We start from the raw sequence: 72089 nt of genomic DNA on the forward strand, positions 1-72089 counted from the left end.
TGGTATATGGAGGCAGGGGATCTTCAGGCGGTAATTTGGTTTAGATGAAATCATGAGGGTGGGGCTCTCATGATGGGATTAGTGCCCTTATAAGGAGACCAGAACTCTTTCCCTCTGCCATGTGAGGACATAGTGAGAAGGTAGTCATTTGAAAGCCAGGAAGAGGGGCCGAGCCCGTGGTGCACTTGGGAGAGTGCGGCGCTGGGAGCGTGGCGACGCTCCTGCCGCGGGTTCGGATCCTATATAGGAATGGCCGGTGCACTCACTGGCTGAGTGCTGGTCACAGAAAAGGCAAAAAAAAAAAAAAAAAAAAAAGCCAGGAAGAGAGTCCTCACCAGACACCCAATATGCTTGCACCTTGATCCTGGCATTTCCAGCCTCCAGAACTGGCAGAAATGTCTGTTGTTTAAGTCACTCTGTTTATGGTATTTTGTTATAGCAGCCCAAACAGACTAAGATGGCACCTTGAATGTGATGATATGTGAGAACTTGCCTTGTAAACTGTAAATTGTTGCACTGTGCGTCTGCATCAAAATTATCTGGTAAGAGCAGACAATGAGATAAAATGCAGATTCCCAGGGCCCCCACTAGACTTATACACAGTACCTATGACTGTCTACAGCAGTTTTTTCCAAGATGTGATCCTGCAATACAATACCATTGGATATTTATAGGGATTACTTGAGAACAGGGATTTTGAAATCAATACATTTGAGAAATGCTGGATAAATTAGGATTTTTTTAAATGCAGAACTTCTCAGGGCCTTTAAAATGCCTCATGATCTACTAGAGAAGAGATACTGTTTCCCAAATGCATTTAACCTTGGAATATCTTTTCCCCAAAGTGTCTTGTGGGAACCAGTGTTTTGTGGAACCACTGTTATAAAGGAATGTAAACCAGTACTCACAAAGTCAAATGTCCTTAGGAACCAGGCAGATAGTGAGATGATGGAAACAAATTGATGTGAGCAACTGGGAGTGGTGAGGACTAGGGAAAGTTGTGATCTATGCCCTGATGAAATTAGACATCCAAATGCACATTTAAAAATTTGACCCGTGGCAGCTGAGATCTTTGGAAGAATCAGCTTCCTAGAATCAAAAGAAAGGAATCCTGGGAGAGCCTAGGGAATAGACACATGGACAGACACCATCTGGTGCGGGTGAGTTGTCAGTAAGGACTTGGGAAATATACCCAGGTGCAGGCAGGACGTGGTTGCTCAGGAGGTGAGCTTCCCCCAGGAGGGGTGTGCCCAAGTGGTGGTGGGGGCACAAGGTGGGGGGCTGGAGATGCTATTGTGGGCATGAACTCTAAAGTCTGTTATTTCTCCTACTTTAATGAGCATATGAATCACCTGGGGATCTTGTTAAACTGCAGATTCTGACTTAGTAGGTGTGTGTATTTGTCTGTTTCTGTTGCTTATAACAAAATACACAGAACTGGGTGATTCATGAAGAAAACGAAATTTATTGCTTACAGTTTCAGAGGCTAGGAAGTCCATAGTCAAGGGAACACATCTGGTGAAGGCTTTCTTTTGTGATGACTTCAGTGATGTCAGGGTATCACATTGTGAAAATGACAGAGAGAGAGAGAGAGAGGGAGAGAGAGAGAGAGAGAGAGAGAGAGAGAGAGACCAACCTCCTCATTCACTCTCCTTTTAAAGCCCTCCAAACCATGCCCATGACCACCATTTTTAATCCATTCACTATGGCATGGTCATACAATCCAATCACCTCTTCAAGGCTTCACCTTGAAATTACCATAATAGAATTTCCTACCTTCTTAACAGTCGCAGTGGGGATTAAGTTTGGGGGGTACATTCAACCCAAGGCAGTGTAGAGTGAAGCTGAGATGATGCAGTTTACCTGGTTCCCAGCAGCACTGAAGACTAGACTTAGGGTCTTAGGACTCAGGCCACTTGGCCTGACAGGGCTTTATCAAGGCCGTATCTTCTTGTAATTATTGAGTTTGTATTATTTCTGATTGTAAAGAATTGTTTTTTTCACAGGGGGTGAAATATGAATTTAGAATGGGAGGGAGGTTAAAAATGGGGGACACAACTCTAATTGTATTTAATTTTAAACTAAGCTTCTATTCTGAAACTGTTTGCATTATAAAACCTATAGTGGAGGGGTTAAGACCTCAGGTTCTGGAACCAGACTCCCTGGTTAGATGACTGGCTTTGCTGAGTGATCTTGACCAAGTGATTGGACCTTTCTGAGCTTCATTTCCTAATCCAGAAAATAGGGAAACAACCAAACATAGTTCATTGTTTGTTATGAGGATTAAGAGTTAATCTGTGTAAAGCATTTAGAATTATGTCTTATAAACCCTCATTATTCTTTGTATCTTATTCCCTGTGACTCAATTTGACAAGACTTATTCTATAGTTATCAGAACTGTGAAGCTTGGAGCTATGGTGCTGTGGAAATAAAAGCAGAGTGGTTAAGAGAAACAGTTTTGGTTTCAGACAGACCTGAGTGGAATCCCAGCTCTGCCGCCTATTAGCTGTGTTATCCTGGGCAAGTCAGTGAACCTCTCAGAACCTCAGTTTCCTTATCTGGAAAATGGGGTAATAATAATAGAAATTCCATTTTTTTCTTTTGGTGGCTGGCTTATATGGGGATCAGGACCCTTGACCTTGGTGTTATCAGTACTGCATTCTAAGCAAGTGACCTAACTGGCCAGCCCATATTAGTTATTTAATTATTATTATTACTATGTTTAGAAATGAGGTTTAACTAAGATAGTCCACATGAAAGCATTTTGTCAAACATGAAGTGCTGAACACATACAAAGTGTCTGTGTGCAGAGTTTTGCAAAACCAACCCAGTAAATGGCAGAGTCAAGATTCCAATCAGGTCTTCAAGTTTGAGTCAGGCATTTACTTTTTTATTTTTTTAATATCTTATTTTAAAAAGGGATCTACTTATGAATGGCCAATGAGCATATGAAAAGCTGCTTAAGGGAAATGCAAACTAAAACCACAATGAGACACCATTTCCCATCCACTAGAATGGCTAGAATCAAAGAGACAATAATACGTGTTGGCAAGGACAAAGAGGAACTGGAACCCTTACACACTGCTGGTGAGGATGTAAAGCAGTTGAAGCTGGTTGGGAAAAACAGTTTGGCAGTTCTTCAAAATGTTAAAGATGGAGTTACCACATGACCCAGCAATTCCACGTCTAGGTATCTACTGAAAAGAAATAAAACATATGTCCGCAGAAAGACTTGTATGCAAATGTTCGCAGCAGTATTATTTGTAATAGACAAGTGTAGAGGGTTAACATCTTGTGATATGTTCTGCTAAGGAGGACGGCCATGACCTCTGGCCATAGCCAGAAGAGACACATGGGGCCAGTACCCATGCGGGATGTGCTGCACACAGTATTTCTCAAGATGATAACAGCAGCTGCTAGAAATTGCTGCATCCTTGAACTCAAGGGAGTATGCTATCTATATAGTCTACTCAAAAAGATTTCAGAAGTTCTGCCCCAGGGGCTCTCCCTCCTTTATCCCTGCTCGCTTACTATTTCCATAGCTTTCATAGTAAATATCTGTGGGACTTTAGCTCTGGGCCTTCACTAGTTTAGTGAACGGTCACTCCTAGTCCCTCGGTTGCAATTGCTATTGTCTCCGAGTAGTTCATTACCGTCTCCGCTTCAACATTCGCCACATTTTGATGACCCTGACATGATACTTGCTATGGGCCATTCCACGGAATGGTAAGAAACCTCTCTAAGCCTTTTCAGGATAAGAGATGCGTCCTCCCATATTATGGGGCATTGGGAATTTTAGTTGACTTCCCTCGGTGAGGTTTAACACATTCTTTTTCAGACTAGGAGCTTCTTTTATTTGCTTAGGCTGCGCTGACTTTCTCCTTTCTTGTGGGAGTTAGCTTGGTGTAGTCCCTCTGGGCCTCTCATTGCTTTCAAGTATTTGGGCTTTGAATAATCCTTGTGTCTCTGTCCCTGAGAGGATAGTGACGGACAAGAATGTGGAAACAACCTTGTTTTAGTCCATTTTGTGTTGCTATAACAGAAATACCTGAGACTGGGTAATTTATAAAGGAAAGAGGTTTATTTGGCTTACGATTCTGGGACAGCTGCATCTGGCACAGGCCTCAGGCTGCTTCTGCTCATGGTGCAAAGTGGCAGGCTGCTGGTGGGTATGAGCAGATCACATGGCGAGAGGAAGCAAGAGAGAGAGGAGGTGCCAGGGTCCTATAAACAACAAGCTCTTGTGGGAACTAAGAGAGCGAGAACTCACTCATTAATCCCCCCTCCCCCAGGGGGAGCATTAATCCATTCGTGAGGGATCTGCCCCCATAACTCAAACAGTCTCCAACACTGCCACATTGGAGATCAAATTTCCACATGAGTTTTGGAGGGGACAACACATCCAAACTCCATCAAACCTAAATCTTCATCAAATGGTGAAGGAGTAAGCAAAATGTGATATATCCATACAATAGAAACCATACAACAATAAAAAGGAACAAAGTCCTAATATATGCTACAACATGCACGAACCTCAAACACACTGTGCTAAAGCCAGACAGGAAAAACCCACATGTGGTATGATACCGTTTGTAGGAAATGTTAATAGGCAAACCTATAGAGACAGAAAGTAGATTAGTGCTTGCCTAGGACTTGAGGGAGGTGGGGAAAAATGAGACTGACTTCTAATGGGCCCGGTGTTTTTTGGGGAGTGATGGAAATGTTCTAAAATTAGGTCGTGGTGATGGCTCTACAAGTCTGTAATAAACTAATGGTTGGTGAATTGTGCCCTTAGAAAGGTGAGTTTTATGGTAGGTAAACCATACCTCCATAAAGCTCAGAAAAGAAAAACACCTTGAAACCTCTCGATTAGATGAAATGAAGGGCCCTTTTCGTTTTCACTTTTTGGGGCTGCCTGGGACCAGCTCCTTTCTCTCCTGCCCCCCTGGCCGGCAATCTTTCCTCAAAGAGGGGCCCAGACCCTGAGCTGACCTGTTTTCTTTTTCTCACCTGATCTGAGCAAGCATTTTGCAAAGCTTCAGTCTCTGAGGGCAGAAGCCCAACTTCTTATTCCCCATCAAAGGCGCAGAATCTGGGTCAGCGGAAAACGTGCTTTTTCCTGAGGAGTTGGGTCAAGGAGCAGGTGTCAGTCCGACAAATTAGAAAGGAGGTTGGGAAAGGGCAGAGACACACCATCTGCCTCCTGGCTTGGGACTGGGAAGGCGCTCTCTTCACAAACCCGCCCCAGCAAACCGACCTGTCCAGGGCGAGCAGGGCAGCAGGTGAGAACTAATTGAGGACAGGTGAGAGGGCTGAGCGGGCAGCGGGAGCACTTGCTACCTGGGGCAGTGGCGGGTACTCGGGGGTGGGCGGCCACGAGCAGCTGAGCATGGTCGGGGCTGGGGCTGCCAGAGGATGGGTGGGTTAGAGCAGAAGCCGGGTGGGGCTGTCAGAAGGCAGAAATCAGGAGCCAGAGTAAGACTTCTTTTTCCCCTGAAAGGAATTACTCCCCTTCCACTGCCTGCTCCCCCAGTCCCTTTTAATTGCAGTATAACTGGTGGCAAGTTGCACAAATCCTTCGTGTGTAGCTCCATGGACTTTCACAGAGTTCACACAGGTTTAACCCACCCCCAGATGAAGAAATAGAACATTGCCAGCACCCCAGAAGCCCCCCCGCTTCTAGCTCCTAAATACCTTCCACCCTCTAGGGATAAACGCTGTCTTGACTTCTGACACCACAAATTCATTAGTTTTGCATGTTTGTTAACTTTCTATAAATTGAGTGCTGCTATGAGAACATTCTGGCAGCTGTTTCTGGGTGAACACATGGATGCGTTTCTAGTGGGGGTGGAATTGCTGGTCATTAGCTATGTGCACATTTGCCTTGAGTAAATACTGCTTAGCAGTGCCCTAAAGTGGTTGGACAAATTGCGCTGCCTCTGGTGGTGTGTGTGGGAGAGAGAGAGTTCCACCCACCCCTCCCCATAAGAACTAAAATGCATTGAGCACTGTCGTGGGCTGAACTGTGTCTCCCTAAAATGTTCATATGTTGAAGCCCTAGCTGCCAGCACCTCTGAATGTGACTGTGTTTGGAGATAGGACCTCATAAGAAGCAAGTAAGTTAAAATGAGACCCCTGGGATGGTCTCTAGTCCAATCTGACTGGTGGCTTTATAAAAACAGGAGATTTGAGCACATGAAGAGACACTAGGGCTGAGCCCACACAGGGGAAAGACCACGAGGGACACAATGAAGAGCAGTTGTCTGCAAGCCAAGGAGACAGGCTTCAGAGGAAATGACCCTGTGGACACCTTGATCTTGAACTTCCAGCCTCCAGAACTGTGAAGAAATAGATTTCTGTTGTTCTAGCCACCCAGTCTGTGGTATTTTGTTATGGCAGCGCTGGCAAACTAATACAATTACTTTCTTTGTGCCAGGCCCTGTGCTCAGCCCCTGCATCAGCTACTCACTCAATCCTGCTTCATCACTGCGGGGTAGGAGTGATGATGACCCCACATTACAGATGAAGCACTGAGCCTGGAGATAAATGACTCACCCCAGGTCATCACACAGGTGTGGGCCTGAGCCAGGGCTGGAGCTCTGGCTTGCCTGTCCAGAACCCCTGAACTTGACCCTCACACCTGCCTCACACATCTGTTAATCCAGAATTGACTCTGCTTTTGTTTTCGTCATGGTGTTAGGTCATTCATACCCCACCTTTAACCCCTGGTTATTTGAATATTGGCTGCATTTGGCTTTGAGTTTGGTATAAAGGAGGGAGAATGTGCTTGGGAGGCAGCTCTGGCTTGGCCTCCAGCTGAGTACCTTCTCCATGGGCTGATTGTGTGTCTCCAATGCAATGGTGGATATGGTTGTGCCTTCTCCACTGTGAAGTGCTGGGCAAGTGGTGACTGTTTCAGAGATTTTGTGAGTTGTCCTATACATTTAGTATGGGCTGGACTGTGCCCCCGCTATTTCATATGTAAAGCCCTAATCCCCAATGTGATGGTATTTGGAGATGGGGCCTGTATTAGTCTGCTTCTCTTGCTTATAACAGAAATACCTGAAACTGGGTAATTTATAAAGAAACAATATTTATTACTTACAGTTTCAGAGACTGGGAAGTCCAAAGTCCAGGGAACACATCTGGTGAGAACCTTGTTGCTGAGTATTGACTCTTCACAGCAAAGCAGTGTCACATTGCAAAATGGCAGGAGCAGAGAAAGCTGACTTCCTCATGGGTTCTCCTTTTAAATCCCTCAGAACCACACCCATGACCACCATTAAACCATGAATGGATTAATCCATTCACTAGGGCATGGTCCTCACAATCTAATCACCTCTTCAAGGCCCCACTTTCAACTACCAGAATAGGATTTCCCACCCTCTTCATACTGTCATAGTGGGGTCTAAGCATCAGTGAGTATGGGGGGACATCCAGTCCATAGCATGGCCTTTGGGAGATAATTATGGTTAGACAAGGTCATGAGTGTGTGGACCTGGTCTGATAAGATTAGTGTTCTTATAAGAAGAGACACCAGTGAGGCTGCCATGTGAGGACACAGTGAGAAGAGGGATGTCTGTTAGCCAGGAAGAGAATTCTTTCCAGGAATCAAATTGGCTGGCACCTTGATCTTGAACTTCTAGCCTCCAGAGCTGTGAGAAGTAAATTTTTGATTCTTAAGCCACTCAGTTTATGGCGTAGGGTAGTTTGCTAAGGTAGTTTGAGCTGCCTAATACAGCATGCCGCCCTTCCTTTTGTTTTCAGAGCTTCATAGACATACTTGGCACATACCTCAAAAAATTACGATTCCTGAAGGACTGACTCTGGCAGGTGTTAAGTTCCTGGGCTGCCCTGGGTGACAGGCTCCTCTGGTGGAGAACAGGCAGGAGCAGTGGGTGTGCTTTGGGACAGGTGCCTGGAGCGAGGAGGCCAGTGTTTCTCCTTCTTGTTTGTCTCATGACCCAGGACTGTGGATGGCTCCTGTCCTGGAGACTCAGGAGTGCAGACGTGATGAGGGGACAGGGATCTGGGTGCAGAGAAGGGCAGCAGACACTTTTTCTATTTTGTGAGGCTGCTGAGAGAGGCAGGTTCTGCTGTTATCCCCATTTTACAGATGGGAGACTCAAACTCAAAGACCTGCTCAGCATTGCTCAACTAACATGTTGTGGAACCCAGGACTGAAGCTGAGGGCCTCTGGCTTTTGGGTGTGTTGACTGTACTGTATCAGTCTGGATAGGCTAGGTTAAGCTGCAGTAGCATCAAGAAAATGCAGATCTTAGTGGCTTCCAGCAGCAAAGTTTTTATCTCACACACACCACATGCTCATCATGGTGGCTGGCTATGCTGCTCCCTGTCTCTTCACTCTGAATCTAGGACAACAGAGTAGTCACCATCTCCAATTTCTCTGGATTTCTGGAGGGTCTCACACTGGCAATTAAATGCTCCAGCTAGAAGTGTCATTCATCATTTCTGCTCAGACTCAATGGCCAGGATTAGTTATGTAGCCCCAACCATTGAAAGGGGGCTAGGATGTCCATCCTAGGTGGGCCCAGAAGGCAGAGTAGGGAAATATTATGTGAACAGCATTAATGTCCATCAGGGAATGAACGTATGAATGAATGAATGAATGAATGCAATCAGAATCCCCATCTGAGTCTGGCGGTTGTTGATGGGTCCAGGAAAGGACAGTGGAAATGTGAAATTAGCCCAGCAGAAAGGCCTTGGGGCTCTCTGGGTCCTAATAATAGGTTTAGAAATCTTGAAATCACACTAATGTTTTTTCCTCCCCACTATTTACAGCTCCCTGTGCCTACATGTTCTCTCTTTCACCAAATCTCTTTGCTATTTCCTGTGGAATATGGAGCCACCGACCCACACAGGCCCCATTTTGGGCATGACTGATGACTGCTGGACACACACAGATGGACACACAGAGAAATTTCTCCTTGTTCCACATGCCTCGGGCAGCTGTGGAGACCGCGATTTTTCATGCGTGTCTTACCTCCGAGTCTTTCTTGGGCTCTGGAGCATAACTAAACCCAGACAGGTTTTCATCTGCGAGATGAAAAGTAAAGTGTTGTTTTTATGATGGCACGAAAAGCCTTCTTTTTCCTCCTAAAAAGGAAACGTATTTATTTCCCTGTGTGTACGGGTTTGCAGTAAGTGTGGAAGGATTAAGCCTTTGAAACTGTCGATTTATATCCATGAGTAATGTGAAGACTTTGTCTTGGAGTGGAGAGAGGTTTCTAAATTGGAAAAGCCAGAGTCAGCCTCCTTTGCTCATTCACTTAGTGGCTCATTTGTTAAATATTTAACGAGCACTCTCACTGCCTGCCAGACCTGGTGTCTGGGGCTGGGGGCACTATGCACCTATGAAGGGTGCAGGACACAGAGCAGGAAGCAGTGGGGGAGCTTCATTGAGGGGGAGGGAGGGACCAACCTGGAAAGACAAGGAGCACCCACCCAGGTGAGAAGGAGGAAGAAGGGGGTCCTGGCATCGTCAGGTGGGGGCAGGTGGGCAAGGGTGCGGTGTAATTGGCTTCACCAGGCAGGCGGTGTAATGGAGAAGATAAGTGCCTGGGCTCTGGGTTCAGATTGCAGCCTTGCCCCTTCCTTGCTATGTGGCTGTCTATAAAATGGGGAGAAGAGCTGTAACTCCCTCACTGGGGTGTTGTGAAGAGTCAATGTGTTGATAAGTATAAGGATCCCAGAGCAGGAGCAGTGTCTGGTATGTAGAAAATGCTCAGTAGCCGGTGACCTGTTCTTATCTCATTGAGGCTTGAGTGGAGGAAGGAAGAGGAGGCAGGAAAGGCAGCAGGGGGCCTGCAATCAGGGGAGTGGCTGCGCCCACCCCCACTTGCAGGGTTCAGAGGGGCAAAGGGTGTGCACGTTTCATGGCCCTGGTCTGACTCCGGGAAGGGAGCCCAACTGGATGATCCTGAGAGAGACCCTTTCCTAAGACCAATCTGCAGATTAAACATGAGTATCATATTACTAAAGTTTTATAATGTTTGTCTAAAGTTTAGCTCACAGTTTAATTTCTTACTTTTATATGAAGTTACAGATGTTCTAATGCTTTTCTCTTATACTATTTCCTGGGTTGCTGACACCCCGTTGTTTCAATACGTGTTTTTTTCCCCAATCCAGGGCCAGATTTGCAGACAGACATGCTCTCTTGTCGCAGGGTGAAAAAATGTGTTACTTAACACCAAATCTCACCATAGGAACATCTGCCTTCTAATGAGGGTTGACACAGTCCATGTCAGTGGGAAAATACATCCTGGATCTTCCGTGTATAGAGATGGGTTGGGGAGGGAGGAAAGTTTTTAAGGCCATGCTGTGCTGATGAAGGATGCCCCACGGAGCCCACAGTTGTGCACTGTTTTGAGGCTTTGTGGAATTGGCGATCACATCGTGACTCTATGTTTAATTTTTTGAGGAACTACCATACTGTTTTCCACAGTGTCTGTGCCATTTTACATTCCCACCAACATGTCAATGACTTCTAAAGAGTGAGGATGTCACACGGTTTCAGAAATGTGGAAGATCTCCATCACCAACAAAACTTCCAGACAGTCTTCTGCTTTGAGTGCACAGTTTGGGGTCTAATCAGGCAGAGTTCCACGTCTGGGTCAGTGACGAGAAGGAAGGGAGAGGCACAGGAGCTGAAATGTGAGCACGGTAGGGAAGCACCAGAGGTTAGGAGCTCTGTTGCATCCAAGCTCTGTGTTCTTGGGCAAGTTGCTTAACCTCTCTGTGCTCCAGTTCCAACATTTGTAAAATGGGGACAATAATAATTCCTACCTCGTAAGGGTTGTAAGAAGTAAATGGTTTAATATGCACAAAGCACTTTGAATAGCTCAGTAAACATTAGCTGTTACTTTTGAGATTGACAACAGCTGAAATTTAAAGCTACAAGGTGGAGGTGACCGTGAGAGCCTGAGACCCTGAGAACTCAGAGACAACTTGGGATTCAGTGCTTGGGCCAATTTTATTCAAATCTGAAGGACAGGGTGACCCCAGCTGACCAGCTGAGTTACTGTGCTACATGGGGCTCCTGCCTCCCCAGCATGGGTTTTCTTTTCTAACATTATGGAGCCAAGACCTCCCATCTGGGGAGCGGGAAGAGAGAGGTTTTTGCTCTTCTTGTCGGGAAGAAGAGGCTTCTCCTCTGCATGTAATTCCCCAGAGGATTCTCCATGAAAGTGAATATTTGTAAAGTGCCTTACTGTTGACAATGCCCTTTTACATCCATTATCTAATTTGATTATCACAACAACACTATGACCCTTTTACTGCTGGGGAACTTAGAGGAGTTAGAGGGTAAGAGTGAGGGACAGAGAGAGAGGAAGATGGTAGGGAGAGGAGGAGGGAGGGCAGGGCTAAGTAATGCTGAAATGCTAAGACTGGCTACTATTTTGATTTTGTTATATTTATTTTCATTTAAATATGAGCCTGGGTCTTTTTGACTCAAATATCCACGTGCTTCCTATGCCAGTAGCTGGCCTTCAGGTGGGAGAAGCAATCCCCTCCCGTCCCCCACATGCTCAGTCGGGCAATTGCTGACTCAGTTCCCAGCACAAGATGGGCAGACCCGGGGCACTAGCTACCCTGACCATGGGTGATGCTGAGCACAGATGTGATGCCTGGGCCTTCACTGGGGGCTGGTGTACTGGCCTTGCCCTCCTTGCAAGAGGTTCCCGAATAATCCCCAGAGTCTTATGACACAGATGTGAATCAGGTCCTCATCTTACAGACGAGGAAACTGAGGCTTGCAGCAGTTTGCATCCAATAGTAAGTGTTGGGGCCAGGTCCATGTGACCTTGAAGTTTAATGTCTACACCCCACTCAGAGAAGAAGTGTGCTTTGGGAGGCTCTGCTTGTGGGAAAGGATCATGGAGAACTAAGCATTCACCATCACTCAGAAGGAAAGATAAATTGAAAACCCTCCAAAATTTGTCATGGGCTTGGGTTTATCCTGCTTTAAACTAAAACAGAAACATAGCCAAAAAGTCTGTTTCTAAAAAGTGGGAATGATATTCTGATTATTCAGGGATCCCCAAGAAGCCAAGGGCTGTGGTTTCAGAGGAGCAGTTTCAGACTCCCAGACGTGCGGGGAAGGGCTGAAGAGGTGGCAGGGGTTGGGGGGAGAAGAGGGCCCTGGCTGAGCCCGCACCAGCTGTAACTCTTCCCCAGGGGCCACTGACAGGCTCTTATCACCGCTGGTCCCAGGATGCCCCGCGGCACAGTTAAGTGCTTTAAGTGGCAGCTCCGAAAAAGGCCATTTCCCGCCAAGACTATAAAATGGAAAAATGGAGATGCTATATTCACGGCAAAGAATCAAATGTGCAGAACCTTCCACGGAATTTATAAATCAGTTACTAGGGACATTAAAATGCCTCTTGCTGCACTTAATCTCCGGCTTCCTTTCTTCTCTTCTTCCAAATACCTAACACATCGCTCTTTTTTACTGGCTCTGGTGGACTCTTCAATGAAGTGTATTCCTCTTTCAGAATAAATATATGTGTATTTTCTTCTCTGACTCAACTTGACTGTAAAACAAACAATGATACATGCCCATGCCGGTTCTCCAGATAAATATGAGAGGCAGTTTTGCTTCCCTTTGGGCTGGGATCTCCCTGGGAGCAGGAGCCACGACTGTGCTGGACATGGGCACTCAGAATGTAATGTCAGGTAAAGTGTCACCTAGATAGAGCCAAGCCTGGCACAGTTAAAACAGCAGGATCAGCCAGATTGCACCCTAAGAATCCCGTATAATAAGACTAGCCAGTGCTTCCATGGGCCCTTACACTTACTGTTTTGATTTAAGGCTCACAGTTACCCCAGTGTTGTTCTGATTCCCATATTACAGACGAGGAAATGGAGGCACAGAGATGCTCACTTTCCCAATTTCATTGGGTTGTGACCCCAGGCAGTTTGATCCCATTGTCAGGGCTCCTAAGTGCTGTGCTACATGGCCACGTTGGGCAGACTACTTTCACCAGTCATCTTAGTTCTGGGAGGATCCAGGGACATTGGCTACATGAGAAGGGCAGAGCTGTGAGCCACAAGTTTGGTTATTCCCAGGACATCCGTTTGCTGGGCTGGCATGTTGTGGGTTGTTTCTGTTACAGAGTAATCTCCACCCTTTAAAACACATTTGGTCAAGTCAAACATGAGGCTTCTGCTGGAGGGGTCCGAAAGAGCCACAGCTGAGGCAGGCCCCCCTCACTCAGGGAAGGTGGACCTGGGGGAAGCCTGGGTCTGGAGATCCACAGGAGAGAAACTTTCCCTTGAAGGGCTACGGGAAAGCTTGGTTCAGAAAAGAGGTGGCAAGGTGGTCTGAACACAGAGGCTGACCCGAGGTACATCTCTAAGATGCCTGTGACACATGTGGGTGACCAGGATGTACTTCGGAACCTGGGTACCTGGCCACACCCCAGCTGGTGAATGTGGCTCTGAAGCCTGAATGTCAGCGTCTTGGTCCTCCTTGAAAGGTTCTGTGGATCTCCACGTGAGCATCTGTTTCTGGCCCTCACAGACATCCAGACCCTGCTAGACTTGGTCACGCTCCCTACAGAGCAGTTGTCTCTCTTGCCTTCCTGACATTGGTCCAAGTGGGGCCCTTGATGCCTCTGGCCTATGCCCAACCCCACGTACCTGCTCAGGCTCCTGAAACATCGAAACTTAGCATGTGCAGAGTGCCCTGGAGTCCCCTTGTCTGGAGGGGGCAGCAGACTGTCCTGGTCTGGCATCCCTAGTGGGGCTGCCTGACCTCTAAGCTTAGCTGGAGTTGGCATCCTGGGCTTTCCTCATCTTCCACAGGGGTGACCACGAGGCTCTCTGTGCCCGGCAGATCCAAGGAAAACTTCAGCAGGGGACGGCAGGGCAGTCACTTCTGCCATGATGGGACAGCAGGGATTCTTGAGTGTGGCCAGTGAAGGAGGTGTATTGCAGAGGCCTGTCACAAGACCCAGATGACCTCATCTGTTGCATCTCTTCCCACCCTGAAATTCCATAGTTCTACATGGGAATCTAAAGGGAAATGTAGATTAAAGACTCCAGGTTAGTGTTAGATGACAACCTCCAGCTAAACAGCTTCATTGTGAGCAAGGAAACATGAAAACAGTGAAGCCAAGGAGCCCATGTGGGTTCACTGGAACCCAGCCATGCCCAAGAATTTCCCTGAGAGAATGATTAGTCCATTCCAGCATGAAAACACCAGAAAATGATCTCTTAGCTGGACAACACTTCCTAGTTCTCAAGGCATTTTCCCTTACTATGATCTCTTTCCCTCCCTCTTTCACAATAATCCTGGGAAATTGTCAGGGAAATATAGCATGCCCATTTTACAGATGAGGAAACAGCGAGGAGATGGGATTTACCCAGAATCACAGTCAGGCCATGCAATGTAGACTCAAACTCAGATCTTCTCTCTCTGCTTCAGGTCCCTTTCTATGACTCTGTCTGGTGTATTTTGACTTTAGCAAAACACTTGACAAGGTGCACAACCTCCTTGAGAACCAAATGGAGAAGTGTCTCCACTGTGATGGGAAAGTGTGGTGTGTTGAACATCGGTGCCTGTGGCCATTTGATGGCTGAATGCAGAGGTCTCCGGTGCACGCCTGCCACAGGCGTTTTGCACAGGGTCTGCTTCCATGAAACTCTGCAGTGTTTATCAGACCTGAAGACAATGCCAGGAAGGACACCTAAGACACTGGACAAGAGAACTTAGTAGAACACCTCTGAGATTGTTTGATGTATTTGAGAGGGCATGGGCCGTGGATTCAGACCAGCTGTGGAACTGTGGGCAAATTACTTAAAGAGAGCAGATACTTATTAAATGTCTTTTCCCTCTGGCAAAGAAGAGGCAGGATTGCTGTCTTCAAATGTTGGAAGTTTCATCTTTATGAAGAGGGTGTTGCCTGCATGAATAACCTAGGCCTGCCAACTCAGCCCCTAGAAACTGACTGCGTTCCCCTCCTGCTTCTACTCTACACTAGATGCAAGGTCTTGGACAGGTTACACTCTCTAAGTGCCTCTCCTATAAATAGAGACAACAGCAGCACCCGTCACACAGGACTGCTGCTAGAAAGCACGTACAATGGCAGCCAACTCATGGCATGCACCATGAGCACTTTCCATCACGGTTGCTATTGTCCTGTGCCCCAAAAGATAGAATGGAACCTGATATAAGCCAAGTTATAGGGAGTCAGATTTTTATTTTATTCCATTGGCATAAACTATTGGCCTCACTCTCCTGATGAACACCTTTCAACTCCACTTCACTGCCATTAGGAGAAAGGCAGGAATCCTTAAGGTGACCTCCATGGTCCTGCTCATGTGGCCCTTGACTTGTGACAGACTGATCTTGCCCTGCTCAATCCCTTGCTCACTGTGCTTCATCTGTACCAACCTTTTAAATTTCTTGTATGCAAAAATGCCCCTGCCTCTAGCCGCAGGGCCTTTGCACATGCAGTTTCTTCTGTCCAGAACACTCTTCTCTCCTCCTGGCCAATCTCTGCCAAACCTTCAATTTTCAGCTTAGGCATCATTTCTTCAGGGAAACCTTTCCAGATCCTTCAAGTGAGGTTGGTCCTCCTCGTTATGCACTCTCACAGCACGCTGTTCTCCTCTGTAACAGTTACCACAGTAGTGGTTATTCAGGTAATTAATTTAATGTCTATCTCTAATGAGAACAGAAATAATCTTTGTCTCACAGCTGTATCCTCAGCTCCCAGCACAGTGTGTGGCACATGAGAGGCGCTCAAGAAACACTTGTGGGTTGAATGAACACACTTTCTCTCTGGCATAGTGGAGCAAGACTTCCTTTGGGGGCCATGAGATCCATCACTGGAAATGTGGGACCCCAGCCAGTGACACTGTGGGCTGAAGAAGCACTCAGGCAAGCTAAGGCCTCCCTGCTTTCTCTAGGGAGAACTCATGGCCACCAACCTTCAAGCTCTGAGGCTGAAAAATCTGCAAGACACCAGCTGAGACTGATGGGGGCTGAGATTTGATTATCTCTTGGGGAGGGGTGTCAGGTTCTGGGGAAAAGGGAAGGGGGTGGACACACCCAAATGGGAAGGGGAAAGGAGGGTGGCTACAAGAAAAGGAAGGAAGAGGGGCCCTGTGGGACCACCACAAAGGCCTCACTTAGCTGCTGCCTGGGTGGGACATCCCTTGGTCTCCACCACTATGAGCCCCTCCCCTCTCCTCCTTCCACCTGCCCCTGCATACTACACTTGTAAGACCTTAGAACAATCGCAGGGCCCTTACAGTATAATATTCATAGGAGTGCAAGGCAAGGAAAGAGACTGAGGCAGAGTCAGGAGAGGCAAGGGCAGGGTCATGGGCACATCCTCGGGAGCAGCAGTTTCTCCTGGGAGCGGCATGAAGGTCACAACTTGGGCACAGTTAACCTCCCAACATCGGTGCACACAAATTTAACATTCCTCCAAAGTCCCACTTCTGGGCTTCTGGAGACTCCTGCATTATTTATTTATTTTTGTACTAACTACAGAGCAGCCTTGGATACAATGATAACTAGAACATGAAGCCCCTGCTCCCTCTCTCCTGCAGTTAGGGCAGTTCTCAGTCCTGGGTCCCCTCTGACCAGCCCTGGGCCTGAAATCACCAAGACAGGAATCCTTCAGAGGAGCGCCCAGCTATGTTTGAGTCTTCTGCATGCAATCTTATCCTCATTTCCAGGAATTGCATTGGCACCCGAGGCACTTGCAAGCAGCAATTTACTAGCACAAAATCAAATCCCTGGTCAGATTCAAAGAACAATGAAATAAATAGAATTGCATTTTTCGTTTGGCATCAAGACAGTGAAGACACACCCACGCACAGCTTGAAAGCACCTTGTTTTCCTCCTTTTAAAGAGAGACAGCTGATAATCAGGCGCTTTCATTTAATCCCAGGGACACAGGGAAAAAGAACAAAATCTCCCTTTCTCCTCCTGGGAGTCTCTGAAACCAACTGTTCCTATTTCTTAAGTCTGCAGACCCCTCCCCCCCACCCCACCCACCCTCTGAGCCTTTTCCCCACTTCTTTTTCTCAGGAAATATGGAGCAGGAATTGAACATCTGGAAACATAGGTTTCCATGGAAAAGATGCAGGCTGGGCTTTGTTCTCACCTGCAGATGGTGGAGATGTGCCTTTGTGGTGACGGCAGGGAGCCACTATTAACCACAGCAGGCTGGAGCTCAGAGCCCACAGGTTGGGCAGCGCTGGGAGCCACTTCTGCCTTCCAACTCTTTCCCTATTTGTGGGTCTGTTCTGCCTGCCAACATCCCGTTCCCCCAAGACATAGCTCATTTGCAGGACATAGGGAATGGTTTTGGAGCTTCCCTGATTGTTTCAATGTCTCCAGCCTCTGTTCAATCCCCATGCCACACTGCCCTCCACATGATCAGGAATATGATTTCAGCTCTGTTCATTTATGGCTCTAATGTGGCCAGCCAGGCTTTGGCCATTAGTAGGACCAAAGTGATCATTTTCTCATTTGGGATCTAGAGAGAGGGGGCAACAAGCACCTTGCAGATACTAGAGTTCAGCTGAAGACCCTCAGGCCCAGGGAGATTCAATAGCTGGCCCAAGGTCACACAGCACGTTAGATGCTGTGTCTCCCAGTTCTCCGTTAGGTGTTCTCTCCTTTACTCCATAAAGCCCAAGATTTGAGTCAGCCCTTCTGAGCCCTGTCCTTGGTCGGGGAAGTAGAAGAGACATCTGGCAGAGCTGAGCTCTGTGGCAGAATGACAAATGGCCCCCTTGTATTGCTAGGAAGTGGGTTCTGGGAACAAGGGCAGCCAACAGAGCCATTTATCCAGCTCCCAGTCAGCAGTTGGGGAGAGAGAGAGCAGGGGGTGTAAAGGCTATGGGTTCTCCACCTCCTTACTGGCAGGGACTACCATCGAGGCTGACCAGGGCTTCACACGTGAGTCCTGTTTGTCCTAAAGGCCAGGGCTAGCTGGAGAACATCCTTTAAATTTAAATCGCACTTAGTACAGAGCTTTTCAATTTATGTTAATTGCAAATCCAAGCCTTGCAATTTCGTGTGTGTATGTGTCTGTATATAATATTTAAAACAGTATAATATACAGGGTGTGGTAAGACAGGAATTCTCAAACATAAATGATGGAAGAATAACTTTTTAGAGGATATTAAACAAGTGTCTGTCAAAGCCTTAAAATATTTATACTCTTTGTCTTAGGAATTCCATTTCTAGAAATACACTTTAAGAAAATGATCAGAGATACTCAAAGAAACAAAGATGTTTACTGTAGCACTAAATTAGATCCAATCTTAATATCTCACCACTAAGACACAGTGGTAGACCATGGTGCATCCATTTGATAAATTATTATGAATCATTTAAAAATGATGTAAAGAATTCTGATCAAACAAGAAAATGTTTATCATAATGTAAAATGAAAAGAGCAAAGTATACAACACCATATTTCAACTATTTTATCTATATTTTCATCTCTTTTTCCATCTCTTTCTCTAACCTCTGTATAATTTTAGAAAAAGGAGCAAGAAAGAACCACATCAAATGTTTACAGTGGTTTTCCTCTGGAAGGAGGCAATCTGGAGTGATTTTAAATACCTTCTCCAATTTTTCATATTGGTCCTGTGTAATTTTGTAATGATCATAAACATGTAGCAGAGGTGTTAGCTGGTCTAGAGCTGAGATTTGGGTGTCTCTGATGGGTGGAGGTAAGTGACAACCTCTCTCTCTCTCTCTGTCTCTCTCAGTTATTAGTCTACCTCTGCTGATTTCCAGGAGGCCTGCAGATTGTCCTTGGCTGACATGCAGATATCTGTGCATGTTTTTAGTGAGCCTGGGTGGGGGCCCCAACTCCTCCTCTCTCCCCAATGGCAAGGGACTAGGGGAAATGGAGCATATCCTGAGATAGTGTGATGCCTACTGCAAGAAAGTCTGCCCCCCCACACCTGTTGACCCAGTCACCATGGTAACTGTGTGCACACTGCGAAGAGATGCTATTGTCAAAAAGAGAGCTGTAATTCCCAAGGACCCAAACAACCCAGCTGTGCAGCCCATCTAGGTGTACGCAGTTCAGTGGAGGGGGTTGTGGCTCTAGCCACCCTGTGGTGGTGGCTATGAAGCAAGAACAGAGGAGCAGCAAGGGGGATCTGTGCCTGGGGCAGTGGACAAGTGGGCAGCAGACTCAGCTCAGTGGAACCAGCAGAGAAGGTGGGAAGAGCAGGGCATTGTACTGGACACCAGGATCCAAGTGGAAATGGAGACTGAGAGAGGAGATGGAGGGAGGGAACTAGGGAAAGGGTTTTGGAACCTTATGGTGTGACCTCATATGTGCCCAGTTGAAGGAGAGGCTGTGAGGGGGATGGGGTCCAGCTGGCCTTAACTTGTCTTTGTAACAGTCATGACATTCCGTATAGTGAAAAGGTCTAAACAGAGAAGAAGTTACAAGCTCAAATTCAACTTGCAGACAAATTTCCTGGGGGTCAAAAAATGGATACCTTTAGGCAAGTCCTACCCTCCAAATGCTGCACACCCCACCCCTCCCTATTCTCTCACTCCTGGCTCACTTTGCTTATTTCTATCACCTGCCAGAGCCGTGAAGTCATCTGAGTTGGCAGTCCCTGGGTGCAAGCTCTCTAAGGACCTTTTGAGCTGTCATATGACAGAGCGCTTTCACAGCCCTTGTTTCACTCGCCACCCCCCACTCCACCCCCTCATGCTCGAGCTCCACTAAGAACCACTCACCATTCTCCAAACATGCCCACCTCATGCCGTCTTGCTTGAGCTGCTCTACCTGCCTGTGTGCCCTTTCTACCTGGAGACCTCCGACTTGCCTTCCAAGTCTCCGCTCAGGGTTCTCTAGCTCCATGACGTCTTTCCTGGTCCCTCTGATGCAGTCCGAGCACTCTGTCTTTGTGTCCCCACTTGGACTGGGCACCGTGATAACTTTTGTCCTTTTCTCCTTGAGCTGCTGGCCTGGGAGCAGACCATGGCCTACGTTCTGCTCCTCTCACTTCCTGGTGCCTAGCACAGTGCTGTAAGAGCGAAGCTGCTATATCTCCTTACACTGCTGACTAATCAGTCACAGGCTCAGAGAGGTTCAGGCTGTTGTCCAGAGTCACACACTGGTTGGTAAGAGCAGCAGAACTGGCACCAGAACGTAAATCTTCTTCCTTCCAGTACCCGCTGGGCTTTTACAATTTTATTTTATTTTATTTTGCATCAGTTATCACAACTTATGGGGATAATCCAGGATGTTTTAATTATTTGAAAGGAATTGGGCAATAGATTAGTGATGGCAAATAGTGGGTATAGCTGATACATATATACATATGTATGTTTTCTCACAGATGACAGAGTGGGCGCTATTCAGAAGGAACCTCAGAGTTAGTCCTTTTCCCAGAAAGTGGGCTTCCTCCCTTCATCCTCCTCTTCTGGACTGGCAAAGTCACTGTCGGGTGTGGACACCCAAGGAGTCAGCTCAGTACACCGGCATTGTTCTGAGTCAGGGTGGGGGAGAGGAATTCCGGTTTAGTCAGGTGGCCATAGACTCTGCAGCCACCATTCAAATCCCAGCTCTGCTACTTACTAGCTGTGTGACCTTGGGCAGATGACTTAACAACTCTGTGCCTCAGTTTCCTTATTTATAAAATGATCATGGCAATAGTTCCTAGTCTCATAGGATTGTTGAGAGGATTACATGAGCTAATCCATATGAAGCACTTAGAATAGTTCCTGGCACATAGTAAGCCCTGATATAAGTGCTTGTGCCATTACTATTGTCATTTTGCCACAGGAGGGGGTGAAAGGGCACAGCACTAGCAATTGGAGACTTGGCTCTAGTCTGGCTCTGCCCTTGGCTGCCCTTCTCCTCTCTGCACCTGACTCCGCCAGAGGGGGTTGGGATGGGTGGGATGGGTGGGATTCATTTTCTTGGGGATCCTTCCAGTTTATTCATTGGTGGCACTCTTCTCTGTTTGCTTTTGTCACTGCTATGGGGTTAAGCCTCTTGAATACATGGAAAGATGAGGGAGATTGGGAGTCACTCCCCACCTCCCATTCTTCTTAATGAGCTGCCAACTATCCCTGTGTGAGTTTGGAGAAGCGTTGGGCCCCATCTGGAGTGAGGCTGGTACCCGTCCTGCTCTCTGGGTGCCAGCTCCTCTCTAGTTAGCAAGTATTTCCCAAGTGCTCACGCTAGGCCAGGCTGCCTCATGGTTGCACTTGGGGGGTAAATTGGGCTGGCCCCCTCGAGGAACTAAGTCACTTTATACTTTGGGGCAGTGAGGGCAGTGAGGGCCAAGCACAGAAGACTGGCTGGGTTCACAGGAGTGAGCTGGAAATGTCCAGTTGTTTGGTGGGCTGGGTGTAAAGTGCCCAGACCACAACTGCCTATCCTGGGAAGATGGCTCCAGGGGAGGGAGAGAACTCAGGCCCCCGCTAGGACCCTGGTGGTCAGGTTGGGCTGAGGGAGGTGGGAATCTGAGCCCACTCCTCCTCTGGTTTTAAGCCCTTTCCAGCCTGTCTTGGAAAACCAAACACACCTGTGTTCTGTGCTCCTCTTCCTAGGGGTGGACTTAAAAGCGACATTAATCACCTCATTCCCAAAGCCCTGGGATGTCAATTGTGGGGCTCCCTGCGGGGCTGTGGGGTGTTGCTCACTTCCCTGCCAGCCTCCTGGACTTCCCAGTGCATGAAGGAAGCTCTGTAGGCCCAGCTCTGACCAGCTGCAAAGCCAGTGGGGGCCCGGAGCCGGGAGGCCAGCTGGGGAGCTGTGCAGAGGGGTGTCTTTGCACATCGAGGGCCTCTGAGCTGAGCAAGGGGAGCCAGGCCTCCCCTGCCGAGCCTTCAGACTTCCCACCATCTGCTTAGTTGGACCCCCCGTTTAAATTCTCCACTTGTCTCGCCTTCCACAGAATAATTAGCAACCATTTGTTCCTAGAGCTCGCTTGGCGACGTTAGTCATTGTAGGAGCTTTCAGCACAGCTCACAGAAATTTCCATTTGACGCGAGTTGAAAATGGCTTAAGTGGGACTCTGTGGGCCCCACACACTTCTGCTCGCTCACCAGCATCTGGCGCCTCTGTTGGTTTCCTCCTACCCGTTTCTTTGTTGCCTTCTGGGCAAGCGGGGACAGGGGGCGGGTGGGGGGTGGCTGACGTTGCCAGGGGAGTGGAGGGCATTCAGGCAAGAGGGGATGCTGTCCTTCTGGGGCACCCCAGGGAAGGAGACTCACCAGGGAAACCCATCTGGGGTGGGCCACGGAAAGAGGAGGTTCTTAGTGCTGCAGTCACCCTGACCCTTCCCACAGGGACAGAGCTCTGGTAAGGGGACGATTTATGTGCTGAACTGCAAAAGAGCTCACAGAAGCCCAGTACCAACTCAGGCATGAAATCGGCTGCAGAACAATTCTCTGACATGTTTGCTGTACAAACCTAACATGCATGGTTGCAGAGCAACCTGGTCTCTGCCTGAGTAGCGCCAAGCCCTGTGGCTTTTCTTGAGAATAGTCGCTTTTGCTATCTGAGAACTCAGCTACTCCTAGTGTTGGTCAGTTCATGTATTCCTGAGCCAGAGAAAGGGCGAAGGTGGAGCCTCCTGGCTCTCCTGGGGGGGAATGAGTGCTGGGCAAGCAAGTCCCCCAAATCATGCCTCACACTCCCCGGGCTGCAAATCTTTTTCATGTATGTGGTCTTCTTTGGTCCCCCAAATAACTCTGGCAGGTGGGTGTTAAAGTCCCATCTGACACACAGAGAGATGGACATTCGGGGGGGTGGAGGGGGCCCTGCTGTGTGATTCTGGTCTCTCCTTGTCCAGCTTTAAATGACCAGGTTGGACAAGATGATTTCCGAGGGGCTGTCCACATTTACTCTCTCCCACATGTTGTGTGTGGACTAAGGGGTTTTATCCCTATGCCGGTCCACAGCGGGGACACTGTGCTGGACAGCGCTGGTGGACACTGGTTGTCCACTGCATCGTGTGTCAGGATGCTTTTGGTCCGAGGTATAAGACAGATCTGGGTTTGAGCCCTGGCGTGGCTCTGTTTTAGCAGTGTAGCCTCAGGTGAGTCACCTTCCCTGGCTGCATCTCACTTTCCTTCTCATCCCCCAAGTGGGATCTTATCCTTTTTCTGCTTGCCTCATACCTCACTCTAGTGTGAGCGCCAAATAAAAGAACTGATGCAGGAATGCCCTGTGGATGTGAAAGTGGTGTTTGATTTTCTTTTGTAAAATGATATACACGAATTGTACAAAATTCAGACATTGCAAAGGATGGTGAAAGATAATCTTCCCTCTCATCCCGCCCCGGTCTCCCACTTCTCCTCTCTTGACACAACTCGTGATTAATTCCTTCTGTGCTCTTCCTCAGAGATTCTCTATATGTCCTATATATGTATATACACACACACACATGAAATGTGACATATCAAGTACATATACATATATTGTTTATGGATGATGTTTAGGATTTTTAGAAATATTTGTTCAGCAAATATTCACTCCCCTCATCCTCCTGGGAATACGCTTCCCAGCCCCATTGATGTTGGACTTGGCCATGACTTGCTCTGGTTAATGGGATGTTAGCAGGGGTGACATGAACAAAAATGTGAACTATACTTATTTGCTCCTCTCATGCTTCCGCCACGACCTTGAGAGGAACAAGCCCCAGGTAGATGGCTGGTCCCAGAAGAAAGAGAGACATGATCAGAGCTGCTGCAGCCTATGTGTGGAGTCTCAGTGTGAAGAAGTAGAGCTGCCTCAACCGACTGCACACCTTTGAGCCTCAGTTGCTATATGCCACTGAGTTTGGGGGTTGTTTGTTATGTAGAAATAGCTGACTGATACAATGCACATGTTTACTTAAAAAAAAAAAACAATCTGTATGGGCGCATACTATATATACTGTTGTGCACCTTGCTTTCTTAACATGATATATATTGGGACAAATAATATTTGTTGGAAATTGTCCTATATTGGTGCATGTACATGTCTCTCTTTCTTTTTAATGGCTCTATAATATTCCATTGTGTAGTATGTTCCATACTGGTGGATATTTAGGTTGTTTCTGTCTTTTCCTACTATCAACAATATTTTAATGACTCACAATTATATTTGTAGGACAAATACTTAGAAAGGGAAATTACTGGGTCAAAGAGTATGGTCAAATTACACTCCCACCACTGGTATATGACAGTTGCTGTTTCCCCACACGGGGGATAAATTACACTGTGAGGACGACTCTTTACTCCAGCATAACGTCTTCTGACTCTTGTTCTACAGCCCTGTGGTCTTCAAACCTCACCATGAGGTTTCAAAAAAGCAGTGTTTTCCCAAAGTGGTAGGTGATTTTAGGTGGTACTAGAGATGATCTTGAAAAGGTACACAGAAAGATACTAACATCAAATCACATAGGGAGAAAATGAATCACTTTCCAAATCTCTTTTGCTCCTCTGATTACTTCAGGCAGAAGGTCCCAGTTGGATGCTAATGTATTTTAATGCTTTTCTAGCAGTTGCTAATTTCTCCTTTTAACGAAGAGGGAAGAGGTTTTGAGCTCAGAGCCTTTGGTGGGCAGTGGTACCTACCTTTCATTATATTCATTTTTGAAAATTAATTCATTTTTTTAATCGACAAATAGAAATTAAATACATTTGCCATGTCCAACATAATGTTTTGAAATGTGTATACACATTGTGGAATGGCTAAATCAAGCTAATTAACATATGCATTACTATTTTTTTGTGGTGAGAACATAAAATCTACCCTCAGTGATATTCAACAATAGAGTACATTGTTATTGACTATAGTCACCATGTTGTATGATAGATCACTTGAAATTATTTCTCCTATTTAACTGAAATTGTGTCCTTTGACCAACATCTCCCAACCCTCACCCCTCAGCCCCTGGTAATCACCATATTCATTTTTACCAGTTAACTTTATTTCATGGCTAATGGCCCTGCTTATTCATTTTTGGGAGTCATAGCACGTTTCCTTTGAAAACAAATTTATTTCAGTAAAAAAAAATTTTAGATTCATTAACTTTTTTAAAAAAACCATAATGTTAGACTTATAAAAAGGTGGCAAAAATAGTACAGGGCATTCCTGTATACCCTTCACCTGGCTTCCATGAATGCTAGGATCCTACAGAACCATAGGACAGTTATTGAAACTAGAAAATTAACATTGATTCAATACTGTATTAGTCTGGTTTTGTTGCTTATAACAAAATACATGGAATTGGGTAATTTATAAGAAAATGAAATTTATTTGCTTATAGTTTCTGAGGCTGGGAAGTCCAAAGTTCATCTGGTGGTGGCGACAGTGACCCAGGGGTCTCACATTGCAAGATGGTGGGAGCAGAGAGAGCAGAGAGAGTGAGACAGACTCTCCTCTTCTTTTAAAGCCCTCAGGACCACGCCCCTGACCACCATTTTTAACCCATTCACTACTGCATGGTCCTACAATCCAATCACCTCTTCAAGGCTCCACCTTTCAATTACCATAATAGGATTTCCCAACATCTCAGCACTGTCACAGTGGGGGCCAAGTTTCCAATACATAAAACTTGGGGGACACAATTCAAGCTTCAGGGAGTTTTGGGGGGACATAATTCAATCCACTCCAGATACTATTGACTAATCTACAGACCTTATTCTAGTTTTGCCGGTTTTCCCACTAATGTCCTTTTTCCAGTCCAGGATCTAGTCCAGGATCCCACATTACACTTAGCAGTCCTGTCTATTTAATCTCCTCCAATCTGTGACAGTTCCTGTCTTTCTTTATCTTTCATGATCTTGATACCTTTGAAGAGCAATGGCCAGTTACTTTGTAGGATGTCACTTAATTTGGGTTTGTCTGATGTTTTCCCCCTGCATCAAATGAGAAGGTACACCATGCATAGATGGCTTAGGTCATCTATGCATGGCTGAGGCTTGGGAAACCCTTGCATAGGGAGAGATAGTTTGTGGTTGTACTCTGGTGGCATTTGTGATGTCGATCCATGTCTGGGCAATAGTCTCCCCATCCTGGCCTGCTGTGGGAAGGCTGACCATCCGCTGCCTGTGTCATAATCCTGGTCCAGCTATGTAGTGGCCACTGTGGAAGCCAGCACTGCCAGCCCCAACCCCGCGCTTGGTTTGAATGGTGACCGAGCTAAGACTCTATTTAGCTTTTATTCCTGTGCTTTCTGAGACATGTTCATGCTGGTTCAAATGACAGGTGCGAGACAGCTCTTTGGATTTGATCTTCCCTTGGATGAAGCTTTTTAGGGTAGAAAATAAAGGCGGGTGGGAGTCAGTGGCACCCTCGACAGAGGCATCTCTGCAGTTTTTCCTTTCAACCCCAAAAGAGATTTTCCCAACTGATCCTTCTCACCATCTGTTGCCACACTATTGCTTTGCTTGATTTTCTTTCCCTTTATGTACAGGAAATACTGTGCCGTTGCAACCTCTCTTCCCTCTGTGATCTGAAGAAATACTCCCTTTGGCGCCTTTCCCACCTGGACTCTCCTGGAGCTCAGGAAGGACGCTGGGGGCTTGCTCTGCAGCTGGCTCCAGAGCAGCCTGTGTTGGTTTAGGTCTCAGATATATTGTCCTGAGGAGAAAAGCCAATTACCCTCAGCTATGACTAATTAACTTCGACAGAGGGCGAATCTCAGAAGGAAATGCCTGGCTCTCCCTAGGTGCTGTTTAATGAGATGACGGCTCCATAGCGATGCCTTTGAAATTTCAAGGCCTGAAATGGATCCCATCATACAACTCACCACTGAGTCCAGATCCCAAGGTCACCTCTGCTTAATTTCTGGCCTGGTTTCACATGTTGTCAAAGCTGACGGATGAAGATGAAGAATAAGTTATTTATTTTATTTGTTGATATGAGTCAATTCTTTTTTTTTTTTTTTTTTCTTTTCTTTTGTGTGCAAAGTCCTGGTTCAGGCAGGAGACTCTGAGGAATTTCTGTTAAATTGAAGAATCAGGGAAGTAGACAAGCAGGTACAATAGAATATCATCAAATGCTCTCATAGAGTGAGCCATTAATTCAACAAATATTTATTGAGGACTTACTATGTGCTAGGCACTGTGGTTGCTGCTGGGGAGACAGCAGTGAATGGGCTATAAGGATGATCCCTGACCTCTTGGAACTCGGGTTTTAGTGGGAATTCCAGCTATCTTAACAATGAAGAGGGATAAGGTTTAAGATAAGGTGCTATGGTAGGGAAGAGGAGGAGACCTAATCCAGTCTGGGGGTGCAGAGTAAATTTCAAGTTGATTTAAATGATGGGTAGGATTATACAGCTAGAAGAGCCAGAGGTGGGTGGGTAGGTGTGTTTCGGGCAGAGGCAACAGCCCGTGTGGCTCAGAGACGAGAATAGTGTAGTAAAATTGAGGAACTGTTGGAAGGTCAAATTGGAACTCAGAATTCAAAGAGAAGAGTGGAGAGAGGTGAGGCTGGGGGTAGGGGGAGGTAGGGAGGGCCTTGTAAGCTCCAGGGTCTGGCCCTATTTTTAAGAGCAGTGGGCCATTATTGCATATGAGAGGGAGGGGTTCAGATTTTTATTTGAGTTGACTTGGACCAAAGTCCTTGTGCAGGATGGAAAAGAGAAGGCAGGAGTGGGGGCAGGGAGAACAACGGGCAGATGTTGCAGTAGTTCTGTTAAGAGGGGAAGGTGGCCCAGATGAGGGTGGGATTGAGAGAAGGAAATGGATCGAGACCAGGGTCTTTAGTATCACCCCAACCCCAGGAATAACAGCATGGTCAGTACGCTGCATGTGAACGCCAATAAGACTGTATGCTTTTTACAGACATAAAGCAAGATTTCTGTGAGTTTACTCTTTGTGGCAAAGGCAGTGTTATTGTATATCACACACTGAGTTTTGACCAATGGAATATAGGCAGAAATGAGGTAAGTCTTTTACAGGATTAGGTTAAAAGCATTCCACACAAACCTCCAGGCTTCCAGGTGTTGGTTTTATAAGATAGAAGGAGCCTGGATCCCTGAGTCCCTGCATGGAGGACAGCCCCCAAGAACAACTTTCTATCTTGCTTCAGATTGTGACATGAAACCAACCTGTATTTTATTAAGTCACTGAGATTCTGAGGTTGGTAATTACAGACATTGACATTACTTACCAGGCCTACCATAAATCAGTTGGATTCATATTTTTTGTAGCTCTTCAATGGCACGTCAGTGGTTTCCAGCTCTCTATTCATCCAGGGAAGAATAAAGCTTCGAATTTTAGACACAAGTGAAAAAGGAATTGTTGGGTATCCCCGAGGTGGGGAAGGAAGTAAAGGCAGTGATGTGTATATACACACAGATACATGGGGCCTCATCAGCTGGGATACCTACACAGGCCCCCAAAAGCACTCAGTAATAATGGCAATAATAAATAGAAATCCCCTTAGTGTTAAGGACTGTGCTAATGTTTCATTAAATCCCACAACAACCTTACAAGGTAGATACTATTATGATTCTTTTTTTTTTAAATTACAGATGAGAAAACTGAGGCCTAGAGAGGGTGAGTAACTTTCCTGAGGCCACACAGAACTTGAACCCAGGCCTTTTCACTCAGGAGTCTGTCTTTTTAGCTACAACATAAAGACAAGGGCACAATGGCAGAGGGCTGGGGACAGGGACGCACACACACACACAACAGAGAGAGAGCGAGCCTGGGTTGTCCTTGTCCCCAGTGTGAGTACCTTTCCATTTTCAGGAAAGAGATGGCCAGATTGCAGTGATGACAAGAACAGAGTATTGCTTTTAACGAAGATTTGCTTTAATGAAATTCTCAGCTGGCTCAGGACATTTTATTTCTCTCTAGATAACTTCCTGATGCTATCATTTTTGCATACCCTGTTTATTTCACCTGCTCTGCCTCTCCCTGGCCCATAAAGGAGGCTCTGCTGGTTTGTCTGATGTTCCTTAGATACAAATGATCCTTCTGTGAATAACAAATAGGATGTGCCCTTCAGAGGAATTTATGATTTCCTTCCTGTTCTTCTAATTTCTAAATGGGATACTTCCCCAGAAGGAACTTCTTCCCAGTTGACAGCTGAAACTTCCTAGCAAATAAGTCATCTGATGAGCACGTGGCCTTAGTTTTTCAGATCCTAGTTTTAAGGTGTCACTTAGACCCTGTCCTCTGAAGTGTTGGGGCCCCCAGAGTGTAGAGGTCATTAGCATATATTCGTGGGTATCGGGAGTAGTTCCTGTGGGAAGTTATTGATATAACAGTTTCCAGGTTGGACGTGACCCTAAAGGTCTCCTCTTCCAAACACTCATCAGTTCTAGTCACTATTGCTAGAAAAGTGAGTGGTGTAATGCACCATTTTTATTATATTTACAGATTTTGTGGGTCAGGAATTTGAACAGGATCCAGTGAGGATGGTGTATCTCTGCACCATGATGTCTGGGGTCTCAGCTGGGAAGACTTAAAGGCTGGTGTTGGAGTTGGCACTCCATGGCTTTGGGCTGGAATCCTCTGGAGACGTCTTCAGTCATATATGGAGGTTGATGCTGGCTGTCAGCTGGGTTGCTGGACAGAGCACCTCTGCTTGGTTTCCCGGTATGGTTTCTCTGCATAGGCTGGTTTGAGATGGTGACAGCATGGTGACTGGATTTTAAGAGTAAGCATCCCATGAGAGCAAGGCAGAGCATGTGTCACTTTGTGATGTAGCCTTTGAGGTCACATAATGTCATGCTCTGTTGGCCGAGACAGTCCCAACGTTCTGCTCAGGTTCAAGGGAAGAGGATATTGACCCCACCACACAACAGGGAAGTGGCAAGGTCCAGAAGAGGTTGTGGGAACAGACACTTAAAAGTACAATCTGTCACCACATTCCCCATGTGGATCCCTTCTTGTAGCCTACGACACGTTCGCACAGCCTCCACCCTCTCACACTCCTGTGATGGGGAGCTCCCTACGTGTACCCACTCGGGTTCTTTGATGATAAGCAACAGTAGCCAATTCTGGCTAACTTAAGCAACAGAGAATGTGTTGGCATAAGGTGGGGTATTGAAGGATTGAAGGGAAGCCTAAAGATCCAGGCATGGCATAAAAAAGGACCAGGGCAATGCCGGAGGTGGTTTTGCTCAGGCACAGCCTGGGGCATAAATAAATTCCAACCCACTTTTGAATCTTGTAATCATTCTGGTCAAACTCCAGATTATGAGGAGGGAAAACCCTAGTGGTCTTGTGCCATGAGCTTTACCACTTACTACAGGTGACCCTTGAGCAATGTGGGGGTTAGGGGCGTTGACCCCTGAAAATCTGCATGCTTCACTACTCAACTACTAATAACCCACTGTCAGGTAGGCTATTTAACCCCACGCATTCATGACATACCTAACCCCAGATTTTCCACTATGTTTATTGGAAAGAAGCCACATATAAGTGGGCCTGAGCAGTTCAAACCCGTGTGATTCAAGGGTTTGCAGTATCTGCTCGAGTCTGGGCAAGTTACTCAACTGCTTCGTGATTCAATTTCCTCATCTGTAAAACGGGGACACGAATAGTAGCTATTTCATAGGTTATGTGAGAATTATATAAGATGATGCTTACAAAGTGCTTAGCTCAAATTCTAGCACATGGTAAATCTTCAATAAATGTCAGCTAACAGCAGCAGCAACAACAACTACTACTGTTACTGCAGCAACCGCTGTCATTGGTTGGCTCGTGCCTGTGTCTACTACAGGGTCAGACACAGAGTAGATGCTCAGTAAATAGTGTGGAATGAACAAACGAATGCACAAATGAATGGATGGCTTCTGCACTAACACATGGCAATCAAGTTCTTTGAAGCCATCTTTAGACACTTGTTATAACTAGATCAAAACAAGAAAAATCAACCTATAAAAATCTCAGTGTATTTAAATACTGAGCTCAACCTCCTTGAGATTGTTTTCTCTCCAGTCCTCATTATGAGAAATAATCCCTGGCATTGTTCCTTGTCCGAGTCCTTCACAAATGCTGCAAACAGTAAATAAAGAACTTCACTGTGAGGTGAATAATATGCCGACAGGTTTGTATTCACATCACTTCTTGTGTCACATTTGATTAAATTTATCTAGCTTCATTACGTCTCATCCCTCATTTCGAAGGTGTCTTTCACATGGGACACTGGAAGAGGCAGAGAGGGGAGACCAAGCAAGGAACATACTCATGCAAAGAATTCATGAGCACCCCCAAAAAGTAGCAATTGAGATTTAACATGCTCAGAGTCTCACCAACACTCATGGAATGAGTCCACTGCTGGTGTAGTGGCATTTCCTGAGCTTGAGTCATGGTGCCCCGGCCACCATGAGATACCCACTTTATACACTATTAATCAGCAGAGTGGCCGGCAAGTGCTGACCCCCTTAGCTGTGATACCCAAGCAGGTGACAGCTACTGGAGCTGACAGAATCTGGCTGGAGGGCACATCTCCAGGCGGGCTGTCTGGGGCTCTCTGATCTCTGTGGGGGGGTCATCGTGCAGCTGAGGTGACAAATCCAGCTCCCTGGCCAAGAGTTACTTAAATGGGTCCATGCAAGATTTAACTTTGTCTGGTACACCTAAGTTCTGGGTCCTTTTTCACGAGGTCTGATGACATTCTTCTTCCCGTTCCTCTCCTTCTCCCCACATCCACCTCATCTTGGAGCTCTGAGGATTCTCTAACATTTATTTAATTAAATTCAACAATTATTTATTAAGTAGTGTGGCAAACATCTCTGCTGTTTGTATCGTGTCTGTCCCATTAGCCCACCTCTAAATTTGTTGTAGTTATGTGAGTGTGTGACTGTAGCTGTGGCTATGGATGGAGGCTGAGCCTGGACCCCAGCCCCAGATGGTGTACTGACCATGATCACAGACCAAGCCTTGATTCTGATCACATACTGAGCCATTATCCTGGTCACAGACTGAATCTTGATTCTGGTCACAGACTGAGCCTTGATTCTGATCACAGACTGAGCCCTCATGCTGGTCACAGACTGAGCCTTGATTCTGGTCACAGACTGAGCCCTCATCCTGATTGTAGACTAAGCCTTGATTCTGGTCACAGACTGAGCCCTGATCACCATCACAGACTGAGCTCTCTGATCACAAAAGAACACAATGAGAGAGAGTGGCCAGGCTCAACTCAAGCCACCTATGCTTCTGTAGTTACTGGTGGGAGCCCTGCCTCTCAGTGACATATGAGTGGTGGAATCAGAGTAAAGGCATCCTGCACATGAACAAAAACAGTGTCAATTACAGCTACTTGCATTCTCAGGTTTCTAACTCAGAAAAAGCCGCTGCTGTTTCAGGCAGAGTTTAATGAGGTTTTCAGAGCTGTGTCTTATTTCCTTTAGCTTATAGAGGTTATTGTGTTTTGCAGGAGAATTAACTGGCAATTAAATTTCTGAAAAAGTGCTTGAAACTCCTACAAGCTGTGCCTCATTGTTTTGCAAGACTGGGTACACAGTGTAATAATTCCATCTGCAGATTAATTTTCTCTCACTCACAGCTTCTGATGTAACTGCAATGTCATTCATTTAATTATTCATTCATCCCTTTATTCAGCGCACATTTACTACATACCTAATGTGAACTGGGAAGTCTGAGGAAGACAGAGGTAGGTCACACATAGTCTCTTTCCCACAGGCAGCTCCCTGTCTAGAAGGAAGGCAGGATTTTCTCAGAAATAAAGTTTGCAGGAGACAGAATGTGATCATTCCATTAGAAGAAGATGAATAGTGCTTTGTACTTCCAGATGGGGAAGGGATAACTCCTGACTTTGTCTCGGTTGAACAAAGGATAGAAAGCAAGCCAAAGGTGATAGGAATTACATTTATTGAGCACCTGCTCTATGCTAGACTCTATGGTAGATATTTTGCATTTGGGATCTCATTCAACCCTTAGAACAGTCTGTGAGGCAGATTTATTCTCCCCACTTACAGATGAGGAAACTAAGGCTCAGACAGGGAGTAACTTGCTTGAGATCACCTAGCCAGCAGTTGTCAGAGTCTGTATTGGAACTCAGAGCTATCTGATTAAATCATTTTCCACGCAAAATGCTAATTCTCTAAGAATGACTCCTTTGCCAAGTGGTCTGTAGTCTTCCCGCTTTCCATCGGCACAAACGAAGGAGTTGGAGAAGGTCTGGAGGGGGCTATGCCAAGACTGAGGTGGTGACAGTGGACTCTGAAGCTGGAAGTGCTGCGACTGGAGGAGAGATGGCTGAGCTGTCATCTCTTGAGTATCTACTATGTGTCTACTTGATGCTTTCCATACATTTTTTCATTTAATACTCACACTCCAAAAGGTAAGCGTTATTATCTGCATTTTTTTGTTTGTTTAAGGAAATAAAAACTTAGAGAAATTAAATGGCCGATCCAAGATTATATGACTGGGTAAAATGCTGGCGCCATGATTCACACTCAGGTCTGTCTGACTCTGAAGTCTGACTCTTCATCTCCCCTTGCTGCTGCTTCTGTGCTGTGGGGTGTATCCAGCCTCAGAGCATGATGGACTGTTACACGGTGCATGTGGTAAGTTCTTAGGAGTTTCTGTGATTAGGCAAAAAGAAGAAGGGATGGCTTGTCTTGAGGTTCAAGCCCCAATCCTGGTTCTATGGTCTTTCCCCAGCTGGATCCTTAGCCAGAGCCAATCGTCTTGTCCACCTTTTCCTAAGAGGCCTGATCTATCTCATGGCAACTACTAACATCTGGACATAGATTATAGTCTAATCCTACCTGGACCCTTGCCCTGAGCTCCAGACCTACCTGTTTACCTCCCACCTTCTGCTGCCCATCTTCCCACTTTCCCCATTTCGGTGAATGGCACCCTCTGAGAGTCCTTCTTTTCAACTCCCTTTCTCTCTCACTCCTACAAACACCTTGGTGACCAAGTCGTATCTTTCCTTCAGGTGGCTCCCTTTCTCCACCCCCACACCACCGCCTTGGTTCAGGCCTCATGCCCCTCCACCCCCCAACTGTTGCCTGCCTTTGGACTTGCTCCATGTGGCCTCCACACTGTAGCTGGAGGGGTGGTTGCAGGGGGTGTGGGCTCTAAACAAATGACATACAGCCACCTGTGGCCACTTACTTATCTTGTTGTGTCTCCTTTTCCTTGTAAGTGAGATAAAGATCACAGAACCTACCTATTAGGGTTGTTGTGTGAATTATATGCAGTGATAAATGTAAAGCATGTAGAAAAGGGCTTGACTCTTAGTATACATTCAATAATCACTAGCTAATGTTAATGCTATTTAGGCAGACCAAATGATGCCTTCAGCTGCTCAAAAATTATGTGATGACTTCTCACTGCCTCTGGAATTAAATCCAAGCTCCTCACAGGCCTTTATTATCTGGTCTCCAACCATCTCTCTAGCTTTATATTCTGGTATCCTGGAGCTCATCTCTCACCCCTATCTCTACCTCTCATCTTGCCCCAATTCTTTTTGTATATATTTATGTGTTCAACATAGTGTTTGAAATTTGTATACATTGTGGAACTGCCCCACTTTTAATTCCACTCATATTGATGGAAACTTGGGTTTACAGGCTGCAGTGCAAGGACGGGGAACCAAACGTCTTAGTTCTTATATAACAGAATACCATAGATGGTGGCTTAGACAATGATTTATCTCCTGTAGTTCTGGGGTCTGGAAGTTCAAGAGCAGGGTGGCAGCATGCTTGAGTTCTGTTGAGGGTTCTCCTCCTGGTTGACAGATGGCTGCCTTCTCACTGTGTCATCAGATGGTGGGCAACAGAGAGAGAAAGCAATCTCTTTTACATCTCTTCTTATACAGGTACTAATCCCATCATGAGTGCTCACCTCTCATGACCTAATCACCACCCAAAGGCTCTCTACCCAAACACTATCACATTGGGGTTTCAATATATGAATTTTGGGGGAACACAGACATTCAGTCCATAGCCCCAAGGTTGAGCCAAGGAGATTTTCTGAATTGAGGAGGTGGACCTGAGAGTCTGGGAGACCAAGGCAGAAAGTACTGGAGAGGAGACAGCTGCACAGAGAGAACTCTGGAAAGCTTCAGAGGGCTGCATGCAAGTATTCAGTAGAGAACTTATAAGGGTCTGCATGTGAGAAAACACAAGCACTACCCAAAGGGATCAAGGTGACAATGCCCAACGCCCACACAGGGCTGAGAGTGGTACCTGTTCCTACCAGCTGGATTTGAAACCTCGTGGTTCAGAACATGGAGGGTGCGGCAAGAAGGTGGCCTAGAAGTGCCCAGTGCATGATCCTCCCATAGAAAGGGACCAGAGCAAAGAAAGGACAGCTAAGTACAGGGGATAGCATTGGCAGGAGAGCGTAGGAGGGCAGTGGGAGCCTGGTGAGTACCCTCTGGAGCACAAAAACCAAGCAGAATGGTGTAGACAAGGAAGAGGCACATGGCTTCAGCCACTGCCATATTCCCCAAACCAGGATCAGCAAGAAGTCCTTTGTGGCAGAAAGAATTTGCTCAGCCATGAGCACTTTCCAGCAGTAACCCTCCTCCTTCTCCTGCCCCAGCCCACCCCTACCACCGTACTGGTTGCTTGTGCCATTGTCTAATCCCAGAGCCGTGGCCTTTCTCCCTGCACAGGAGTTCATCCTGCACAGTATGCCCCACCACATGGCCCATGTTGCCTTCTCCAGCCTTCCAGCTGCCTGCATGGCCCTGGCTGCCCTTGTTACCCCAGCTGCCCACATGCCAGCAGGGCCCCACCTACCCAACTGGGCCCAGCCATCTAGCCATCCTTGCAGCCTTAACCACCCAGGCACCTGTGCGGCTCCACCCATCCATGCGACTCCAACTGCCCAGACCTCCATGTGGCCCCACCTACCTGTGTGGGCCCAGCCATCCAGCTGCCTGCACAGCCCCAGCCTCCCTGGCTGCCCATATGGCAACCCCCCACCTGTGTGGGCTCAGCCTCCTGCAGACCCAGCCACAGATATAGCTGCCAGCACCCACCTTGGATTACTGAGTCTACCCAGAACTACTGAGTCTACCTAACAATTGAGTCTACCTGTAATTACTGAAACTACCGAGTCTATCCATAACCAAAACTAAAACACCACATCCAATTGGCAATATATAACACATCTACAGGAGGAAGTTTCTCTCCCCAGAAGCAACCCTGGAGTAATAGAAGGAGCAACCACCAGATGACTAGGCATCAATGTAAGGATACTATATGAAAAAACAACAAAATATGACACTGCCAAAGGAACACTATAATTCTCAAGTACCAGACCTCATACAATGAGAAACTCTTGAAATGTCTGAAAAGGAATTCTGAGGAAAAATCCTAAAGAAACTCAGTGAGATACAAGATGACTTCGTTAGACAACGCAACAGAATGAGAAAAACAATCCAGGACATCAAGTAGGAAATTTACAGAGAGATAAATACCATAAAAAAGAATGTAGTAGAACTCCTGGAACTGAAAGACTCATCTAATGTAATAAAAACTACAATTGAGAGTGTAAACAGTAGGCTAGAGCAAGTGGAAGAAATTCTGATCTTGAAGACAATCTTTTCGAAATAACTCAGGCAGACAAAAAAAAAAAGACCCCTTTAAGTGCATAAACATCTGAATCATGGGTTTTCCGGAAAGGAAGGAGAAAGGAAAAGGCATTGAAAACATAGTCAATGTAGTAATAGTGGAAATCTTCCCAGGCATTAGTAGATACAGATTCCCTGATCCAAGAGGCTCAAAGATCCTCAAACAGATTTAATCCAAAAAAGTCCTTTCTGAGACACACCATAGCCAAACTGTCAAAAGCCAAAGACAAAGAGAGGATCCTAAAAACAGTGAGAGAAGTGTGAAGTCACCTGTAAGAGAGTCTGCATCAGACTAATAGTGAACTTCTCAACAAAAACTCTACCGGCTGGAAGAGAATAGGATGATTTACTCAAAGTACTAAAAGAAAAAAAAAAAAAACTGCCAGCCAACAATATTGTACCCAGCAAGGCTACCTTTTGGAAATGAAGGAGAAATAGTGTATTTCCCAGTCAAACAAAAGCTGCAGGAGTTCACCACCACATGACCAGCTCTACAAGAAATCCATAAAGGAGTCCTGCACCTGGAACCCCCAAAATGATAATCACCACCATGAATACATGAGATAAGAACAAACACCACTAGTTGAGCAGATATGCAAACAAGAAAGAGAAAGAAAATATACAAAACCATCTCAAAAAACCAACAAACACTGAAGACAAACAATAAAAGAGAAAGAAAGGAACAAAGGATATATAAACCAAACATAAGAAAAGCAATTATATGTTAGGAATAAGGCAATACCTTTCAATGCCAGTCCTAAGTATAAATGGGTTAAATTCTCCACTCAAAAGACACAGACTGACTGACTGGATTTTATTATACTGGTCTACATATAAAATAGTCCTAATCAAAAGCTATTATTGTTAAAGATTTTTATAATTTGTGTAATTCTAAAAATAAAAACTTAAAAAAAAAAGAAACTGTGTAGGAGTATTATCATCAATCAGAAACAAATTAAATTATGTATAATGAAGAATTATAAAACCAAAACAAAACAAAACCCCCATACCATAAAAAGACACAAAGAAGACCACTATGTAATGATAAAGTGATCTATCCAGCAAGAAGACATACCAACTATAAATATATACACACCCAACACCATTGTACCTATATATAAAAAGCAAACACTATTAGACCTAAAGTAAGAAGTAGACCCCAACATGATAATGGTTAGGGACCTGAACACCCCTCTTTCAGCATTGGATAGATCATCTAGGCAACAAATCAATAGAGAAATGCAGGGTTTAAACTACACTTTAGACCAACTAGACTTGGCAGATATCTACAGAAAATTTTGTTCAACAACTGCAGGGTATACATCCTTCTTATCAGCAAATGGAACATTCTCCAGAATAGAACACATGTTAGGTCTGAAATCAAGTCTCAAAAAATTTTAAAAAAATCAAAATCATTTCAAATATCTTCTCAGACCACAATGGATTCAAACTATAAATTGATAACAAGTGAAACTGGAAAATATACCGGCACATGAGAATTAAACAACGTGCTCCTGAATGACCTATGGGTCCAAGAGGAAATTAAACAGGAAATCAAAAAATTTCTTGAAACTAATGAAAATAAAGACACATCATACCAAAACCTATGGGATACAGCAAAGACAGTACTAAGGAGGAAGTTCATTGCAATACATGCTTACATCAAAAGAACAGAAAAATTTCAAAAAACAACTTAACACTACACCTCAAAGAACTAGAAAAACAAGAACATTCCAATCCCAAAATTAGTAGATGAAAAGGCATAATTAAGATCAGAGCAGAACTAAATGAAAGAGACCAAAAAAAAAAAAAAAAATGGTACAAAAGATCAATGAAATAAAAAGTTGTTTTTTTGAGAAGATGGATAAACTATCAGCTAGGTTAGCTAAAAAAAGAAGAGAGAAGACCCCAAAATGGAAATTTTCATTTTCAGAAATGAAAGAGGAGGCATTATAATTGATACCACAGAAATACAAAGAATCATCAAAGACTATATAAACAACCATATGCCAACAATTTGAAAACCTGGAGAAAATGGACAAATTTCTGGACACATACAAACTACTGAGACCAAACCAAGAAGACACAGGAAACCTTAACAGACCAATAACAAGCAATGAGATTGAAGTAGTAATCAGCAGTCTCCCAACAAAGAAAAGCCCATGACCAGATGGCTTTACTGCTGAATTCTGCCAAAACTTTAAAGAGGAATTAATACCAATTCTCTTCAACCTATACCAAAAAATTGAAACAGAGGCCACCCTCCCAAAAGTCATTCTATGAGGCCACCATCACCCTGATACCAAAACCAAAGATACAATTAAAAAAGGAAACTACAGGCCAATATCTTTGATGAACATAGATGCAAAAATCTTCAATAAAATATTAGTGAACTATACAACAACATGTCAAAAAATTATACACCATGATCAAGTGGGATTCATCCCAGGCATGCAAGGATAGTTCACACAGGTCAAAAAATGTGATGTACCACATCAACAAAATCAAGGACAAGGACAAAAACCACATGATTATCTCAACAGATGCAGAAAAAGCATTTGACAAAATTCAACATCTCTTCATGATAAAGATTCTCAGCAAATTAAGAATAGAGGGAAAATATCTCAACACAATAAAAACCATATATGACAAACCACCACCAATATCATCCTGAATAGGGAAAAGCTGAAAGTCTTTCCCTTAAGAACAAGAACAAGGCAAGGATGCCCACTCACACCACTTCTGTCTAACATAGTAATGGAAACACTAGCCAGAGCAATCAGGCAAGAGAAAGAAATAAAGGGCATCCAGATTGGAAAAGATGAACTCAACCTGTCCCTGTTTGTAGGTGACATGATCCTATATATAGAAAGAAAAACCTAAACACTCTACCAAAAAACTCTTAGAGCTGATAAATGATTTCCGTAAAGTTGCGTGATACAAAATCAACATGCAGAAATCAGTAGCATTTTAAAACTCCAACAACAAACTAGCAGAAAAAGAAATCAAGAAAGCAAATCCGTTTATAATAGTCACTGAATAAAACAAACAAATACACCCCCCCCACCAGGAATAAATTTAACTGAGAAGGTGATAGATCTATACAATGACAATTATAAATCACTGCTGAAAGAAACTAAAGAGGACACAAAAAGATGGAAAGACATTCCATGCTCTTGGATTGGAAGAATTAACATTGTGAAAATGTCCATACCACCCAAAGCAATCTACAGATTCAGTGCAATCCCCATCAAAATACCAATGACTTTCTTCACAGAAATAGAAAAACAATTCTAACATTCATATGGAACAAGAAAAGCCCTCAAATAGCCAAAACAACCCTGAGTAAAAAAATAATAATAATAAAATAAAGTGAGAGGCATTACACTACCTGACCTCAAATTATACTACAGAGCTATAGTAACCAAGACAGCATGGTATTGGCATAAAAACAGATACTTGGATCAATGGAACAGAATAGAGAACCCAGAAATCAACCCACATACTTACAGCTAACCAATCTTCAACAAATGCACCAAGAGTATACATTGGGGAAAAGACAGCCTCTTCAATAAATGGTGCTGGGAAAACTGGACATCCATAAGTGGAAGAATGAAACTAGACCTGTACCTCTTGCCATATACCAAAATCAACATAAAATGGATTAAATACTTAAATATAAGACCTGAAACTATAAAATCCCTTAAAGAAAACAGGGGAAACACTTCAGGAATTAGAACTGGGCCAATACTTGCTGGATAAGATCCCAAAAGCATTGACAACAAAAGAAAAAATAAACAAATGGGATTATATCAAACTAAAAAGCTTCTGCACAACAAAAGACAATTAACAGAGTGAAAAGACAACCTACAGAATGGGAGAAATTTTTTTCAAACCATGCATCTGACAAGGGATTAATATTCAGAATATACAAGGAACTCAAACAAACAACTTAACAGTAAAGAACACATGTAAACTGATTAAAAAATAGGCAAAGGAGCTAAATAGGCATTTTTCAAAGGAAGATATACAAATGGCCAAGACACATGAATAAATGCTCAACATCACTCAACACCACAATAAATGCAAATTAACACCACACTGAGATATCACCTGACCCCAGTTAGACTGGCTGTTATCAAAAAGACAGAGAATAGCAAATGCTGGCAAGGATGCAGAGAAAAGGAAACCCTCCTACACTGCAGGTAGTACTGTAAATTGGTGCAGCCATTAGGGAAAGCAATATGGAGTTTCCTCAAACAACTACAGATAGAATTGCCGTATGGTCTAGCAATCCCACTGCTGGGTATATACCCAAAGGGATAGAAATAATCGTGTTGAAGGGATACCTGCACTTCCATACAGCTCTATTTACAATAGCCAAGTTATGGAATCAACCATCCATTGACAGATGACTGGAAAAGGGAAACACAGTGTATATATATACTCAACAGAATACTACTCTGCCATAAAAAGAATGAAATTCCGCCATTCACAGTGACATGGATGAACTTAGAAAAAATTATGTTAATAAGCCAGGCACAGAAAGAGAAATACTGCATGTCCTCACTTGATATGGATTGAATTGTGTTCTCCAAGGTTTATGTACTAGAAGCTTGATCCCCACTGTGACTGTTAAGAGGGTGGGAAATCCTATTATGGTAATTGAAAGGAGGGGCCTTGAAGAGGTGTTTAGACTGTGAGGACCATGCCCTAATGAATGGATTAATAATGGTGGTTATGGGCATGGTTCTGAGGGCTTTAAAAGGACAGCGTGTGAGAATCTGTCTCTCTCTCTGCTTCCACCATCTCACAGTGTGATACCCTGTGTTGCTGAAGCCACCGCCAAGGTAGACCCTCAACAGATTTGTTCTCTGGACTTTTGACTTCCCAGCCTCCAAAAGTATAAGCAATAAATTTCATTTCTTACAAATTACCCAGTTCCAGGTATTTTGTTATAAGCAACAGAAACAGACTAATACATCACTCTTAAGTGCAAGCTAAAACAAATAATAAACAAATTAGAAAGAAAGAAAGAAAGAAAGAAAGAAAGAAATAACAAACACAATAATACATTGAGCTTTCAAAAGGAGAGAGCAGAACTGACATTACCAGAGATGGGAAAGGGGTAGGGGGCAGGGGATAGCAAGAAATTGGTAAATGGCCACAAGAAATGATTACATTGTGTAATGTTGAATATACCAATTATCCTGATTTGAATATCCATATTGCACACAGGTATTGATATTCAATGCTGGACTCCACAAATATGTATAATCAATTATGTTTCAATTAAAAAAGGATTAATATGCTTCATGCATAAAGCATGTGGGGCCTCTGTATTTATCATTCCATAGTTTTGGGGAGCCCTTATTATAATAACCATCAATAGGGATTATAACTTTTTGGAAATGAAGCCTCAAAGAGGCTGAGTAAGGTCACAGGTAGATGACAGAGTGTGAATTCAAACCTAGGTCTGCTGCTGTGTTCCACAAAAGGGTATCTTCTTATATAAACACATAAGAAAAAAAGAAAAAGAACCTTCTATAAAGTGTCCTTCTAAGAGATAAAAGGAAGAAAAAGAACAATAATGGAGAAACACCACTATCTTTGAAGAGTAAAAACATATACAAAAAACAGGAATAATTTTAACATAAAATAATAAAGTTTAAGCCAGATAAATAAAGGCTAAAAAGACATAAAGAATAGATGTACTCAGAGTGGCATAAAATTGTTTTTAATCTATTATGTATTAACACAGAATCCAAAAATTGTCTCATAGTCTGTGACAATATTAGGAGTATTTCCTGTAGCTAAGAAAATATTAAAATAGGTGATAAAATGTTTAGAATCTGAAATTTTGGTGTTTTCCATATTACCTACAAATCAAGTATGATATTTTTTATCCCAGAGTATCAAATGCTATATTTTGCCTCTGTACCTCAGGAAACATGATGTTCATCAGGGTTTACCTCAGTACAGGGCCATCATTATCTCACAGCTTAGTCATGAAGCTCAAACTTAAAACTCAGAGAATTGTCCATATAAGTGAATGTTTGATCTGTACAGCACTACAGAATACAAAATATTTCTTTCTAATGGATGAATCATAATATAAGGGGGACCTTCCCACAAAAGAGCTCAACTCCTTTTTGACGTGCAATTTTCAAATAATGTAATAAGCACTAAAGATTTCAATCAGTGTTGGATTTTGGGGAAAAAATAATTCACAATAAAGTTCTTCTCTGGAGAAAAAATAAACCTCATGGTTCACAAGGCATAGAATAGGGTAGGTCTTGCCTCAGTAGTGGGTAATAATGAGCACTGAACCTGCCTGACAAATCTTAAAAGCAAAATCTGAAAGGGTTAAACTGTTTCCAAGTAACTTAACTTTATTGCAGAAACATAGCTCAAGAATATTTATACGTATACGAAAATATCCAGCATCCAGCGAGGCCAAATTTACAGAATTTGGCATCCAATAAACAGTTATCAAGCATGTAAAGAATTGGGAATATTGTACCTGTAATGAAGAGAAAAATCAATCAATCAAAATCAATCCAGAACTGAAACAAATATTAGAATGAGCAGATAAAGACATTAAACCAGTTATTTTAACTGTATTCTGTATGTTAAAAAAGTAGAGATAGGGGAGATGTAGAAAAAGACCAAAATCAAACTTCTCAGAGATGAAACTACAATGGATGAAATGAAAAATATATTGGATAAAATCGTTGGCAGATTAGACATGGCAGAAGAAAAGACTGGTGAACTTGAAGTCATAGCAATAGGAATGATCCAAATGGAAACACACAGAGGAAAAAAAGAATAAGGAAAAATGAATAGAGCATCAGTGAGCTATGGGACAACTTCAGATAGCTTTGTATACATGTAATTGGAGTCACCAAAAGAGAGGAAAGAAGAGAGGCAGAAAAAATATTTCAAGAAATAATGGTTGCAAAATTTTCAAATTTGTTTAAAACTATAAGCCCACATTCAAGAATCTCAATAAATCCCAAGCACAAGAAGCATGAAGAACATTAAACCAGGCATATCATTGTCCCTGTTCGCAGATGACATGATTCTGTATATAGAAAACTCAAGAGACTCTACCAAAAAACTCTTAGAGCTGATAATTGAATTCAGAAAGGTTGCAGGATACCAAATGAACATACAGAAATCAGTAGCGTTTTTATACTCCAACAACAAACTAGAAGAAAAAGAGATCAAGAAAACAAGCCCATTTACAATAGTCACACACACACAGAAAATACCTAGGAGTAAATCTAACCAAAGAGGTGAAAGATCTCTACAGTGAGAACTACAAATCACTTCCTAAAGAAATTAAAGAAGACACTAAAGGATGGAAAGACATTCCTTGTTTGTGGATTGGAAGAATCAGTGTAGTAAAAATGTCTGTACTACCCAAAGCCATCTACAGATTCAATGTGATCCCCATCAAAATACCAATGGCATTCTTCATAGAAACAGAAAAAACAATTCTAACATTCATATGTAACAACAAAAGACCCTGAAGCCAAAACAATCCTGAGCAAACAAAGTAAAGCTGGAGACATTATACTTCCTGACTTCAAACTATATTACAAACCTATAGTAACAAAAACAGCATGGTACTGGCATAAAAACAGACACATGGACCAATGGAATAAAATAGAGAACTCAGAAATTAATCCACGTGTTTACAGTCAACTGATCTTTGACAAGGGCTCCAAGAACATACACTGGGGAAGAGATTGCCTCTTCAATAAGTGGTGCTAAGAAAACTGGATATCCATCTGTAGAAGAATGAAATTTGATCTGTACCTCTCACCATATACCAAAATCAACTCAACATGGATTAGAGATTTAAATATTAGGCCTGAAACTTTATAACTCCTAGAAAAAAGTCATAATCAATTTGTTAAATATTAATGATAGAATCTTAAAAGCAGCCAAAGAAAAAAGTCATATCACCATACAGAGAACCAAGATAAGGATGACAGTAGACTTCTTGTCAGAAACAATGCAAGCAAAAAGACAATGAAGAAACATCTTTAAAAATACTGAAAGAAAAATACTGTCTACTGAAATTCTGTACTCAACAAAAATATCTTATAAAATCAAAGGCTGAAAAAATTAATCACCAACAGACCTGTACTATAAGCAAAGTTAGAGAAAGTCTTCCAGACAGAAAGAAAATGATATCAAATGAAAATCTGCCTCTACTCAGAGAATAAAGAGCACCAGATATGGTAACTACACGTGTAAATATTTGACTTTTTCTTATAATTTAAATCTCTTTAGAAAGAATTGTGTAATTAAAAATAACAACAGTGTATTACAGGGTTTGTAATATATGCAAAAGAAAAATGTATGATGGCGGGAGCATAAAAGTTGAAGGGGATAAATGGAAGTAAACTATTGAAAATATCACATTTAAAGTGATATAGTATCACTTGGAAGTAGACTGTGATAATGTAAAATGGTACAATTACTTTGGAAAATAATTTGGCAGTTTTTTCTTAAAGTGTTAAACAAATCATCCAGCCATTTTAGTCCTAGATATTTACCCAAGAAAAATGAAAGCACATGTCTATATGAAGACTTGTACATAAATGTTCCTAATAACCTTACTTATAACAGCAAAAAACTGGAAACAGCCAAAATGCCAATCCACAGGTGAATGGGTAAACAAATTGTGGTACACCCATGCAATGGAATACTGCTCATCAATAGTAGTAATAATAATAGTAAAACGACCTACTGATATGTGCAATAACATGGACAAATTTCATGTTGAGTGAAAGAAGACAGTCAAGAAGAGAGTAAATACGCTGTAAATTCATTCATATGAAATTATAAGAAATGCAAACTAGTTTGTAAGGACAGAAAGCAGATCAGTAGTTGTCTGGAGAAAGAGGTGCCAGGGAGCAGCAGGAGGGAGAGATTACACAGAGGCATGAGGGAACTCCTGGGGGTGGTGGATTTGTTCACCACGTTGATTGTGGTGATGGTTTCATGGATGTATACATACATATGTCAAGTCATATACTTTAAATATGTGCAGTTTACTGTCTGTCAATTGTGTCTCTAAAAACTGTTTGAAAATATGACAAAGAATTTTTTTATTGTGGTAAAATATATATAATATAAAATTTATCATTTTAACCATTTTTAAGTTTACAGTTCAGTGACATTAAGTACATACACAGTGTTGTGAAACCATCATCCTCATCCATCTCCAGAACTTTTGCATCTTTCCAAAGTGAAACTTGATCTGACGAGGGAATTCTGAAGTGGGTTCAGTAGTAATAGAAGGAGTAGGAGTGGGAGAAATCTGAGACATAGAGTTTAGATGTTGAAATACCACATTTGCAGGACATTTTAAAGGTATTTGGAATCAGAATTGTGGCCTCTGGAGGAGTGGGTACCCAAGGAGAATGGGACACAGAAAGGAAGTGACTCTGAGTTCCATCCATTGGTCACCTAGCTCAAAGTCCACACCCCCAGAGGGAATGTGGATTGACATTTGCATGTTACCCTTCTTAGCTGGGGCTTCCCTGTCTCCTGGAAATTTAGGTAAACTTGGTTCAGCCCTCTCAGTTCACAGCCTATGGTTTTCCCCATGATCCTAGAGAATTCATGATGGCCTAATTCCTCAGTCTTTTCCTGTCAGCATCCAAGAGTGCAGTCTCTTGTCATCTTGTATGCAAACTCCAGCCTCTGCAGTGGTATTCCAGGAAAGGTCACTCCCAAAAGACGATTCTTGAGTGTGGTTGCATTATCCGTTTCTGTTGCTTATAACAGAATACCTGGAACTGGGTAATTTATAAGAAAACAAAATTTATTGCTTACAGATTCAGAGGCTAGGAACTCTAAAGTCCAGGGAACACAGTTGATGACGGCTTCAGTGACAGCAGTGTATCACATTGTGAAAATGATGGAGAAGAGAGTGTGAGAGACTCTCATGTGCTCTTCTTTTAAAGCTCTGACAACCACGCCCCTGACCACCATTATTAACCCATTCACTACTGCATGGTCCTATAATCTAATCACCTCTTCAATGCTCCACCTTTTAATTACCGTAATAGGATTTCCCACCCTCTTAACAGTCACAGTGGGGGCCAAATTTCTAATACATAAAACTTGGGGGACACAATTCAAGCTTCAGTGAGTTTTGGGGGGGGACATAATTTAATCCACTGCAGTGGTGGACTTGCTTAAGATTTGAGGAGTCTTGCCAGGCTCTCCAGAGTCTTCTACCATTACACTGTTCCTTTCTCCCTCCTCTCTCTCTTCTCTTTTTTGGGGTCAATAGCTCCCTATCCAGCATCTCAAGCTTATATAAGGCTACTGTGGGGACCCATTCAGAACCCTAAAGTTGGTGTAAAGATTATTTTAAGGTGAAGACATTTGAGATTCAACAGACGCAGGAAAAAAAAAAAAAAAACCTTCTCAGAGCTTCCCTTATCTGATTAAAAGCAGCAACTTCTGGGAAATGAGGCTACTATAAATCCTCTCTCTGGAAGAGTTTTATGGCCTGGAAGTAGTTGTCCTCATAACTGTATGGACAACATTATCACAAATTCTCTCATCTCCTGTTTATTCTCCTAAAAAAAACCCTTTGTCTTTCAGAAGGAGACCTACTTGTAATTCCCATGAGAGCTTTTCCCTTTCGCTTTCCTGTACTACCTTAGATATGTGGATATAAGCCCCAAATTCTAGCCACCCCTTTGAGTTACCCATCACTGAACACTCCTGCTATATGTGCATTGCATGCATAAATAAACTCTTTTCTCTTGCTAATTTGTCTTTTGTCCGTTTAATTCACAGGACCCCAATCACTGAACCTAAGAGGATAGTGGAAAAAATTTTCCTCCCCTATACTATTCACCCTCAGCCCCACCTGCAGTCTTAGCTTCTATCTGAAGTGAGATTATCCAGAAATTGTCCCCACAATGGTGTGTTTCCTGTCCTACCAGGAATTCTTGTATTAGTTGCTGAAAGAAGAAAAATTTCTCCTTTTAGCTTCATAGGTGTATGAAAACCAGCCTGCTTGCCTCTGTGGGGATGGATCAGGATAAACCTGAGTTACCCAAAGGAATATTCATATTTTTAGGCCAGCCACCATCCACAAACTCTCTAGGTTTAAGAAAAGCTATTCCTGAGGGGAAGTACAAGAAGGAAATTGCAAAGCTTATGTCAAAATATTTGTCACCAAGAAAATTCCTGTTTGCTTAACAGAGGCAAATGCATGAATGCCACGTGCTGTTCTTTGTTTTATAATCTTTCCTGAGATAACAGACTCTGCTGATTTGCGCTGGCAATCTGAGAAAAAAAAACTTTAAAAAGTAACTAGATAACCAGTTTGAGATGGCTGACAATGAACATGCGGCAGTTTCCCCCTCCTGCCATGACTTCTGAGAAGTGACAGAAATAATTATTGTAAGAAGTTCCCTTAATCATCCTGGGAAGGAAGAAGAGATGCTGTCGATGGACAGTGATTATAAGTCCCTTAGACTCAGCAAGGAAACTGCAGTCAAGTAACATCTGTAGGAAAGAAAGGCTGCAAGAGACAGGAACAGGTTCAAGGGTGTGAGATGAGGTCCCACACTCCCTGATAGGGCAATTGATGGGAGAGGCAGCCCCTTTGTCAAGTAACACACAAAGGCAGTGTCTTGTTTTAAGAGGGAGCAGTCAAGTATGGCTGTTTGGGTCAGAGCATCAGGGTAGGGTCTGGGGTAGCTGACAACACCCAGCAAAACCAGACAGCCCATGTGCCCAGATTAGTTAATGCCCGTCCCCTCAACATGTCTCACCTCTCTGCCATAATCAAGAGAAAAGCTGTGGTATCTGCCTGGGAAGCACATTCAGCCCATCCAACAGGTAGGCGATTGTGCATAGAAATAACTTCTCTAACCTGGCACACAGGGAATTTTACAAACCAAGAGAGCATACAACCAGAAACCACCAACATGTGAGGGGAGCCCGCACTGTGAGAGAGAAAGCATAGTCATAACATGAACTTACCTCTGAGAACAAAGATAAAAAAGCGAGCAGAGCAGGACTTTAAATACATTTAATTATTATTCTCAGAAAGATATGAGAAGACAGTGCAATCCTAAAGATCAGCCTGTTACATCCACGTTCATATCGGCATTTTTCTTAATACCCAAAAGGTGGGAGCAGCCCAAATCTCCATAATGGGTAAATGAATAAACGAAATATGATATATCTATATAACGAAATGTTATTCATCCTTAAAGAAAAGAGGGAATTCTGACATATGTTACAACTTGGAGGAACCTTGAGGACATTATGCTATGTGAAGCATGCCAGTCACAAAAGGACAAGTACCTTATTATTCCACGTGTATAAGGTACTTAGAGTGGTTAAATTCATAGATAGGAAGTAGAATAGTGGGTGCAGGGGCTGGGGGGAAGGGAAAATGGGAAGTTGGTCTCTAATGGGTCCAGAGTTTCAGTTTGAGAGGATGAAAAAGTTCTGGAGATGGGTGGTGGTGATGGTAACACAATATGAATGTACTTAGTGCCAGTAAACTGTACACTTAAAATGATTATGATGCTGAATTCTATGTATGTGTATTTTATCTCAATTAAAAAACAATCAACTGGATATCTTGGAAATAAAAAAATCACTATTGAAATTTTAAAAATAGAAGGCTGAAGAGCAGACTGACCATGGGTGAAGTGTAAATTAGTAACTTAGAAGACTAAACTGAGGACTTTGGAGTGCAGCACTAAATGACCAAGAGAAGTAAAGTATGGAAAAAAAAATTGATACATGTAGGATAAATTTAGAATTTCTAACATTCTTGTAATAGAAATGTCAGAAGGATTCTGAAAGATTATTAAATATTACTTAGGAATAGTAGGCTCCAAAAAGCAGTGGCTTCACAAGATACAGGATTATTTACCTAGCAAAAAAAAAAAAAAAAAAAAAAAAAAACAACAACAACAGCAGAGGGAGGAAGCCCTGAGCTGGTATGATGGCTCCACAAGAATCATCAGGGACCCTGATTTCTTTCTTTCTGCTTTATCATCCCACCACATAGTATCGTCAAGCTCAACTAATGTTTCAAAAGATAAAAACTGGTGCCCTTGTATAGGGTGCTTTCCATGAATGGAGCGTGCAGGACTGGAAGTTGCTCTGGGTGAGTCAGTAGTGAGTGTGAGTGAACATGAAGCCCTAGGACGTTACTGTGCACTACTCTAGACTATATAACACTAAATAAAGTAATTGCCCTATGGTGTTATGACATCTACAATGTCACTAAGTGATAGGAATTTTTCAGCTCCGTTATAATCTTATGGGATCCCCATCCTATATGCTATTTATTGTTGACCCAAATGGGCACATGACTGTATATACATACATGCATCTCTGGAAGTATAGTCAGCAAACTGAGATCAGTGGTACCTTTGGGGAAAGGGCTTAGAATAAAAAATGATGGTCGTAAGGACTAAGTATGATTTGTGACAATGAATATGCTAATAAAAAATGAAAATAAAGTGATGGTGAAGACAAGTTTGCTTTACTTTATCTGTGATGCTTGAAATTTGTATTGTACACTGATAATTACTTTTATTTCCTTGTTGCCTGAGGACAGAGCTAAAGTAAAATAACCCCTGAACTGTGAAGGAACTTTGAGACTGAAAAACAAAGAATGCAGCTCCATAAAGTATTACTAACAGTTTATCGATGGAAATTACATATGGGAAGGAGTGGACAGGTGGCAGTCCAGACATTTGCACAGCTGTGCTCTGTGCCATCTGGGGAGGAACCAGGAGTTTATAAGGGGCTGGGAGGCACGGATGGAACTATGCCAAGGAGAAAAATCTGTTTGACGTGGACAATTCCCAGACATCCTGTGACAAAGATTTGTTTATCCTAAGTGTTACTTGCATCACCTGGAATAATTGGTTCCTTATCTTAAACTAACACAGCATTCCATTTCTTGTTTGCCTCAAGTTGCTAAATAACCTGTGCAGGAAAAGGTTGTGGAGAGGACACATGAGAGCTTTCAGGATGGAAGATGAAGTTGGCATGGCCAGCATTCCCACACCTGGATTAGGAAGACATAAAAAAAGTGTAAGAAGGTAACCAGGGGGTTGTTGGCACTGTGGCTACAGACCAGTGAATGCCATTATGGCTGATGGGGCCTCTGGAGTCAGGGTAAGTAGACCTAGTTTCAGGCCCACCGTTGAGCAGCTACTATTCTCTCTGAGACTCTACTTTCGCATCCGCAAAAAAGTTAGGATGATGATACCCAAAGAAGAGTTTTTGAGAGGGTAATATAAGACAGTTTGTGGACAAATGCTTTGTAAACTCTACTGGTGCACACAAATTGTGATATATAATTTAGGATGTCTGTTCCTATTACATTGTATAACATATTACGTGATTGTATTATAATGTACCACCAAATAATTATATCATAATGTATAACACATTGGAATATTTAGTGCCAAATGTGGAGTGAAACGGAAGTGCCCTATCTAGGGTGGGAGATAAAAAAATAATAATTTAACGCATGTGAAATGCCAAGTAATGTGCTTGGTATTTAATTAAAAGTTCACGCTCAAAGTGACAAGGCTGAGTTTCAAACATAGGTTCCCTTGACTCTAAGCTCTGGACTCTCTCCATGGGACCACCTAAAATTTTACATAGCCCCATCCTCTTTTCAGTTTAATCATTATGTCACACATGTTCACTGACTTTTTTCCTTTTTCCTTTTGTCTCTATTTTCCCTTATGTCTGATGCCATTATTTCAACACTGGAAGTTTTTAGATTGCCAGTAAGCTGTCATTCATTTAGTGCAACACAAAGCTATTGATTAGTTGAATTGGACCCGCCTAAGTCTCTGGAATAAGAAGGGTAGAGTAGTTATTTTATGATGTCTATTCCTATTACACTGTATAATGTATTATGTAATTGTATTATAACGTAGTACAACATTGTAAATGGGGAAAATGTGAGCTTTTACTTCTAAAAGTTTAATAAATCCTTTGCATTGAACATGATTAATATTATTACTGTGAAGTTGATATTGAAGAAGTTATCTGGATATAGTACGTATCCCATGAGGCTTTAGGATCTTTCATGAAAGGAAGGTAGGGATCAAAGTCTGCAGTTTGTGCGTGTGGTGAGTAGAACATCATGGGAGCCGGGCAGAGCTTAGCAGATTTACCAAGCGTCAGCATGCATGAGCTAAGACCTGTGCACAGAGCATTAAGCCATGTGCCTGGTAACAGGAAACTTTCACGTTGAAAATTTATTAATCAATATTTACTGAATGTTAAAAATTGCTGTTGTCTCACTCTTCGTATTCACACCAGAGCAATACTGTAAATTAAATACATCTTCAATTATTCAAAGCTGCTCTTACAGAATTATTATACCTAAATAGTGTGTTTTAATGAACTGTACTTAATTTCTGCACAATCAAGTGACTGTCTAAGCTACATCTTCCTCCCAGGGGTCTGAGACAGCCTGTCTGGCACTGCAGGAGGCATGAGGTTCCAAATGTCATTCTCAACTCCCCCTGCCCCTCCCATCCCCCTCTTCTCTTGCTAAGCCAGGCTCAGTCATGCTCTTCATTGCCCGCATGAGGTTCTAGAAGGTGAGTGGGAAGCAGGAGGGAGTGCCACTGCTAATTACCAAGTTGGGAGATCTTTACCTAGGAGCAATGAAATGAAAATCTGGAAATGGAGAAGTCCAGCCCGTGCTCTTAGGCTGCAGAAAAGGGAAGGAGCAACAGAATCACACCCTCCCCAGGGATTTCAGTCCCTAGACCTTGAGATACAAACCCAGGAATGGAAAAGAAGTAAGGAGGAAAAATGGCACAGTTCAAAGTCAGCACTTCTTGAGGGTGACAGGAAAAGGGCGGCTGTCCAGTACAGGGATCAAACCCTGGACCTTGGTGTTACCAGCACCACCCTCTAACCAACCGAGTTAAGTTGCCAGCCCAGCACATTTCATCTCTCTGCTCACCTCTCTGTCCCACATGCTAGGCAGATTCATATCAGACCCACTGGACAGAAAGTGTCCCTTCTACCACTCAGCTCATTCTCTGTATGGCCCAGATGCCCCCTCAGGACTTCAAGGAGTGGGCGCACTCTCAGAGGCCAGACTGTAGAATGCACTGATGGCCCCTGAAGGCTCCTTCCTTCTTTCTCTCAAGGTTTCACACAGGTAGGAAGGTTCTCCTAGGTAGGTCCAGAGAGAGGACACAACTTTAGCCCAGAATTAGGTTTTGGGGTCCCTCTTGCCCACCTCTGTTAGGGCCTAATCATACAACTGTTGATAGCCCGGGTTACCTTTAAAATACCTTATTTTTTCCCCCATAACACTTATCACCCTCCAGTAAGCTATTTATCTGATTAATTTTATTTATTGTCTGTCTCTCTCCCATAAGAATGCAAGTTCCATGGGGCCAAGTTTTTTATTGTTTTGCTCACTAATGAATCCATAGCACCTGCCACATAAATATTTGTTGGATGAATGGAATGAATTAATGGCTGCCTACCTGTACCCATTTATCACTGCACATAGTCAGCGCTCAGACATTTGTCCTCCCCACACCACTGCATTAGTCGGGACAGTTAGGTTTGGCACAAGGGAACCTCTCTGGATGGAGAACTAGATGTCATCTTTTGGGATATGAGGAAATCTTTGTTATGTAAATAATGTTTTGGACTCCTACCTGTTAGCAGTAATGCTTGTAGTAATTATTGATTGAGCAAATACTTAATGTTAAAAAGCTACCACGAATTCAGTAGCTCAAGCATCTGTACCCACTAGAAACACAGTTGTGCATTGATATGTGAGCATATGACTTATTCAGGTTGCAGGTTATGCTTGGAGCACATAAGGATTCAAGGGTCCTTTGCAATTATGCTACAGCCTGTGAGTTGGGAGCCATTGAGGTAGAATAGTGCTAATGAGCAAGAGAGCAAAGTCTGGGGAGGTTGTCACTTCCTCTCTCGCTTGCTGGCAGAGGGAAGCTGAATTAATGGCATGAATCTAATGCCCTGCTCCAGTAGTGACCACTCACTGCCTGTGAGCCTCTGTCAGCAGCTGCGCTTCAACTTAACCGCATTGCATGGCCTCTCTTCATGGACAAACTCCATTTGCAATATAAACCTCTGCTAGACTAACTAATAGACACTGATATCTAGAAAATGTGGTCCATTATCTCCCCTGCTGTGGTCTGCTTACCTCCAAGATTTCATTTCTCATTTGAGGGTACCTCAAAGATGCTAACGTTATGCCAGGAATTTTCTGGGGCGGGGGGAAGGACTCATTTAGGGAGCTTTTCCAGAGGTGGGAAGAGATTTCATGGCATCTGGGTGGGAAACATCCAGAGAACAAGCCCTGAACCGCTGGGCTTTTTTTCTCCTGTTCTCCCTCCATTGCACCCTTTACCACCTCAGACCTGCCTGGTCAGTCTCAAGGACTTTCAGCCAAGGGTCTGCCTAGGGCAGTGAAGGACGGTTCTAGAAGCCATAGCTGCTTCCTAGAAGTTTCCAAGTCCTCAATCTGCCCAAGGTTACTTTATCCTTCAGGATTTAAGTCAAACTGGTTTGAGTCCCATTCTGTCCATAGTGAACCTCAACTGTGTGCTCATCTTCATAGCGGAGATTTCCTCTTAGACTGTGTGCAGCGCCCCTGGGGCTGGGTAGGGAATTGACTATTTTTAGTGAACACTGAGGACAACTGGATGGGTTCTGCCCCAGGTGGAGCACCTCACTGCCTGGTCCAATGGATATGGGTGCTCCCCGTAATTTCAAAGCACCACCAGCCTCTCTGGGCACTGCCCTGACTTGGAGACAGCTTCTCCGCAGCCCTCTGTCCTGCTGGTGTTGCAAATGCTCTCGCTTACTCCTGTGTACAACTAGCCTGTGGTTCCCCCTCCTGTCCAATTCCTTCTACTCCTTTCCTTTTTGTAGAAAGTTCTCTTAGTATCCAGGTCTCTAACAAGTTCATTCCTAGTTTTCAAGGGTGGCTATGCATGGACATATTTATTTTTATAACATTTACACAATTCTATGAATTTGGGGGTGGTGGGTCTGCAGAATGGTCTGGTTTACCATATGAGACCCAGAAGCTCATCCCACGTGCAGCGGGAAACCCAGTATCTCTGTCACTATGGCAAGGGCTCTTGGGTGCAGGTCCTAAGCCCTGCCTCTGCTGAGATCTTGATTGTCCTGTGGCATTCCTGAATGTCCCGTTCCTTATTTCCCCTGACTTGCCTCTCTGGGTGTCACAGCACCTCACTGGGCACTTCCTCAGCCTCTTCACTCCCCAGAATGGCAGTGGGTCATGGCTGTGTGCAGAGCACAATTTATCAAAGGTTTGGGGCAATGGGGGAAGTTTCTTTCTGAGAGCAGCACAGTAAATATTAGCACATGGGATATTAGAAACCCTTGTACACAAAATCCCCTTGGTTATTCCTTGATATAGTAACATTCACGTATCCTCATTTCTCTGGGCTCCAGGCTCTGCTGACTTCCTTCTTCTCTCTGGCTCAGTACCCCCAGCTCCCCCACTTTCCCGTATATTTCACACAGAGCAGGTCAGCAAGGCTTTATCTGAGTCCAGACCTTCCAGGTTATGCACACAGGGCCTCCTTTTCAAAACTGACCACATGTGAAGGTGTGTTCCTGTACAGACTCTCCTCTTTGCAAGAAGAACTAATGATCGGCTGTCTATGTCTTTCCACCCCCTTGGCCTGTGATACCTTCAGTCATAGATTCACAGAGGGTTGGGCTGAGTGACACCTCAGAGTCTATCTAGTTAAACTCCCCATGTGATGCTCGAATTCCTTCCACAGTCACTGAAAAGTGACTGTTAGTGTCAGTGTGTGACCCTCCGATGCTAGTGGTGGTCCAGCCTATTTTGCCACCTGCATGGTTCATGCAACTTCTTGGGCTTCAGCTTCCTACTCTGTGAAAGGGAGACAATAGAATAGTTTCGACTTCCCAGGTTGTCACAAGGATCAAATGTGACGGTGGATGCAAAGTGCTCAGCACCGTGCCTGGCACAGACTCGTCACTTGATAGGTGTTCACTGTCTGGAGCAGACCTGATGGGTGGACGGGTCCCACCTTCACTTCGTGAGCCTGTTTGTTTTCAGCTGTCATCCGTGACATGGTTCCCCGGGCAGCTGAGACCACAGTCCTCTTTGAACTTTCGTGGGTGGCCACGACTGTGGTTGTCTCTTCACATGGCAAATTTGACTTTGTAAAATTACAGAATTTCTGAGAGGTCGGGGGCAGAGGGAGAGGCAGGGACCAGGGCAGGAGCCGTCTGAGAGGTCCAGAGCAGCCGGCAGGGCTTGGTGGTATGAGCCTGGACTGCGGCCACCTCCGGCACCGGCCCTGATGAAACCTCAGCTATATAGGGTGCTGGGGAGGCTGCAAAGATGGGGGCCAAGAAGGGACTCTTCTAGAATCTTTGTGACCCCATGACCTGACCTCAGAGAGCGGACTCTGCCTGCCCTATGACCCAGGCCAGCCCCATCTTGGCTCCTGCCTCTGGGTGGAAGCTCACCATCACTCCAGGCCCCCCTGCCCCCTCCCCCGGGGACTACACCACTGATGGGTGGCAGTGGTGGCAGCTCCGAAGCTGGCAGATGGCGCACGTCTGCCTCAGAAGGATTCCCAGTTCCGTTTGCAGCTCCCCTGGGATACCGCTGATGTTCCCAAGAGGGGCTGTGAAATTCTCAGATAATTCTCAAAATAAAATTAATTTTGATACATTTTCATTTAAAAATAATAAGTGCTAGACAGAACTGTGTGGGGGGAAAGTGAGTTACAGAAGAAAGTCAGGAAATGAAGCAGGCCGCTGCATCCCACTGTCCCTGGAAGAGCAAACGGGGTCCCTCCATAGTGGCCAGGTCTCCAGATCCAGCTGCAGGAACCCCCAAACCCCATTGTGACACCTGCAGGCAGGGTGGGGACTGGAGGCTGTACCTGTCTTTGTGGCTGCTCAGAAGTGTTTATTACAGACCAGGGAGGCCCGGGGAGCCGGAGCCAGGAGACTCCCAATCTGAGCTCTCCCTCCCTTGCCGCCTGCTCCCTTCCTCTCCGGAGGGGACAGGGTGCTGCTCTGTCATCTCTTCCTCTCTCCTCACGGCTCCTCCCTCTCTGCCGCCTTAGTTCTCTCCAGCCTTCCCCTCCTCCTCTCTCTTTTCCCTTGATCTGTTGCTCTAACCCTTTCTTTTGTCTTCTCTCCTTTCCCGTCCTTTTAAGTCATAGAAACACTGACTTGTAGGCCAGACAGAGACTGCAGATTGTCTGGCCCACTCTCGCTGTCCCCCTCCGCCCTCATCATTCTATTTCATTCTCAGGGCTTTTGTGTCTTTCTCTACTGCCGGTGTCTGCCCTGTCACCACTGCTGAGGCTCCTCTTGTCCCTTCTTTCCCCTCTTCCTTCTCCGCCCCTCCCCCTCCTCTCCACTGCTCTCTCCTCCACCCCCTGTCTCAGCCTCTGTCCCTATCCATGGTCTTGTCTTTGTCCCTATGTGTCAGAGTCTCTGACTCTGCCCGTCCCTGCCCCTGACACCACCTCTGCTGTTTCGTCCCCACTGTCCCCTCCCTGTCCTCTCTTATTCTCTTCCCCACTGCTCCCCCGCCCCCCAGCTCTGTCTTTGTCTCTGTCTTTCTTTCATGGACTTTCTTACCGGAATGTGAATAGAAGTCATAGTGTCAGCCCTTGATTCTTAGTCATCTGGGAGATGCTGAGGATTGGGGGTCTCAGTGACATCTGAAAGGAGGAGTCAGGGCCTTGGTCCCCTGGTTCTGGACTTTGGCTTGGTCCTGCAGGGATCCCCAGCCAAGCCAGCTGCACTCTCTCCACTCCCCTGCACCCCTCCCACCTCCCAGCCTCCTGGTCCCCCCCACCGCCATGGGACCTGTACTCACAGAGCAGCCCTCACACTTGGGACCTGGACCTGAGCTGCTAAGAAGCTAGGAAGGACAAGCTTCTTTTGTCCCTGAGAGCAGCTGCTCTGAGATGGACATCTGTTGATTTACTTTCCTAGTGGATTATCTGGAGAAAGGCAATGAGCAGCTCCTGATCTGATTTGAGGAGATTCTCAGCTCACAGCCTTTGTATTACAGTCTTCTGAAACACTGCAGAGCCTTAAAAGATGGAAGAACCCCTGGATGTAAGGGGGAATGGCAGGGGGGAGAGAGGAGAGAGAGGCTTTTTCAGGTATTGCGTGTATGTGTTCTCTCTCTTGAGCCTGAAGTGACCACTTACAATTTCCTTCCTTTGAGAGTATGTAAACATCCTCATGTTTTTTCCCACTAATGTTAGCATCCATGGGCAATTCTTGACGGAAACAACCCTCACTATGCTATTTGCTAAATGGTGATTTTCTATTTCCATCATTCCGTATATTCTTGTTAGTTGGAATTCCATGACAAGAAGAGACTTTCCCTTCTACCCCATTTATTTATTCATTCATGTTTTTATTATATCAGTATTGGCTCATGGACACTTATATAAATAATAAATTATTGATAATAAATAAATTGATTTTGATTTCTTTTTACCCAGCCAGCTTCCTAATCTCATTCCCCCTGCTACAGTGTGTCATTCAGTTATCCCAGGCTTAAGCCAGTCAGGGCAAGACATTCCTCTGGCCTAAGAGATTGGCTTAGAAATGGACAAGTAACTCACATTGGGACATTGAGATATGATGAGGGGTTATGGGAAAGAAGGCTCCTCACTGGTCTGAGAGATCTACAGAAGGCTAGCCTCCTATCTCCAGATGGTGGGATATAGAAAGGATACCTGGAACTGCTGCAGCTACTTTGCCACTGTGAGAAAAGCTGATACAAAAAAAAAGGCAGAGACAAGAACAGAAAGCATCAGGTTCATGTTGAGCTGCTGAATCCAACTGACCTTGACCTCAGCAACTTCCAAGTTCATGAACTGATAAATCTTGATATCGTTTAGGCCAGTTTGAATTGGGTTTCTTGACTTGCAACATAAGGATTCCTGGCAGGATCAGGGTCTGCAGAGCTCTCTGCTGACCCTGCTCCTCTCTCCCTGCTCCCTGTGTGATGCTTCTCTGTCCCATCAAAAAGGTGCTTGAGGCTTCTGTTCTGCAGACAAGCCTCTGCTGATGGTGCAGCACTGACCCGCACATGTGAGGGCTTTGGAATCAGACACCTGTATGTGTTCAAATCCCAACAATGTCCATTGCGAGCTGTGCAACCTTGGGCAAATTACCTAGCTTCTCTGAGTTTAAGTTTTCTTCTCTGAAACATGGGACAAAAAGAATCAGTCTTCCCTCTCTGGGCTCTTGTAAATGAGACAATGCATATAAAACCCAGCACATGGTAGGACCACGGCTAATTTCGCCTCTACTTCCCTCTGCTCTTGCCCCTTCATCACAGTGTGGCTTTCCTGTGCATCAGACCTTAGGGAGGCTCTGGCCATCCAGATGTCAGTCTCTCAGACTTAGAATCCCAGTGATTTCTTGAGAGGAAAACAAATCCCCATTGCCAGAGAAGATGAACAGCTCAGCCATTTGCTAAAGCAAATATTAGTTCAGTGTTGTACAGGAAGAGCAAGCAGCTCCAAGAACGGTTTGTATTTTACATCCTTGGAGGAGCTGCTGAGGAGAATCATCCTGGGGGACAGTGTGAAGAGGGGAAGTTGCTGTCCTACCCAACTCACTTCCTGTCCCTCTCGCGGGCACGCTTTACCTGGCATCCAAACATCATTCCCATCTCTGCCCTCTGTGTGTCTATTTGAGCTCATGCTCTGGCAGCCAGGGCCACCTACACCTGGGGCTTGGAGCTGGCTTCTGCTGCCTTTGGTCATACCATGGCTTGGAGTTAGTCACTGATCAGACTGGCTGTGTATCCAGACAACTCTTGGAGATTGTCACGGGGAATTAAACCCCCAATTACAGGTGTTTATGGTAAATGTTGTAGCCTAGGGTTTGTCAGCCTTGGCATTATTGACATTTTGGGCCTGATAATTCTTTGCTGTGGGGACAGTCCCAGGGACTGTAGGATGTTGGCAGCATCCCTGGCCTCCATCCACCAGGGAGCAGTAGCGCTCCTCTCCTCCAGTTGTGACAACCAAAAATGTCTCCAGACATGGCCAAACGTCCCTTGGGGGAAAATGTGGCCTCTAATTGAGAACCTCTGTTCTAGTAGAAGGCAAGGGAGAAAACTGGAGTTAGCTATATTTTGGTTCATATCTGGCCCTATCACTCACCAACTGGGCTATTTGGCTAGTTAATTATCCTCTCTGAGCCTCAACTTAGGCACCTGTAAAATGGGAACCACAATAGTACTATTTCATGAGATGGTTGTGAGAGAGTGAAATGAGATCACTCACGGGAGGTGCCTCGCCCCCAGTCTTCTTGGTGCATGTTAACCTGCTTGTGTAGACTGCAAACCCCACAAGGGCAGGGATCATGCCCATGTTCACCACTTTGTCCCCAGCACCCATTGCAGGGCCTGGTGAGGTCGGTGCTCAGGATGTGAGTGGTGTTCTCGGGCTGCTCTGAGCCTCACTGAACTTACACTTCTACTGCACATTCTTGTCAAAATCCCTTTAGCTCCTAGCCTCCTGGGAGAGGAATTCTCTATCCTAAGCTCACAGTCACCTCCCTTTACCTCCCCAGGACTCCCTGAAGGGAGGCTCTGGAAAGCCTGCTCTTGCCCTGGCTCATTCTCTCCACCCAGGCGTCGGTTGGATGACAGCGGCTCCAGGAGCATCTCTGGGCCAGTCCTATTGGTGACTCCTAGGGCATCCCCCAGATCCTGGCTCATTGGGAGAGCAGAGATGATTGACATATCTTTGGTCCAATGGAAGATCGAGTCCTTTCCTGCTCGGATGACCAGTTTTGCCCACCTGAGGAGGTTCCCTTGGATGATTCCTAGTCTTGGAAAGACTTCCTATCATTTCTGTAATCTAAAGGCTAGTTTAAGAAGCACAGTTATATTCCCAGAATTATTTCTGCTGATGGAAGAAGAGTATTTTACCCCAGTAATAAGTATCTAGATTTGTGCTAGATATAACAGGGACTCTGGAGGACAGGACAGGATTTTCCCTTGAAGGACTGAAAAGTAAAGACAGGACTAATAATGGAACAATTAAAGACCATGTAAGCTCTAAATTGATTATAAGATATCGTAAGAGAAGCTGCCCAGGTTGCCAGTCCTGTCTTTCTAATCCCTGCTTCTTCACCCCCTTCACTTGCATTGCCAACACCTGATTTGGGCTTCACTGTCTCTGACTTGGAATATTCCGATTGGCTCCAACTGGTCTCCCTGCTTCTGCCTTCCTTGAATCCACCTCCACAGAGACAGCAGGGTGATTTTTCTAAAACGCTGGTATGATTATATCACAGCACGCCTGGAAATCTGTTTAAGGTTTATCACGGTGTTATCTTTAATCATGGAACACTAGAAACAATTGGAGAAGGGTTAAATAAATGGTGGTACGTATGAGGTAATATTTTGTAGCCATTAAAACTCATACTTTAAAAGACTAATTAGAGCCTTGGAAAAATATTCGTAACATTAGGAGAAAAATATTTGGATTCAAAACTATTTGGCATGATACAGATTTAAAAAGTATATATATATATGTGTGTGTGTTTATGTACCTAATTGCACAGAATTGCAAGATTGGAACTATATGTATCTGGAGAGAAGTAACCATGGTTTGTTTTAGTTGGTAAGATCTAGAAATTTTTTTTTCTTCCAGACTACCAACTTTAGGAAGTCAGAGACTGTCTATCTTCCTTCTCATTAATTTCCAATGTCTAGCAGAGTAGCTGGTACACAGTAGACAGGAACTCAAAATGTCTGATGAGTAGAATTGAGTATGGTTTTAAAAATTTCCAAATTTTGCCCCTGAACATTGTCTTAGGTTGAGTTTCCCTAGATGCAGACACTAGGATACAGATTTCAGTGCAAATAGTTTATCTGGGAGGTGATCTCAGGTAGGGGTTGGGGAGGTCACAGGAAAGGAAGGGAGCTGAAATGCATGTTATCCAGCAGGTCACCACATGGGCGACAGGGGCTTGGTCCTGCTGGGAGTTCTGGGAGCCTATGTAGAACATACACTTAAACTTACTCACCAGAGGGGTAAGGAAGCTGCAGTATTTATCCTCCAGCTCCCAGCCATCATGGCTGAGGGCAGCACCAGGGCATTGAGCCCTCAGGTGCTTGCAGCAGACACAGTCATCACATACAGGAATGGAAAGTGCTGAGAGGGTGTGGGCAGGACGCCTACAGGCTCTGCTACAAACAGGATTATTGAGAAATAATAAGAAAAAGGTTTGAAAAAGATTAACACGTAACTATTACTGGCCTTGGGGAAGTTACTTAACCTCTGTGTGCTTAGTTATTTCATATTCAAGGTGGGGACAGTAATACCTGCCTGGTGTCTCTCTAGGGTTTGATGGGAGAGGCGTGCGTGCGTGCGTGCATGTGTGTGTGTGTGCGTACATGTGTGTGTGTTATGGACTAAGTGTTTGTGTCTTCCTAAAATCCATATGTTGAAGCCTTAACCCCTAATGTGACTATATTTGGAGATAGAACCTGTGAGGAGGTGATAAAGAGTCATAAGGGTGGTGCCTTAATGTGACAGGGTGGGTGCCCCTATAAGAAGAGGAGGAGACACCAGAGCTCTCTCTCCACTCCACCCCAGCCGGCCCCCCTTGCCACTGCCCAGACATGTGAGCACACGGTGAGGTGGGGGCCATCTGCAAAGGTAATTCTTCAGGCCTGGAAGTAGTCACTGAATGACACGACCCATATTCAGAATTATACCTTCCAAACCCTGGCTCTTGGTCTTTGAATTAAGCATGTGTATCTGACTCTTTTGTCAGAATGAGTTATTTCACAGGAAACTCTTCCATCACCTATATAAATGGATGCGTGAGACCTTCAGGCTGGTCCAGATATGACTAAAGTCTAGGCTGAATCTAATTTAGGCTGAAACTGGGGCATCTTCTCTGTAATGCATTATCACAGTACATGCCATCTGGTTAAACCTGTGCACTCTCGAGTTATTCACACACCTCCTTGTTGTGTGGCTTTAGCAAATTACTTAACCTTGCTAAGTCTTCCTTTTCTTATCTGTAAAATGGGGATAATAATATTACTTTTCTCATTGGGTTGTGAGAATTAAAAGCAATGTTGCATGCAAAGTCCTTACCATGTACCTGGCAGGTAATAAGCTTTCAATACATTTGAACTGCTGTTAAAATAATAACATTGTTATTGTTCACTATTTTCATTCAGGAGATAATACTAATACTAGTCAGGGTTCCTCAGAGAGATAGAACCAATAGGACAGATAGAACCAATAGGATAGATAGATGAGAGGAGATTTATTATGGCAAAATGCTCACATGATTATGGAGGCTGAGAAGTCCCACAACAGGACTTCTGCAAGCTGGAGAACCAGGGAGCTGGTAGCATGGCTCAGTCTAAGTCTGAAGGCTTCAGAATCAGGGAAGCCAATGGTGTAACTCTCAGTTCCAAGGCAAAAGTCCAAAGGCCAGAGAACCTGGAGTTCTGACATCCAAGTGCAGGAGCAGATGGATGTCCCAGCTTCAGAGAGAGAGAATTTGCTTTTCCTCTGCCCTTTGGTTTTATCCGGGTCCCCAGCTGATCAAATGGTGCTGCCCACACTGAGGGTGGCTCTTCCTCCTTCAGTCCACTGACCCAGAGCCAATGTCCTTTGGAAACACACTCGCAAACACACTTAGAAATAATGCTTTCTTACTATCTAGGTATCCCTAATCCAGTCAAGTTGCCACCTAAGATTAACCATCACAGAAAAGAATAACAGTTTCCTGACAAGAGGCCCAAGCTGTCAGAATTATTGCTGAGTTGGTACTGCTAAGATCAATAAAATTTTCAAATGAGAATCGGACTGGAAAGAACCCTAAATAATACCTAGGTCCATATATAAGATCCACCTCTAAGTCTACCTGGAAATTTGAAAATCCTCTATTATCTAAATTCTGATTCTTGCTTCTCTATCCTTCCACTCCCCAAGTTTGAACACTCTGCTTGGTTGGTCTCTCTACTCTTTCCATCTGCAGTTTAGGATCGGGAGGCTCAGGACAGCCCTGGTGTCCAGGGACAAGATGAGCCAATTCTCCTGGTAATCTAGTTGACCAACCACCCTGATTTCTCTGGAACTATTGCAGTTTTAGCACTGAAAGTCCATTTCCCAGGAAGCTCTCCAGACCCAAGCAAACCAGATCTGTTGGTCATCTTACTGGGGATGCAGGATGCACGGGGTGCCCTACTTACTGCCAGGCTGGCCACCCACGGCAGACTCACCAGAAAATGTGGATCAACAGTGCTGAGCAAAGCATCAGCTCCTTTCCTAGCATCTTGTTTTGTTTGAAGTACTGGGGCCTCTTTCTGGAAAGAACCCCTGGAGCCATCCTGAGAAGACCACCGTGGGGATGGCACTGGAAGTCCATCATTTAGGCTGAGCTGAACTGTCAACACGATTGAATGACAGCTTCACTGATCTTATTGGTACCTTGATGAGGAAGAGCACTGGGAGCCAAGAGCTCTGTTGGGAGCCTGTGCTCAGGGCTACAGGGCCAAGGAAGGGATGCTCCCCAGTGACAGCTACACAACCTGGCCTCCTGCCATTCCCATAACTCCAAGGAGGGTCACAGCAGGCCCTGGGAATGCCATAGCTCTCAAGCAGCCTGAATCTCTACATCAAAGTACCTTAAGAAGTCCCTTTACACACTCAAAAGCTGGGAAGTCAATCTCAAACTCCTCTTATGTCTGGACTCAGAGGAAAGAAGATGCAGCAAGAGAAGATAAACACTTAGGAGAAGGGATTCTGCTGCGGGGCATGAGACGGGAGGCAGGAAGGTGAAGAGATAAGATGGGAGAAATGGACTGAGCCTGAGTCCGTCCCTGCAAGCACAGAGCAACCTGGTCCCCAATCCTGGACATAGACTCACCTCTCATTGGCCACATGCTGATCTCTAACCCTGACCACAGCCTGGTTGCTGACTGAGCTCTGACACTTGACTCTCATCAAAGACTGAGACTCTGGTGACACACTGACCCTTGATCCCTGACCCCTAGGCTGGAAGAGCTGTCCCTATGTCTTGTCTGAAAATCTCTCCTCGTGTAAGAGCCGACAGTGCAGCCCTGTGTTCAGGCACCAGCTTGGCTGCTTTGCCCAGTGTCCATCAATGCCCCAATTACCAGCAAATTGCTAACACTCAAAGCACCTCTCTCTGCATATTAATTCAGCCAAGCACACGTTCATCGGGTAACCCAGGCCCCCTGTGTGCCCGCTGGTGTTATTGGCTCTGCAGAACCAGGTAATTTCCTTGCTGGATTTTGGTGGAAAGTTGAAAAGCAGTGTCAGCTTCTTCTGCTCTTAATTAGGGCCAGGCTTTCTCCGGTAAATCACTGATCATTATCAATGAGCTTGTAATTTTATGTCCCAGAATTAGAGACTGATGATTAAAGAGAAAACGGAGAGGCTGCGGTGCAGGTCCAACCTCCAAAGATCTGGGCTTTCTTTTAATCTCCATAATTTATTCCACTGCGACCTTTTCCTTCAGCTTCACTGAGACTTCCCAAATTGCAACGTCCCCATCTCTTTGGGAGAGGGAGTGCTGTTTCCCCTTGACCCTCAGCAACGTGGGTGTCAGTGGCCAGCCCTCTGGCCTGTGAAGAGTGAACTGGTGACTTCTCTGGGTCCTAGGGCTTTGTTCGAAGAGGAGGCACGAGGGTTCTGGGAGCACTCTTCTCTCTGCCTCCCTCCCTCTTGGTTATGAGAGAGCCTGGGGCTGCATCTGAGGCCACTGCTGAGGCTGTTGCTTGTAGTGGAGGGATAGCTCATGGGCTTCTATCAAAACCACACCAGGATGGCAGAGGCCTAAGCCCCACCAGCCCCCTGATGCTTGGTCAGGACCCTGAAGCCCATGCCCCTCTGCGGGGCATAGCTGGCAGTTTTGGCTGCATGTGCTTCCTTCTGGCCACAACACCTTACTTTGCCTTCTCTTCTCTCAGTACAGTGGTTAGGGTGACATCTTCTCCCACCTTCCTGGATGGTCTTGGGGATCAGCCCCAGCTGATCGTTCGTTGTATGTTCCACCCTCATGGCCATGGTGAGTGGCTCTGGAATAGGCAGGTGATCCAAGCAGGTTCAGTGAGACTCAGTCCTGCTGGAACTGTTGGAGAAAGGAAGCTATCTTCCTGCTGCAGTTGCTAAGCTAGGAGAGAATAAGCATGGAGCTGCCAAAGTGTTTGGTTTGATGCTGGATTTAAAGCCCACGCAATGGGTGAAATTTGCAAATGAGTATCAAATGCCTACCATGCACCTTATTTTGAGAGAATATGGTGGACAGATATTCTTGATCTTGAGTCAGTATTCAGATATTCTTGAGAAGGCAGGAAGGATAGAATTTATTGGCCAGTCTCTAACTGATAAATCTTTAAATTAGAATAGAGAATCCAGAAATCAACCCACACACTTACTGCCATCTGATCTTTGACAAAGGCACCAAGCCTATTCACTGGGGAAGGGACTGCCTCTTCAGCAAATGGTGCTGGAATAACTGGATATCCATATGCAGGAGAATGAAACTAGACCCATACCTCTCACCATATACTAAAATCAACTCAAAATGGATTAAGGATTTAAATATACACCCTGAAACAATAAAACTTCTTAAAGAAAACATAGGAGAAACACTTCAGGAAATAGGACTGGACACAGACTTCATGAATATGACCCCAAAAGCACGGGAAACCAAAGGAAAAATAAACAAATGGGATTATATCAAACTAAAAAGCTTCTGCACAGCAAAAGAAACAATTAACAGAGTTAAAAGACAACCAACAGAGTGGGAGAAAATATTTGCAAAATATATATCTGACGAAGGATTAATATCCAGAATATATAAGGAACTCAAACAACTTTACAAGAAGAAAACAAGCAACCCAATCAAAAAATGGGCAAAAGAGCTAAGTAGGTATTTCTCTAAGGAAGATATACAAATGGCCAACAGACATATGAAAAAATGCTCAACATCACTCAGCATCCGGGAAATGCAAATCAAAACCACACTGAGATACCATCTCACCCCAGTTAAGATGGCTAAAATCCAAAAGACTCTGAATGATAAATGCTGGTGAGGTTGAGGAGAAAAAAGAACTCTCATACATTGTTGGTGGGACTGCAAAATGGTGCAGCCTCTATGGAAAGTGGTATGGAGGTTCCTCAAACAATTGCAGATAGATCTACCATATGACCCAGCTATCCCACTGCTGGGAATATACCCAGAGGAATGGAAATCATCAAGTCGAAGGTATACCTGTTCCTCAATGTTCATCGCAGCACTCTTTACAATAGCCAAGAGTTGGAACCAGCCCAAATGTCCATCATCGGATGAGTGGATACAGAAAATGTGGTACATCTACACAATGGAATACTACTCAGCTATAAAAACGAATGAAATACTGCCATTTGCAACAACATGGATGGACCTTGAGAGAATTATATTAAGTGAAACAAGTCAGGCACAGAAAGAGAAATACCACATGTTCTCACTGATTGGTAGGAGATAAAAATTAATATATAAATTCACACACACACACACACACACACACACACACACACACACACACACACACACACAAACCGGGTTGTGGGGGGAAGAAGATATAACAACCACAATTACTTGAAGTTGATGCAACAAGCAAACAGAGGGGACATTGGTGGGGGGAGGGAGGGAGTGAGGAGGGAGGGAGGTTTTGGGGAGGGGCAACAATAATCAGCCACAATGTAGATTGACAAAATAAAATTTTAAAAAAATAATAATAAAAATAAAATGGAAATTAAAAAAAAAAATTAGAATGTTGAATATATCACCCAGGGAGTCTTTCAGATGGGGGTTACTGGCTTGTTCAAGCCTGAGGCAGGGGCACCACAATCCACCTGGTCCCAGCCCAACCCTTCACTGCACAGCAATGGTACTATTGTTCCTTCTACATCCCATCCTGGTCCTACTCTCTTGCACTCCCTTCTAGTAGCTAGAGTCCTGTGTTGTCTCTCTGTTTACATTTGTCCCCAGGAGACATTTACATTTGGCACAGTGCAGTGCTCCGAGCAGTGGGGTGGAAGTCAGGAGACCTGAGTCTCAATCTGTTTGGGTCACTAACTAACTAAATAACTCTGGACGAGTGACACAAACAGTACAAGCTTCCATTCCCTGTAATAGCTCTGCTTTCCTCCCTAGGCTGCTGTAGGCTTCCTGGGAACCAGGAGAACAACGATGAAGTTTGGCCTGATTCTTGGAGCACAGTTAGGAACTTGGGAATTGCCCCTTTTGTCCTGAGCATCGCCTTACTTCTGGAAGGCCATTTCCCTCTGGGTATTGAGGTCAATAACAGACTTAAATCATCAAGGGCCTACTTGGGTCCTCTTTGGTTTTTGACTCATTGAATCTTAAGCAAGTTGAGGCCTAGACCCCCAAGCTGGGCAAATAAGACCACAGATAGCTTTCTGTTGGCCTTTCTTCCAGTCTTAGTAAGAAGGGTCTTCACAAGCAAAATTTCTGAACCCAGAGCAGAGCCCTGGCTAGTATAATGATGTTGCCAGAGGACGATGTGGCAGTGTCATCCACAGTTGAGGTGGAGAGTGTCCAAATCTTGGATCACTTAACCTCAGACCCTGCCTCTCTCCTGTCCTGAAGTCTTACAACCTCTCACAGGTGGCTCCAGACTTCACCCCACCTGCAGACTCAGCAACTGCGATGGCTTCAGGACCAATGCTGGGCCCAGCTAGGAGGGGTTTGAGAGCTCTTGCCCCTTGTTCTGGGATGCAGGGTCAGGGTGCTCTTTGCTAGTCCAGGTGTGACCTTGTGTGAGTTCTCCCACCAGGTTCTTCTGCCGGCTTGTGTTCCCGATGGCTGTGGCCCCATCTCAGGAGTCTGAATCTGACTCTACCTACTCTAAGACACCAGGCCTCTTATGTTTTGTCTGGTCTCAAGTTTTCTTCATGTTTTAGCTCCTCTGAGTGCCTGAAAGCTCTTTGTCACATGGTTTGGGTCTCTATTTCGATCTTCCAACATTGTCTGCTGCTGAGTTAAGGCCCTGTTACCAGCACAGAGTGGGCACTTGGTAAACAGTCACTGGTGGATGGGTGGAAAATAACTTGATGGAAGGATGGTTGAATGGCTGGATGGGTGCGTGGAATGAAGTGATGACAGATGGAGAGACTGACAGATGGCTGATGTGTATGTTGGCGGATGGATGGGTAGATGAGGTTCATTTTGGCAATGAGCAGCTGGCTTGCAGCCCCAGGATCCCTGCTCTGTCACACTCCAGTGCCTTGCCCTGGTGCCTCTGACCCACAGCCAGCCTGTCCCAGGCCCCTGCCCACCTGCCTGTATCTTTGCCTGGTGTCCCCATTCAGCTACCTGGTGTGGAGTGGCAGATCTGGCTGTTTTTTTTTTTCTGGTCCCTTCTATCCTCAAATTTGGCCTGCTCAGTGACAGGAACCTCCAGTAGTGCCAGTCATGGTCAAAGCCGAGGGGCATGCATAGATTAGGGCCAGCTTGGGGGAGGCAGGGAGTGGTGTCTTAAAATGCCGATGAGTCAGTCCAGGGCCCATCCTGCATCCTCCGTTCTTCTCTCCAGAGGGGCAGGCTCCTTGCCTCTGAAAACTTGCTTTGCTTTTTCTTTTATGAAAAAATAATCAAAGCCCAAACGTAGCTGGCAGAGTTTCTGAGAGTCAATAGGAAAGAAGCAAAGGAAAGGAGCCAGCTGAGATGGAGATAATGTTCAATGCCTCCAACTGAGACGGATCTAATTAAAACAAACCTTTAAAGCATAGACCTGGAAGCTGGCCCCAGAAGGAACGGAAGTGTCTGAGACGGACACTCCTCCTGGAGCGAGCTGCTGCTGCTGGGACATGCACCCTGGCTGGGCTGCTGCTCCTCCCAGCTTCCCAGGACAGCCCGACTGCCGAGGAAAAGGATTCAGGCCCCCAGTCTCCTCGTCCCAGGAGCCTGGAATCAGGGCTTTGGGGTCACACAGTGAACAGCCTGCCGAGACCTCCCTGAAGCAGGGCCCTTGCCTCCCCAAGCTTCTTGAGGGGCTGTTCTGGGTCCAAACCCACATTCCTATGGAACGGTCGGTGCCCGTCTTTCAAATGTGCCTGTTACCTGCTCACCTCTGACGCTCCCTTAAAACGCTGCTATTTTGCATCAACTTCTACTGAAATCCTTTCAGTCCTTCCTGTTTGCAACCCTGGAAGATTTCCTGAAGCAAGTGTGTGAGATGATGTCACTCCCCTTGCGGAATGTTCTAAGAGCCCCTTGAGAGCCCCTCATCACTAAGAGGGCAACAGCATTGAAGGCCTTTGGCAATTGGGCCCTGCCCTCTCTCCCACCCATATGCTTTACCTCAGCTATGGTTCCTCCAGTTTTATTGTTATATTATCTTCTTATTTCTGTTTTATTTTATTGGGGTAAAAATTGCATAAGGTAAAATTAACCATTAACCATTGTAAAGTGTACAATTCAGTGGCATTTAGTACATTAACAAGGTTGTGCAATTATCACCTCTATGTAGTTTCAAGACATTTTTATCACCCCAAAAGGAAATCCCAGCCCAGGGTCCTGAGGCATGGATCCAAGGGCTGCCACCTCTGCCCGTAACCAGGCAAGGAGCATGCCAAAAATACCACTGCCATGTGGGTGGCTCATCACAGCCACCGCAATAGCCATGGCTGCCACGAAAGTGGCTAGATGCCACAACAGTAGCCACAGCCACCATGCAAGTGGCCCACCAGCCACTAAAATACATTGACACGAGGAGACAAAAAAAATAGAAAAGGACGTCTTTCTCCGCAAAGTCCACTCCAAAGTAATAGAAGAAGCATCTGCTCTACAATAATAGTGAGAGACCTGAACACCTCTCTCAGCACTGGAAAGATCATCTAGGCAACAAATCAACAGAGTAAATGTTAATCTTTCAGAAGGAGAGAAGAAATTCATGGTTATTGGAGGTGGGATAGGGGGAGGAAGAAAGTAGGGGGAGAGATTGTATAAGGGGCATAAAGAATAGCATGATTTGTAATAATGAATATGCTAATAATATTAATGTGATCAACATACATTGTACACAGATGACGGTAGTCAACATTGAACCCCCAAAATATGTATAATCAATTATCTCCAATAAAAATAAACAAAAAGGAAATCCCATGCTCATTAGCATTACTCCCTATCCCTCTCTCCCCCCAGCCCCTGGTAACTACTAGCATGCGTTCTATCTCTATAGATTTACCTATTCTGGACATTTCATACAAATGAAATTGTACAATATGTGACCTATTGTATCTGGCTTCTGGCACTTAGCATGATGTGCTAAATCTCAAAAGGTTCATCCACATTGTAGCATGTATCAATATTTTATTCCTTTTTATGGACAAATGGTATTCCATTGTATGGTTATACAACATTTTGTTTATCTATTCAACCATTGATGGACACTTGGGTTGTTTCCACCTTTTGACTATTGTGAATAGTGCTGGTAATGAACATTCATGTACAATGCTTTGTTTGTCTCCATTTTCAATTTCCTTGGGCATATACCAAGGAGTGGAATTACTGGGTCATATAGTGATTATATTTAACCTTTTGAGGAATTGCCTGGGCTCTGGTTTCTTGATGTCCTCTGGACCCACCATGTCTTTGCACATGCTGTTCCTCCTGCATATTATGTTCATCTTTCTTTCTCCACCTGACAAACTTCTATTCATCCCTGTAGCCTCTGCCCAAGCATTACCTCCTCTTTGAAACCTCTGCACCCTAAGTACAAACTTAGGTTCAGGTGCTCTGGGCTCCGTGGCAGCAGGTGCTTCAGATCTTGTAATAAACACAGTTGTTTGTCTGTTTGCTCTTCCCTCCTGGCCAAAGGGTGCTTCTTTGAGCACGGGGACCCTGTCTGGGTCATGTTCACCTCACCTCCCTAGTGCCAAGGCAGGTGCTCATGACATGGATTTATGGAGACTGAGTGAATGGGTGGTCCATGCGTGGGGAAAGGGGTTGAGATTGCTGGGGTCTCCAACACAAAGGTCCTAGGAGGCTGTGGCCAGGCAGCTGAGGACTCAGAGTGCCCCAGAATGGCCTGACCCAGCTCCTGGGCAGCGCTAACATTTTCCTTCCTTCCTCTCAGTGTGTGGTGGCCTGCTGTCGGCTCCTTGCCGGCACTGTCATGCTTCATTAGGATTGCTTTTGTTACTACGTGCTGAGGTTTTCACTGTTGCTAGGTTGTCTTTTGTTTCATATATATCTCACCAATTTTTTCCCCTTGGCAAATAATCAGCACCCAATTAATTCTGAATTTCTCATTGTTTGCTCCAGCTGTCGAGTTCCTTGCATGAGCAAAGAATGATTGTTCAGTGTTTTCCCTGTAATGAACTGTGAGAACCTGCTGGGTCACTTCTGGTTGTGAGAGAAGAG

This window comes from Cynocephalus volans, chromosome 10 (genome assembly GCF_027409185.1).
Source record: "Cynocephalus volans isolate mCynVol1 chromosome 10, mCynVol1.pri, whole genome shotgun sequence".
Taxonomy (NCBI): domain Eukaryota; kingdom Metazoa; phylum Chordata; class Mammalia; order Dermoptera; family Cynocephalidae; genus Cynocephalus; species Cynocephalus volans.